Below are 72,089 nucleotides of genomic sequence, written 5' to 3'. Positions count from 1 at the left end.
CATAAAACTTGACCATCAAAAGTCCATTGGTGGCTTTGAAAAAAAATAGCACAAACTTTGAAAATCTAAGATCTTAGTACTAGAAAATCTAGGATATGAATTCTATAAAGAAAGCTCCATAACTATAAATGAAAGAAGAACACACAAAGACTCCATAGCTATAAATAAAAGAAGAACACACATAGATAGAAAACCCTACAAAATGAAAAAAAAAAAAAAAAAGATTTTCTACCAACCAAAAAAAAAGAAAAAAAAAACCCAGAGAACCCAAACAGAGAAAAGAACCTTGTAAGAAAAAATAAAAAGAAAGCTATGCCAAAAAAAAATTTACTAAAAACCTAAAGGAACAAAAAAAAAATTTCGTGCCTACTGGAACACCAAAAAATATATATATCCTATGGAACTAGGAGAAGCAATGCCAAAAAAAATATTTTTGGCCAAAACTTTCAACACTGATTTAAGCCGTTTGAGATCAGTTTTTGCAAAGCAAAACCCAGATCAAATGTCAAAAGATGAAAAGCAATTTTTTGCTAATTTTTGAAAATTTTTTTATCACCAGCATAGGTTACTGGTGATGGCATCAACAATAGAGGAACGACAACAGTTGACGATTTGGGGATCAAAAGTTGAGAGAGTTTTTTGTTAGGTTTTTAGGGTGTTTTTTTTTTTTGAAAAATGTTGAAATGATTTTATAAAAAAATGTTGCATTTTATAGTATAAAAAAAATTGCACAACAACAACATTCACAACTAAGAGGATTTGTACGTGGACTTGGATCCGACACGAGGTTCGCTTAACTCGACCTATGACCCATTTCTCCTTCAGCCATTGATCAATCCAACTTAATCGAATTTGAATTGGACCAAACCACCAGAAAACCACTTGGATCGTCATCGAATCGCTATAGACCAGACCAAACTGCTAAAAATACTGCTTAAACTACACAAAAAACATCTGAACCAGTCTGAATCATGTCGAACCATTAACTAGCCTTTGACCGAACATTTTGAATAAGTTTTTTTTTTTTAACATTTAATTTATTTTTATTTATTTATATTGAATATATGCATGTTTAAAATTTAAATTAGTTAGAGTATAGAATTTTTTTAATGATAAAGAAATTTTGATTAAAATTTTATTTACATAATATTAATAATTTTATCACAAAATTTAATAAATTTTGAGAAATTTTTTTAAAATAAAAGGAATAAATAAGATATAAATAAATATATTTAAAAATAATAATAATAAATTTTCAAACAGTTACGAAAGTGCAATATATTAAGGAATTTTTTTTTACTTTTACAAAAATGATGGTAAATTTTAAAGAAAATTCTAAAAATATTTATTTTAAAACAAAATAAAAAATAAGACAAATGATAAAAAAATAAATTAATTAAAACCAACAATAAAAATCTAGAAAATTACAAATAAGTAATTTTCTATAGAAAATTATTTTTGAATTCTTCCATAATGATGAAAAATTCATAAAAACAAAAAATAAAATAAAATAAAACAACAAAGGTCACAAAGAATAATAAGAATAATGATGATGATGACGATGATGGTGATGATGGTGATGATGATGATAATATTAATAATAATAATAATAATAATAATAATAATAATACTAATAAATGTTATAAAACTTCAATAAATCAAAATAAATAAGAAAAATAAAAAATTACGAACAAGTAATTTTCTAAAATAATTATAATAAAATAAAAATATTTCAATTTAAATTATTTCATAATGATTGATAATTTATGATCTAAACCATTTTTAAAATAACAAAATGTCTTCATGAAATTCTAAAGATTACAAACGAATGATCCTTAGAAGAAATTTTTGAAGAATAAAATATTTTTAAATTTTACCAAAATGATGAAAATTTTGGAATAAAAAATTTTAATAAAATTATAAGAAGGTTTTAAAAAAAATTTTATAAAATTATAAAATCTTTATCAATCCAATGACGAAGCCTTTTTAAGGAAACAAATGAGTTTCTTGAATATTCTGAGTTAAGAAAAATTTTCTAGAGATTCTACCAGAATAATAAAAAATCTTATGAAAATTTTTTTATATTTAAATAATTAAATTAAATAAAAACAAAACAAAACAAAAGACCATTTAATTAAAGACCAATTTAGTGCAATAAAAAGTTATTTGGTACCATCTTTGGATGGGTATTGTGGGGGTGCTAATCTTTCCCCACGTGTAACCGTATCTTGAACTTAGCTCTAAAACATAGATAAAAACTTATCCTTTTTATGAAATCTTAATTAGGATTTCTTTAAAAAGGGGTAATTTTAATTTGGTGGCTAATCTCAACTCAACAAAAAAAAAAGATTGATCGCAACTTCTGATATATTATGTCTAGTGATTAAGTCTTTGCACCGATATATTATAACAGCTTGATGACTCCATTAGGAACTCATGCCAAGAGAGTCGAGCCAATAAGTAATTTTATGTTGCCATAATACTTATTTGATGGTCTAATTTGTTATTATTATTTATTTTATTTAATTTTTCAAGTTATCTTATTTTACTATTGTTATTATTTTTTTTATTGACTTATATTTGTTGTGGGAAAACTCAAATGTCTAATTTGGTTCGCAAAATGGTTACATGTTCATTCATACACACTACACGTGCATATGCATGCATAAGCTCTTGACCAAGCTCAGTCCTTTTTAAGAGAAAGTAGAATACCTATTGCTTTTGTGAAGTGATAACCTTTACACACGCTAGCGAAATACTTCCACTCAGATTGAACTCTTTTCATTTGTAACCTACAAATGGATGAAGATTAGAGTGTCTTATTAGTGTAACATTGACGATAGTGAGGGATAATCTGGGAGTCTTTTAGCCTATCTAAATCTAAGCCCAGCATATAAAAAACCTAAAGAACTTGCCTTAAGATAGAGCCATGCCAGTCCATTGTATAGAGCTGAGACCTAAACTAGGACACATGAAGAAACACCTTTTAACAATAAAATGGGACATTATGATTTGTACTGATCTGTTTGATTCTTTTCATTTTCATGCATTTGCATCTATTGATCTTTATAAATGGAGGTTTTTGCTACATAGCAATTGTTGATGAGGTGATTTCACTTGCAACCATGAAGAGTTTACTGTAAGCTAGGACTATACCCATCCAGTATGAGATTTTTGATAGTTTAAAAGTCAAATCTGATGACATCTAATGCAAAGAAGGAGATTGTCTGCCAAGAGATCATGTGTCCACTCTTTCAAAAAAGATTTCTCTGAATTCACTAGCATTTGAGAGTGTTGGAGTGAAACAAAAAAAAAAGGCTTTCGCAATAAGTATAAGGATTTGGCATTATTCCTTTTAGTGGTTGTTGACAGTAATTTGGTCCAAAACATAGTATAGTTTTGGGATCCTTCACACAAATGCTTCGTATTTAATGAAGTGGATATAGTAGCAACAATTGAGGAGTATTCAGTTTTGCTTCACCTCAGCTATTCAAACCTAGATAAGATCTATTGAAAAAATAAATAGTTAGGTTATCGCAAAAAGCTCTCCAACATAATAGGAGTTAGTGTGCAAGAAGTTAACAAACGTGTGAAGTCAAAACATACAGGTACTTATATACCTTGAGATTTTTTACGAGATCACCTTATTGAGTGTTTGGATGATGATTAAGGCATAAGCATGATGGCTTTAGGACACATCGAAGTCATAGTGATAGATTTTTTTGACCAAGTGGAGTATCAGATAAATGTGGCACTTATAATTTTAGCTAAAATCATTCGATCCTTGAATCACTATCAACAAAAAGGTGATGGGTGCTTCATCGGATGTTTACAGTTATTTTATATTTAGATAAAAAGCCACCTTGAATGCAAAAAGGCTAAATTTCGTAAACCTTACTTCACCACCTACATACCTATCAAAGAGTTCTATGAATGCAAATAGCCTAAGTCAGAATGAATAGATCTCAACTTTATGCAAGTTTATAAGTCAAGATACTATTTGGATAGCACTATGGATGCCATATGACTCAATACTATTCAATTACAGGAATCAACCTTGAGTCCCTTTTTTAGGTTTATAGGTGCTGTCAATTATGCCCCAATTATGATGAGAAGACAATTAGGTTATGAATAATTCATCTCAATGACAAATGGGCTCAGTCAATTAGAATTTGCATAAACTGATATAGATACTCTGAATAAGATAAAAAAATGTCACCAAAGCTTAGAAGTAAACTATCCAAGTGCAGAAAAGGAGATGCATTGATAATACCACTTTAAAATATTTTGTTTGGCACACTAGCCGAGCCAAAGACATTATGCTCCTTTTAAGATGAAATTTTTTATGGCCTAGTTGAACCTATGCCATAAGATCCTTTGATAAATGTGGAAATTGCCAAATGAAAACTTCAAGAAGAGAGAGATGAATTGAAAAACGAGAATAAAAGACTTCACCAAGAGATGGAAAAATTAAAAAATGATTTGAAGAGACGAAATGGTAAGGTCTAGAAGATTGGTAAGAAGTGAGACAGGTGGAAAAAATGTTTGAAAATTCAAGCCATACATTTTCATCTACTATCACTTAGCTAAGGTACCTTCAAAAGAAATCAGGCGATCACAAATCGAGATACAAAAGTTGGAAAGGGAATGTCACAAAGTTAAAGTAGAGAAAAACTCACTTCAGGCTTCTATCAAAGAATTAGGAGAAAAATTATATTCGCAATAGATGTCAATGGAAAAATTGATTAATGAATGTAGGCAGCTTCAAATATATGCTTAGTTTTAAGATAGGGGTAAAAGATAAAGACCTGCATTCTTGTAAAATAAGAGCATTTAAAGCATCTATTTGAACAAATCAGTAAAGCCTTTTGCAAAGCAACAAAAATGAAAGAAATGGTGAAAGAAATAAAATCAAGAATGTATCCGATAAGAGAACAAGAGCAACATCTACTAAATTTATTGGATGAGGCACAAGATCAATACTGATAGATCAATGATTTTTTTTTTTGAAACTGTAGATGTTAAAACTCTTCATAGAAGTCTTTTTGTTAACATTTGCTATATGACAAGTATCTCATTATGCATTCATACAAGCCATTTAGTTTTACAAGCATATTTTGGTTTCTTTTCAAAACTTTTATCGAATGATGGGATATTTTTTGCACATAGAACATACATCTAGACATCATTTTTTATGGTACAAAAATAATAATAATATAATATCCTAATTTTGGAATTATGACAACAAAAGTTCAAGGATAGCTCGACCTTCAAAAGCTTCAAATTAACTTATCCACCACTCATGTAATACTTAATCACAAGTCAGAGCCATGGAAAAAGAATAAGTCAATCGGATGGATAAGATCAAAAAAGCATAAAATGAGATAAAATAGTAGTTTAATATGATGATGAAAATGATGAGAAAGATAAACAAAAAAAAATACAGTGGATGGAAGAAAAATTACTTAAAAAGGTCACCAACAATAAAATAATAAAGATCCCTCATATCTGCCAAGCTTTACTCCATATTGAGCTTACATATCTCAAAGGGCACAACCACAAGTAACGTCATTTATTGAAAGGTACCTATATGTCTATCCTAGCATACCTATAAAAGTTGGACTTACCTAATTTCAAGGGCCAGCTGTTCTTACCTCAAGAATGAAATCTTCAAATCTGATTCAAGTGTAAATTTTGGATGATCATAAAGAGATAGAGAAGCTAGGAATGAAAACACTCAAGATAGTAGAGGACTCAAATTCCTAGCAGAAGATGAAATTACTAGAAAAAAATTTTAGAGCTATAGAATGAATGGATTTTTATGGCTCTATAGACGTGGTCAAGCTTTGTTTGGTTCCAGACGTGGCCATCCCACCTAAATTCAAAGTCCCTGAATTTAAGCATTATGATGGGACTAAATGTTTGATGACTTATGTGACCATGTATTATCAAAAATGACTGCGCATGCTCATTATGAAAAGTTGTTAATGCATATATTCTAGGATAGCCTTATAAGTTTTATAGCTAGATGGAATGCTCAATTAGACATAACTCATATCCAGTCTTGGAAAAAGCTTACAAGGGCATTTTTTACTTAATACTGGTATATCATAGATCTAGCTCCAAATCACTTGTCTTTAGCATGAAAAAGAAAGTAACTAAAAGCTTCAAAGAATATACGCAAAGATGGAGAGATGTGGCTACACAAATACAGCCTCTTATCACTGAGAAAAAAATAATTATCCTGTCTATTAATATTTTAAAATCACCATATTATGAAAAACTGATCAAAAATGCAACCAAAAATTTTACAAATATGGTGATCTCAGGCAAGATTATTGAGGATGCCATAAAAAATGACAAGCTTGATGTAAAATAGACAAGTGACATAAAAAAAAATGAAGTGTCTAAAAAGAAAGAAAGTGAAGTGCTAACAGTGAACTATGTGAGGTAACAGATTTGAGGATTTACCTCATACATTGCACTAATGTACCAAACTTATTACCCTCACATAAAAATGTGACATCTATCCCTCATCCCTATCAGCCAGTTCAACAATCAATTTATCCACCTCCTTCTTAGCCATTATTTCAACCATCTACCTATAAGTATAACCATCATATTGCACTTATTAGACTAGAATGGAGACCCAACCAGGTTAATGGTCCAAGAGCCCTCAAAAATACCTAAGAAAAAACCTCTTTTGACTTTATTCCTATGACATACACCGACTTATTCCCTTAGCTTGTGAAAAATCATTTGCTAGCTTCAGTTTTTCGTGAACCATTGAAAACTCTGTATCCTAAATGGCATGATCTAAATGCACATTATGATTATCATTATGGAAATGTAGGCCATTCTACGAAGAACTACACTATTTTAAAGTATACAGTGTAAGATTAATCAAAGAAAAAGTGTTAAACTTCGATACTAGCTAGTGAAAGGTTTCAAATATTAATGAAAACTTTTTACTAAATCATACTGGACTAACAATAAATGCTTTGACAAATAGCTAGGAATACTACATTAAAAGAAGGATAGACGAAGTTAAAACTCCAATGGCTAAAATTTTTGAAACTTTAGTTAAAGCTAATATGCTGAAACTAACAAAGCCTTACAATTACCATGGGTTAATTAAATCAGGTAAAAGTTATCATTATCATAAGGGTGTTTTCGGGTATTTTGTCGAGAATTGTGATCACTTTTTATAGAAAGTACAAAGGTTAATGGACATAGGTATAATATAATTTTATGAAAAGAGAAAAACTGTGACAAAAGCTGAAGTGGCTACCTTTGATGCACTAACAAAGTTTATGCATAGACTTGTGACTATTTATTATGATGAAAAGTGAACCCCAATGCCAAAAAGACCTATCGCCCAACCAGTAGTGACTATTAAAGTTCTTAGCTTTTTTTTTATATCAAAGCAACACAGTAGTACCATAAAAGTATGATTGTGATGTTATAGTCAATCTAGATACTATAAACATAATAAGTGTAAGAGGCATAACCTGAAGTAGGCGATGTTACACTTTAAAAATGCTAGAGAACCTTTTAACATTTTAAATTTTCAAAAGTTATCAAGCCTCTACTTAGATGAACCTTTCAATTTAAAAAAAAAAAAAAGAAGAAAAAAATTATGTTCAATGTTTTGTATTTTGTATGTATTTCACCAAACAAAATTGTTATCTTTTTATCTTTATCTCATTCTTAATTCTAAAAAAAAAAACCAAAAAAGGGCTGCTATAGACACCTATTTTGTTTAGTCTCGTTTTAACCTAAATATAATTTTATTATTATTATTATTATTATTATTATTATTATTATTATTATTATTATTATTATTATTTATAGTTTTTCCCTTTTCTTCTTATCTTTTTTTGGCAAAAAAATTCTTCATGCATAAAATGCACACGTACAACTACTTACCAATTTCTATCACTTGTAAGTTCACAATTACCTGACACCCCTACCTAGCTTAGCAGCATAGAATCCAGCCACCAAAAATCCAACAGTGGCTTTGAAAAAAAAAAGCACAAACTCTTAAAATCTGGTATTTCAATCCTAGAAAAACCTTTAATCCTAAAAAGCTCTATAAATATAGCTCCATTCCTACAAACAAGAGAAGAACACATAGAGATGGAAAATCTTGCAAAAAAAAAAAGTTTTTGCCAACCCAAAAAAAAAAGGAAAAAGAAAACCCAGAAAACCCAAACAAAGAAGAAAACCTTGTAAGAAAAAATAAAAAGAAAGTTTTGCCTAAAAAAATTTTTTTGGCAGAAACCTAGAGAAACAAAAAAAAAATTTCCTAGCCTACTGGAACATCCAAAAAAATCCAAAAAATACACAAAAAAAACACATCCCCTGGAACAAGAAAAAGTAGTGTAAAATATCTATATTTTTTGTTGAAACTTTCAACATCGATCTAAGCCATTTTAGATTAGTTTTTGAAAAATGAAGGCCAAATTGGAAGTTAAAAGGCCAAAAAGAATCTTTTTGGTGATTTCTGGAAATTTTTTGTCATCAATAACAGCAGTCAATGATCGACGAAGACGGCACACCACAGAAGAATTGTGACCATCGATAGTTTGGGGGTTAAAAGTTGAAAGAGTTTTTTGTTAGGTTTTTGTGGTTTTTTTTTTTTGAAGGTTGTTGAAATGATTTGAAAAAAAAAATGTTGGATTTTATAGTACAAAAAAATTTACAAAACGATGTCGTTTAAGACTTAAAGGATTCGTGTATGGACCCAGATCTGACTCAGGGTCCACGCAACATGACCTATGACCTGCTTCTCCTTCAGCCATTAATCTCGATCAACTAAACTAAAAAATTGCTTGGATCATCCTTGAACCACTATAGATCAAACCAGACCACCAAAAAACCACTTGAACCATTATTGATAGACCTTTAACCAGTCATTTTAAGTAAGTTTTCTTAATTTTTTATTTAAAAAAAATTAATTTGTTTTTAATTATTTGTATTGAATATATGCATGTTTAAAATTTAAATTTGTTAGAGTATAGAATTTTTTTTAATGACAAAGAAAATTTAATTAAAAATTTATTTACATAATAATAATTTTATCATAAATTTTAACAAATTTTGAGAATTTTTTTTAAAAAATAAAAGGAATAAAGAAAATATAAATAAATATATTTAAAAAATAATAATAATAAATTTTCAAACAGTTCCGAACGTGCAGCTTATAAAAGATTTTTTTTTAATTTTACCAGAATGATGGTAAATTTAAAAGAAAATTCTAAAAATTTTTATTTTAAAACAAAATAAAAATAAAACATATGATAAAAAATAAATAAATAATAAAAACCAACAATAAAATTCTGAAAAATTATGAACGAGTAATTTTTATAGAAGATTATTTCTGAATTCTATCAGAATGATGAAAAATTTTAAAAAATAAAAATAAAATAAAATAACAAAGGTCACAAAGAATAATAATAATAATAATAATAATAATATTATTATTATTATTATTATTATTATTATTATTATTATATTATTATTATTATTATTATTATTATTATTATTATTAAATGTTATAAAATTTCAATAAATCAAAATAAATAAAAAAAATCAAAAATTACAAACGAGTAATTTTCTAAAAAATATAATAAAATAAAAATATTTCTATCTAAATTATTTCAAAATGATAGATAATTTATGATTTAACCCATTTTTAAAATAACAAAAAGTCTTCATAAAATCAACTGGGTCTACTTTAACTTCTCGAAAAACTTAATCAATAATGTTGAATTAGATATTGTTAATAATTAATTCATGTAATTGTACTTAAAAATAGTTAATTTTTAAACATGCGTGTTGCTCATAGAACTGTTTAATCAACTGGGTCTAGTTTACTTAATCGAAAAACTTAGTTGATAATATTTAATTAGATATTGTTAATGATTGATTCATGTAATTTTACTTGAAAATATTTAATTTTGAAACATAGGTATTGCTCATAAAACTGATTAATCAATTGAGCCTAATTTGTTTTCTGAGAGTTGCTGTTATATTTTGTCTTTGCACTAGTACCGAGCCTTTAGGTTACTGGTTGAATTTGCCTAGCTTGACATTAATGATACCATGTCAATTTACATTAGCCAAAAAAGTGGGGTTTGGGCAAGAAGGTGCTCATTGCACTGTGTTCTCAGTTGCAAAAGGTCTTCTTTTCTCCTTCATTAATTTGTTGATTAAGTTTCAAAATTTGCTACTTCTGCTTTATTTTAAGGTGGAAGAATCGATAGTGGTGAATTTGTTGCAATGATTCAAAAAGACAACTCAGGAATTGGTAGACGAACCATGCGAAACAGAGCATAAGAGATGCACCAAATGCTCAATAATTTCCAGCCACGCACATCATATACAGGTATCTTTAAACTATCTGTTCCTATCCTCTTTCCAGTTTCTAATATCTTCTACCCAGTCTGAGGCTAGCTTTTTAGTAGCATCATATATTTTTTTGTTTTGGGATATTGAGGCACAAGTAAAAGAAAGCAACTTTCAATTTAATCTGTTTAGGTTATAAATTGGATTAAGCGGACATTCTGACTCATTCTAGCCTGAAAATTCAAATGGTCTGCAATGGTAATTTTTTACTACTTATTTAAAAAATAATTACCCTTTTTTTTTATTAAAAATGATTATTTTATTTGATTGATTTTCAGGAGAAGCATGAGAAAATTGATGAGTATGAATTTTGTGCAACAATAATTTTTTAAAAACAATTTTGGTAGGTGATCCACCAACTCAATCATTTAAGGTATAAAATTTAATAAGTGTTTTTTAATTTGTCTACCTTACATCATAGTAAATATTTGTTTTACACTTTTTTCAATAGATTCCTAAATATAATAGTGATTTTGGTGCAAAAAATCCATCATCTAATTCTAATATTTCTCTCGGCAGTCATCAATTTCATATTTGTTGAATTCTTTATTTTATGTAATTCAAAAAAATTAAATTTTATTATATATTTATTACATTTTTACATAGTCAAAAAATTGATATATTTAGATATTTTATAATATTTAATTAATAAATTTGAATTAAGTTTCATGTATTTCAATAATATGTCTTGATATTTAATGTACTCGTAGTAGTAAATTTATATTCCGAAAAAATAATAAGTGAAATTTGAGTAATATTTGTAGACATAAATGCCATTAAATATATTAATTAAAATGCTGAATGTTGCAAAAAAATCCATTTTCCTACTGTGATTATTATGTTTGTCATAACGTCTAGATCCGGGGATCTATCGCTAGACATTGACTTTTAGGGAGTCGCCACCAATCTTTTTTTATCTAGGTGCGATTGGCCACCTAAAGAATCTGTCCTTTCAGGGAACACCTAAGTTTAAGGGTCCCTAAAAGAATAGGTTCAGGTCTACTAACCAGAACAAGGTTTGGGAGTTCGGTTACGTGTGAGGAAGGTTATAGCATCCTCACAACGCCCATCAAAAGATGGTACCAGCTGAAATTTGTGTTATCTAAAAGCCTTAAAATTTTACCAAGTAATTAATTATTGAAAATTTTTCTCAATTGACTCTAATACTTTTAGCAGAAAATTGAAAAAATTCCCTCACCTCAAGAGTATGCAAGAAAAACTACTGTTTCACTTGCAGAGGCTCCGTCGTCGGATTAGTTAAAGAAAAATCAAAATCAAAATCAAAATAGGAAGGAAGGAAAGAATGATTGCTCTTGCGTAGGGAAAATTGATACTTTCAACTTTTTCTCGAAAATATTTTTTGAAAATTTATTTTTAAGGAAAATTGATACTTTCAACTTTTCCTCAAAAATATTTTTTTGGAAATTTATTTTTAAGAAAAATTGATACTTTCAACTTTTCCTCAAAAATATTTTTTTTTGAAACATTGATTTCCAAGGAAAATTGATACTTTCAACTTTTCCTTAAAAATCCATTTTTGAAAATTTATTTCTAAGGAAAATTGATACTTTCAACTTTTCCCTAAAAATATTTTTCAGAAATTTTGATTCTCAAGAAAAATTGATACTTTCAACTTTTTCTCAAAAATCTTTTTTTTTTGAAAATTTATTTTTTTGCAAAAAATAAAAATAAAAATAATACTCCTCAAAATAACTAACACAAAAAAAAAGTAAATAAATAAAATACCAAAAAAAATATTATCTTACCTTGAGGAATTCGACGTGGCTCCACTAAATTATCCATAGCCTTCACCAATTTGACACGATCTCTCCTATTTTCCACGAAGGAAATGATGGCTTGAAGTGTTGCTGAACATAACCATATACTCCCATTTGGTTGCCATACATTTGTTGCGGATACATAGAAGCCATTTGCTGTGAAAGTATGTCCATATACTGTGCTCCCAGAACTGATTGAGGATGAAAACCAGCAAACTAGTTTCCCTGAACAGCCTTGTTATTAATTGCTGACAAATGACTGGTTGTGATTGGCTGAATGTACATACCCACCATCTGATCACTTCTCATATGTTGAGGTCCTTGAGGTTGTCCATGTGTTACACTAACTTGAGTAATTATTGATTGAGGATATTGAGCACCCGCAACTGGGCTAGAGTCTGGCGCCTGTACTTTCCAGAGTGGTGGTGGTAGCAAGCCACTTCTCTGAGCACCATAGACAAGTGAAGAAGGCTGCTGTTGTAGAACCAATTGACCATTCCAGGCAGGACCTGTGCCTTGAGCATATGACTGCTCAAATCGAGGCAATCCCGTGTTTGGTGCAGCTCCAATCGCATGAAAATTCTGCTGCTACTGAGTAGGCTGTCGTTTCTGGTCTGTAAAATTCCCATCAACAACCTTCATTCCCACAAATATACACCAATCGGTTCTTTCAGAAATCAACGAAGCTCCAACACTGTCGCCTCTGCATGCCGCTACAGTCGCCCACCGTTGATGCTGAAAATTCACCATGAACCTCCCTTCGACCTACTCATCTCCTATTTATGGTCGGTTTCTCACCAACCATCCTCCAACAGCGTAGATCCAGAAAGGAATCTGTGAACTTTCTTCACTGTTTTGGTTCCTTTACACTGTACGATCATTCTAGGTTCTGAGTACGTCAGTGGCCCCTTATTGCTCTTCATTTTTATTATTTTTGATCTCCAAAAGCTCAACATTCGCTATGGTTTGTCACCGGCGCTGACAGTGTATGACCAAAGGGCACTGTGGAAACTTGACCTTGAGAACTATTGTCAAAATGGAAAGCCATCTGCTGGAGTTGCTCTGAAGAATGCGATTCTGTCCCAGAAAATAGCTTCTGCCGAGGCTTCTATCAAGTGCATCATCTGCTCTCTTTTCTCATCGGCTTGGTTGCCAAGGCTGGGAGAAAATCAGAAATATTGGGCAGACCCCAAAGTCTCCATTATTTCCGAGATGACGTACTCGAACTTGGTGCCAAGGCTGGCCATTGACAGGCGATCCAGCCTTGCTGTACAGCCTTGCTTTTTTAACATCCTGCACTCAGGACCATAGGGGTTAGCCGCTAATGTTTGACCAAAAAGCATTCGTGATCTCTTTCGTTGGGTAACTTTGTTTTGGCTCGAGAGGGTGCCTCCAGCACCTCGATCTAACGGGATGCCCCCAGGATTTTGATTTTACGGTAGACCATGATCCTGGATGGGATCATCATTCATTGTGGGTGTAATAATATACCACTCACTGCTTCTGTAATATTTTATGGACTGCAGAAAGTGAAAATGGTGGAAAAAAGAGTCATGTATGACACCCCGAATACCCTCATGATCCTCTTTCCACATACCACTGTCATAAAAACCAATCCCTGACTTGATTATGCCTTCGCCTCTGAACACACAAAGCATGGGAAAGAACTTGTCTTTTTATCACCAGCTTGAAGCCGCTGAACCCGAGACTGACATCTCCAGAATTCCTTTTCCCTCTTAAGATCCTGCTTCAATGATTTCGCCTTTACATGGTCACACACGGGCTGTCTAGCTAGCTTCTCCATTTCAGCAGCTCAACCCGAGGTTCCAAGCTATGTCGCATCTGTCGTTTGCTCAGAGGGCAGTCACAGGCACGTCACGATTGACAAATGAGATGTCTTGGTCTTTAAGCACTTCATGGGAGGGGAGATCACCCACCAAAGAAAGGCCTTGAGGACTGGTGGAGATGGGGGCTTTCCCCCCCCTTTTTTTTCTCTCCTATTCGGACTCCTCCTCTTATTCAGATTCCTCCTCTATCTTTTTTTTTTTCTCCCCCCCTTGGCTTTCCAGCTTGTATATTGTTAATATGTAGACCCATGCTGATAGAGTTTCAATTCAATTCCAATTAGTCATCCAATGCTAAAGATTAGCATCTAGATAACAATCATCATAATCACCAAGCTTTCAGCCCTTTTTTTTTTAAATTAATCAGATAATCAAAAGAAAGGAAAAGAAAATAAATCATAAAATAAAAATAAAAATGATAAATATGAAATAAAAAATTTTAAATAAAAAATGAATAAAAATCCCCACAACTGAGCTTTAATTGACAAAGAATCTCGGACAAAATGGGGTGTCTATAATGTTCAAAAAATATTATCGATTATTTTTTTAGTTCATCTTATAAATTTATAGTTAAATAAATATATAAGTCTAATATATAAAAATAAAAGTCTAAAATCATTAAGCTATTTATATATATATATATATAATTATATATATAAAACCTTCCCACTAAACTTACATTGATATAAATGTTTGGCCAAAAAATTTTATATAAATAGGTTTTTATCCTTAAGTCTTAACTCAATAACCTATTGGACCATTTGGACACTTAACCTTAGCTACTTAATCTAATAAATTTTCATTTTCATTTTATTTTATTAGCTTTTTTAGTCATTGTGTATAATTTTTTAACAAATATTTTAAATTTTCAAGAAATTTTCTTACGTTTCTTTTGTTTTTTGGTTTGAAAATAAATGAAATGCTAAAATAATAACATTTGATCTTATGGAATATACTAATTGAGTAAATGTTTAATTAGAATGTTGAATATAGATATTAAAAGATTATCAATTAATTGGTTTAATCAATACCTAAAAAATTTTGAAAAACCATGATATGTAAAAATTATTTGATATAGTATAAATCTAATTTTAATATTTGACCATTTTGAAATTAACTTTAGATTAAGAATATTCATCAATTACCAATTGTCCAATTATAATGTTGAATACTAGATATTATTAAAAAATATCAATTATCATTTACAAAAAAAATTATTTAATATCAATAATTAGTCAATTAATTAGTTCAACCTTAAATCTATTTTGTTTTTAGTTTGTATATGGATTATTATGCTAATATAACTACGTTAAATATAATTATTATATACAATAATTGATCAAATGTTTCATTAGAATATAGAACTAAAAAAAAATTATATGAACCAAATGACTTTAACATAATATCATTGGATATATTCATATATATATCAATTGACCAAATTGCACAAAGTTGAATAGTAAAAATTATTAAAAGAGTACTAATTTGATCATTTTAACATTAACATAAATATAATAATCGGATATACACCAATTGACCAAATATCAAATTAGAATGTTAAATAGTAGACATTATTAAATTAATTAGTTTAATGCTAATCACCCTAAACTCATCGAGTGTAGTTACTTAAATATAATTAACCTTAATATCAATTAAGCATAAAAATTAAATGTATTAAAATTATTATTAGCATAGTAATTAATTAGTATAATGCTAATCACCCTAAACTCAACTGAGTGTAATTACGTAAATATAATTAATCTTAATATAAATTAAGCATAAAAGTTAAATGTATTAAAATTATTATTAGCATAGTATAGTTCTAAATTATACTTTAATTTACTATTGATAATAATTAATTATATCCTCACCTTAATTTTACTTATAACATATATTAATAAATCAATTAAACATCAAATTAAATTAAATTTCTTTTATCTAATATTAAAAGTAAAAATCAAATAAATTAACAAAAAATAGAAAGTGGCAGCATTCTCAATTTCACCATTCCTTGCAAACAAAATTTTCCAAAACCAATATCATATCCTAACTCTCAACTCTCAAAGGGACCGTTATTCAACTTTTTTTATCTTCATATTTTAATTTTAATTTTTAAAAAATATGTTTTAATTTATAAGATAATATTTTTTTTTAAATAAATTTAATATTTTAATATATTTGAAACACTAAGAAAAATATAATTTGAATATAATTTTGTTAATAACGGTATAATGTTTTCCTTAACACATCAAATTCAATCAAATGTTAAAACTATAATATGATTTTTTATATTGTAATTATTGTTATTTTAAAGTTAAAATTTTAAATGTGGAGTAAATATAATATATTATAAATGACTACTTTTATCATGAAATCAAATTTTAAATTAAGGATATTATTTTTATTTTTATTGATAATTATTGTAAATATAATAAGGATGGTATCAAAAATCATTTGATATTCATATTTAATATGTTTTAAAATTAATTTTATTTCATAATCGAATTTAAATATTCAATATTAATTTTATTGATGATAAATTATTGATATAATTATTTAATAATTATAAATAATAAAATTTAAAAATTTTAGTTAAGAAAAATATTTCGATCATGGGTTGGCATGGGTGGGTTTTTGCATTCAGGCCGGCTTTGTGGTTTTTGTTCAGAGCGTAAAGGTGATTTGTCTTTTTTTTTTTTTTTTCTGATGTTATCCGAGAATTGATTTATTAGCTAAATAGGTGATCGCAAGTTAATATTTTACATAATGTAAACACAACTGTTTCCTTTGTTTTCCAAAGACTGTTTCCAAAAGAGTTATTTCCACAAAGCAATACTTCAAGTTATTTTGTTACACTGCAAAGAATGAGGGCCCTTCTCAATGGCTTAAGGACCTAACATATCCCAACACCATTTTATCATGGAACTGTTGGGGTATTGTTATATCAGTTTCATGGATCACAAGTAACATAATCATACATTATATGTATCAAATAATGCAACGAAAACATAAACAATAAAAGCTAAGACAACCACATGATCATACCTATATTTATGCATGTTATTTAAAAATTTTAAATATAAATTTGTTTAGAATCATACTTAAACTCAAGATATTGTACTCAAGAGTTAAAACATCCTTAAATTGTGTCTGGAAACAAAAAATAAAATTAAATAAAGACTAAAACCACTCGAGCGTTTGGCCTCCAATAATGATCCACGTAGCAACTATTGCGAAAACATTCACAAAGAGAGATTTTAACTCATGCTAGCAAGTGTTTCAAATAGAAACCAATCATATATATCTTAGTTGTTTGGCTCAAATTTCAAGATGGAAGAAGAGAAAAAAAGTTTTCTTGTGGAACAAGAGAAGTAGCCATTTCTTTAAGAAAAATCCTATCTTGGCCAATTACTTTATGGCTATGGGACTTGTGTTTTTGCAATTCTCAATTGCAATAGACTCTTTTCAAAGTGTTTTAGGTTCTTCGACTAAGGTTAGAAAGAGATTTATTTATAATTCTTTTTAATTCTCATTTTTATAATTAAGGACACAACTTTTACAATCATTACAATTTAGTCCATACAAGTTTTAATTTCTCCATTTTGGTTTATTTAAATTAAGTTCAACCTAATTGATTAATCCCATATTAATTCAACAATGTCCCCTTTATATGTATGACCTATTTGGCTTTGAATATGTTACCAATTAATATAATATTAAATTGATGAAAAATGATTAACGTATATTCATAGATCATGAGTAACATCTAGTAATGCATAATGACCATTCAAATATTAAAAAGTCAAATAAGTCTCGACTTAACTTTTCAGTATTCAATCTATCAATGTAATTCGATCATTTCATCATATATCTCAAAAGACTATGAACATGATGTAATGTTTACTTATAAGACCTTTTATATTAGTTCATGTAACTTCTAGTCAACATATATGAATTTAGCATAAAACTTTTCATCTAAATTCATATCATGCCTCATTCGAAAACTTTGCAAGTCAACTAAAGCTAAAAATAAGTAGGATATGTCCCCTTATATCACTTAAGGTGATGAATACTCTCTTAAGCACCCATCCATCTTCATATGCTTCAGGCCGTATCCAAAAACACCATTTTTACTCATTGGGCACTGAACCTATAAAGATGAAATCAAAGTATGACAATTCACACATAAGTTGATTTGGCGTCTTAAATCTAAGTACTAGTTACAAGACTAACACATAAGAACATTTTCATAAATACTTGAGTGAGATATTAAATAGAGTTCTCATAGTTGGCTATGATTAGTGAATTTTTTCTCTAACAAGCATTCATATGTTATCCCAAGTATCTCTATACTTTAACTTATGAGATTGATTACTTACTTCACTAGTGAAGAGGCTTAACATGTATCAATCTCTAAGTATTGTTGATGTCCTGTCTCAATAATACATTGATCAGGAACAATTTAGATGCACGGCTTTGATGCATAAAGATTTCACAATTGTAACTTTTTACAATTCCTTTGCAAGACCATTTTGTTCCATAGGCTTCACCCAATTAGCATCTTAATAATTCTGTATCTTTATGCTTATTGATGAAAGAAAACCTTTTAATCACTAAAACATAGTGCTTGGTGCAATTTAAATGTATGTCCTTTAGCCAACTGATTGACTCTAGAAACATTGTTCATGGTGAGATGGAAGTCCAAAAGCATGAGTGTAATTACCATAAAAATGTTTTTATATTGACTTTGACACTACTTTTTTAGTCAAGAGCTATATGATTAAGCAAGATATATATATATATATACACACGCACACACATAATACATATATATATGTAAATCTTCAAGTTATTATATTGCATTACGTAATTTGAACTCAAAAGATGTGGTGATAATTGTGAAAATTTAACCTGTTTATATTGTTTTGTTGATTTGATTTTTTTATGGGAGTGCTACTAAAATGTTTAAGATATTGATATCTTAATTGCTTCTTTTTTACACTACTTAATTATTTCTTATTGTTGTTTGGACCAAATTCATCCTTAATTTTTAGATAAAAAAACATCTACTAATCATCTAACATTTCTATATAGGATTAATGTACCTACTGAAATCCTATTTAAACTATATATGTAAATGCATTATATGTTAGTTGAATGATTGTCTACAATTGATCACTATGTTATTGCCACAATTGATCTCTATGTTATTGTGATTTAATGACTTGCTATATTATTATCATTTAATAACTTTTGGAGTACTAAATAATTCCCGAAGCAAAGTGAGGGCTTCTATTAGTTATATTATAATTTTATAATAAATATTAATACAGTAAATAATATTTTATTATTTTAATAATTAATATTATTTAAGATAATATTATTTTAATACTATAAATATTTTAAATCATTTTTAAATTTAAAATATATTATTTTTATATTTTATTGAAAAATATATTATATTACTATTTTAATATTACAAATATTTATTATTTTAATAATAAATATTAATATTTTGAATATTATTATTCTAATAGTAATAATATTTTAACAATAATAATACCATTTGAAACATTTTAAATATTTTAAAATATTAAAATAAATGATAATAAATAATTTTGTTTTAAGTGTTTAATATTACGATGATATTTTAAGATTAAATATTATTATTAAAATATAACTATTTTTAATATTAATAATTTTAATAATAAATAATTTATCATATTTTAATAGTTATATCAATATTATTTAAATAATCAATAAATTTTTCAAAAAATAACCAAACAATAGAAAGCAATTTTCGCTATTTTTTGAAACATCATAAAATCTTTATTGTTACAAAAAATGTAAATATCAACATTTAAAAAAAAAACATTTTTTGAAAATTTATTTCATGAAATAAACAGAGTCTTAATTAAAAAAAAGTAAATTAATCCTGACTTTAAAATCATTGCAATAAAATATTTCTAAGTTCAACCCACACGATTCAATAAAATTCGTCTGATTTACCAGTTTAATTATTAGCTTCGCTAATTCACAATGATTGAGAACAGATTAAGTGCAAAAACAATCTTATAGTAGAAACCAAACTGGTTTTGATAATAAATTATTGATTTGATCAACTCATCCAATTCCGATAACTATGATTACAAGAGTTTCAAATGAACAACTAGTAATTTTAAATTGAATGCATAGAAACAATGAAATTCCTTTGTTTTTTACGTGCCAAAAATCCTATTTTGTATGTATACTTGTCAAGCTTCTTAAAAATATGAGCTTCAAACCCAAATGATAAAACATTATATAACACTAGTCTTTTAATCAAACTATATGCAATTTTTTAAGGGTTGTTTCATGATTTTTATAGCTTCATTCAATCTAAATTTATCTTAGGGTCGGGTGACTAATCAAATCTGAAAGTCCAATCCAATTTATTCTAAGTTTTAGATAAACATTTTTAGATTCGAGTTTGGTTTGATTTGTTTAAAAAAATATTTATGATTGAGTTTTTAATTTTATTTAATTTCAATCAAAAAATGTTTTAAAATTTAAAATATTTTATTATTTTTAATATTTTGATAATAAATTTAAATTAAACAAATCTAAATAAATTTTATTGTATAGATTGAAATCGGGCCTTAAATAAGCTTTTGAATGTATCAATCACATTCAATTTGACTAAGTCTAATCTATTAACACTTTTAATCATATATATATATATTTATATTATATGACAAAATACATAGATATTTGATAAGATTTGATTTGTAAAAATTTGTGTGGATAGCATTTTCTACTTGATACATAAAAAAAATTACTAAAATTTATTTTTATTATGACATGTAGGATAATTTTTAATTTTATGTTATTTATTGAGTAAATATATTTAAAAGATTATTAATTAACCAAATCTTTTAAAATTTAAGTGAAGGACAAAATCATATATATATATATATATATATCTAATTATATATGTGTGAAATCAATTTATAGTTAAAATAAAATTAAAAAAAAATCTTATATATAATGGTTTTCTAACATATTTCTTTTTAAATTAAAACAAAAATTATTTAGATATATTTCTTTTAAAATAAATTTCCTAACAATCTAAACATCTCTTTTTAAATTTTAAAAGCTCAAATATAATAATAGTATTTTATTATTATCATAATAATAAAAAAAAGTTGTAGGCATTACCATATGTGAACATAAATACAAGAGACATTTTCTTTGGTTTAGTGACTATATAGATTTTGTTCATACTTGGTATATTATTATTACAATGGAATCCAACATGAAATAATAAAAGAGAATGATGTTTTAGACTTTTAGGTCATGGAAAGAAAAAAAAAAAAAAAAAAAAAAAAAAAAAAAAAAAAAAAAAAAAACCTAACAAAATTGAAAGTGCTTTATTATTCGTAATTAGTCAGTATTTGATTTTTATTTTTTTTGTAAAGATAACTTTAATTAAATCACGGAATAATACTTTCAGAGTAAATTACATCGAAAATAAAGAGAGAGCATTCCTCAACCCAGTGCAATAACTCCATAGGAGATTTTAGTGCATTTTTTGCCAATCCGTGTGCAGCCTCATTTGCACATCTTTGTATGAACAATAGTGTAGTAAAATCCATGACTCAGCAGCTTTGCATCTTGGATTAACTCACCAATCATCACATTACAAGAAATTTGACATACAGTGACACTCAAAAAAACATTGGTAAAACCCCAAAATCTGTCAGTATAGCACCATAAATTCTATATCGATAGTTAAAATGTGTATTTTGATAAATTTTTAATCGTCAGTATATCCTTTGTCGGTATAAACCTATACTAATGATTTTTAAAAGGTCGAAATAGCTTATAAAGATATATCTACGGTTCAAGATCATCAATAAATGTATATATATTGATATAACATCTGTTATATATTCTACCATTGTACCTTTTACTGATGATTAACACCTATCATTATAGACTTATATATTTTAATTTTTTTGCCTATATCAATAGTTAATGCTTGTCAGTATAGACTCGTATGTTTTAATTTTTTCAACTTTTACCGATGATGTCTTCGTTAGTATATCTTTTACTAATGGTGAATATTCGTCAGTATAGCCTTATGTGTTTAACTTTTACCGACAGTCCATGATGATTATTAGTATAACATAAAATATTTTAATAGTAAAACTGTCGATATAAATTTTAAGGCATCGATAAAAACTTTTTTTAATTATATTTTTAATTATTAATATTAATTTATTTATAATCATAATATGATATGATTTCATATAAAGTAAAAATATACAAAAAAGTAAAAATATTTAATAACATTTGAAATAAAACAACAACCAAATTGTTTTATAATCCACAAATTTAAATTAAGTCAAGAACTAACATCATTGTACCAAATCTAGAAAAAAAAAAAAAAGAACATTAATATCTATGATTAAATATCAATAAACATGGTGGTTGAAGTTTGCATCAAAGAATCTTCCCGGTGCTATTACTAATGGCTAAATCTCAAATCTTATATATATATATATATATATATTATGAACAATGTTTTTAAGATTGTTCATATAAGATGCATATTGATTTGTTGCAATTCTTGTTCCAATGCCAGAGCCACACAATTCATTTCCTAATCAGCCAGATATTATTTAAGAAATTCTTGTAAAAGTAAAGCAGGCCTTAAAATTTAAAAATAAAGATTTTTTTCTGTGATATTTTTATCCGAAAGACCTAAAGATAAGCTACTTACTAGATTAAGAAGAAAAGCTCTTCCCCAGCTACATATTCCATATTCATATTTATCAAGAGGCCACCAATCCATAGTAGAACAGATGAAGTTTTCATCTATTTTTCCCATTGACTTTGTTCCATTAAACAAAATAGTGCCACTAATAACATTTTCAAACCCTCCTCTACTTTTCGAGATGACAAAAACTGAGCCTAGATTCATCCAATATAGCCAAAAATACAAAAAAAAAAAAAAGACATGCTCAATGACACAAAATTGAAATGCAAAAAATGAAAAATACCTTTAAGAAATTATGAGAATCTTGATGCTTCAACTTTAATTCAATTCTAAGACAAAATGGATGCTAATGAGTTTAAGTTTGTAGAGTCAGTAAAAGGTGGAGAAAGTTGGTGGTGTTAAGAAATCACCACAGTTCTGATACAACTTGTTAGGCAAAAAGCCTCAAATCCAATCACATCAGCAGAAACAAAATTAAATAATCAATCAAGCACATACGAGATAATAATTTAATATAGTCCAATCCAACTGACCTATGTTCACGGATGAGAAACAACATTCACTAGTTGTAGAGAATTACAAACATACATCAAATCAATCTCACTCAACAATCAATAACCATGACCCTCTCAATTTTCTCTAGTCCTATGGAGTATTCTTAACCCAAATAAACACATACTCATGTGCACCCTTTCAACACAACCAAATACATATCCATATACACCCATACATCATACCTATAAGACGTAAAGCTCGAGTATTCTTATGGAGTGTCTATCCCATAAAATTCTACAACTCTCTTACATCTTTTTCTCATATCTAATCTTACAAAGACTTTACATATTTATAATCATATAAACTTGCCTATTAAGAATCTTTTTCCTTTTAGAATTCTTTTTCTGCAAGTCTTCTTGTCCATCAAGCAATATCTAATAAATTTCAAACAAATCTCTTATGGGATTTGAATCATTATTCCTAACAATCTCCACCTTAACTCAAATTTCATCAATAATCTTTCTTCATACTAGACATGCTTAGCTCCACTTACAATAAAAATTTCACAATCATCTTCTCTTGCATGCCTTTACGCTTTATGCAAACTAATCTTTAAAACAAAAACTCAAACTTTTTCCTTGAATCGATTTCTTTTGAGCTTGTCTCTTTCTATGTCTCGAACCATCAGTTTTCCTCACATCTTAATTATCACAGCTCTAATACCATTTATTGAGAAATCACTATAGTTTTGATACCACTTATTAGGCAAAAAGCCTCTAATTCAATCACACCAATGAAAGCAAAATCAAATAATCAATCAAACACATAAGAGACAATAATTTAACATAGTTCAATCTAACTGACCTACGACAACTGATGAGAAACAAGATCTACTAATTGTAAAGAATTACAAACATACATCAAATCAATTTCACTCAACAATCAATATCTATAGACCCTCTCAATCTCTTATAATCCTATAGGGTATTCTCAACCTAAACAAACATAAACCCATGTACACCATTTCAACACAACCAAACACATACACATATGCATACATACACATATGCACTTATACATCATACCTATATAAACCTTCTCAATCTCCTCTAGTCCACTCACAAAAAAACATATACACTTATAAAACGTAGAGCTCCAGTACTCCTATGAGGTATCTATCCCACAAAATCTTACAACTCTCTTACATTTTTTCTCATGTCTAATCCTGCAAAAATTTCACCTATTTATAATCATACAAACTTACCTATTAAGAATCTTTTTCTTTTTAAAATTCTTCTTTTGCAAGTCTTCTTGTCCATCAAGCAATATTTAACAAATCTCTAACAAAGCCCAAATAAAATCTCTTATAGGATTTAAGTCATTATTCTAATAGTTGGAAGGTAGAGATTAGGTTATGGGTACCAACGGGTGGAGAGAGTTGTTAGAAGGTGAAGATTAAGTATGTAGAGTCGGTGGGAGGTGGAAGTAAAGAAATTGATTTAAATTTATAGGCCCATCATTTTTTTTTTGGATTATTCAATGCGTTTTTTATATAAAAAAAAAATGCCTTGAATAATCCTTTATAAAAAATTTAATGAGATTATTTAAGGCATTTCTGATCAAAAATGCCTTCAATAATCCTTTCCAAATTTTTTTAAGAGATTATTGAAGGTATTTTTTATCGAAAACACTTTCAATAATCCCTTCCAAATTTTTTTTTAGAGGATTATTGAAAGTGTTTTTGACAAAAATACATTCAATAATCCCTTTCAAATTTTGTTAAAGGAATTATTAACTTCAATAATCCCCTTAATAAAATTTTTTGTATGGATTATTAAAGGCAATTATTAAAGGTATTTTTGGATAAAAATACATTTAATAATCCCCTCAATAAATTTTTATGAAGAATTATTGAATGCTTTTTTAGCCAAAAATACATTTAATAATCCCCTCAATAAATTTTTATGAGAAATTATTGAAAGCGTTTTTTATAAAAAAAATACCTTCAATAATCCTTTCCAAATTTTTTCAGAGGATTATTGAAGGCATTTTTTTTTATCAAAAATACCTTAAATAATTCCTTCAACAAAATTTGGAAGAGATTATTAAAGACATTTTTTGCCAACAAAATTTTTTGTATAGATTATTGAATGTGTTTTTGGACAAAAATGCTTTCAATAATCTCCCCCAAAATTTTTTGTATGGATTATTGAAGGTGTTTTTTGCTAAAAACGCTTTCAATAATCCTTCAACAAAATTTTTTATATCAATATTTGAAGGCGTTTTTGTCAAAAAATGTCTTCAATAATCCCCTCAAAGTTTTTTGTATAGATTATTAAAGGCATTTTTTACCAAAAATGCCTTCAATATTCTCTCTCCAAAATTTTTTGAATAAATTATTGAAGGCGTTTTTGGTCAAAAATGCCTTCAATAATCTCATTCAATTTTTTGTAAGCCAATAGTTTTTTTTTTTTTGTTTTAAGCCTATACTGATGATTATATTAATAACTGTTAGTATATAACATATATATACTGACGGATAGTCATATATCGTCAGAAAAAATTTATTTATACCGACAGTCAAATAAAGTGTTAGTATAATATGATATATTATGCCGGTATTAAAAATCCATTAGTAAAAGTCCCTTTTACTGACGGAATTTAATCGTCAGTAAATAATCCATACAAAAAAATTTTGCATGGATTATTGAAAGGGTTTTTGGCTAAAAATGTCTTTAATAATCCCTCTCTAAAATTTTTTAAATGGATTATTAAAGGTATTTTTTATAAAAAAAATATCTTCAATAATCCCATTCAATTTTTTGTAAGCCAATAGTTTTTTTGTTTTGCACATATACTAACGGTTACATTAATAACCGTCAATATATAACATATTTATACTGACGAATAGTCATATACCATCAGTAAAAGTTTATTTATATCGATGGTTAAATAAAGTATTCATATAAATATGATATATTCTGACAGTATTAAAAATCTGCTATTAAAAATCTCTTTTAACGACGAAATTTGATCGTCAGTATAACTAAATGTCAGTATATTAAAAATATTTTGTAGCGTCGATAGGCTTTCTATATCATAATTCAGTTGGTTTATAACATCTAGATCATCCCGTTCAATTATGACAGAATTAAACCCAATAGCTTTTGTAAATTCGATGGCCTTGATTGCTACTAATACCTTCGCAACTATAGGATCTCTTAGTCGCATCATGGCAGTTGAGCATGCTCCCAGTTTTTGACCTGTTTCATCCCTGATCATTATCCTTATTCCGCATACACACTCTTCTGCATTCAACGCCCCATCAAAATTTGCTTTGACAGTTTCTACCTCTGGTGCTTCCCATCTTGCATTCACATTGATAGTATTAGGAGCCAAACGTGTTTGAGATTCTCTATACTCTTCCAAATATTTACCCATAAATACTACAGTTTCTTCTACCTTTCTACGTTCATTGGTTTTGACTGCTACGTTTCTATTTTGCCAAATCATCCAACTTGTTGTTAGTTCTACTTCAAAGTTATTCTGATCCACCCTCCCAAACATGTTGCATAACCACGCTTTCTCGTCTTTTAATTCTGCATTAGTTCATCCGTCCCCCTAGTGATCACATCCTAGACTTCCTTAACTACATTGCACCTTTTGACCGCTTGCATCACTGTTTCCTCTTCTTGTCCACACCTTTGGCACAACTCTTGTTCGTCAACTCACCCGCTTCTTAAGGTATTTGTTAAACAAGGTGATTTATGAAATTTTGAAGTGATATTTTGTTCATTTTTTTTAATTTAACATATCATTATTTAATTATAAGTTAACATTAAATAAATAAAATTAATTTATGCATCGCATAAGTTATAAATTAGTTCAATCTTATACACTAACCTTTTTGCCACAATCTTATATACTAGCTTAAAGGTACTTTAGTTTGTTTGATTGGAAAAGTAGTGATACAGTTTCAAAAGAAAAACTTCTTAATTATAAATTTCGATATATTCTTCAAATTAGTAGTTAGGAAATTAAAAAAAAAACCCTAAACTCTAGCTCAATTGAATTTCTTGCATTAAAACTCAGCTTGAAAAGTAATCAAAACCACTTGAGATCAATTTAGCTTCCTTATTATCCGTCAGCAAATCGAAACTTGACTAAAAGTGGAGCATGAATTATATTTGTCAATTTATTTCGGTATTAACCATATCAGTTGGTATACTTTAGTTATATCAAAATATAATATATTTAAAGATAATTTTTCATATTGGATTTGGTATCAAGCAATATTAATTATTTTCGTTAGTTTTGACTAATTTTAATAAATTTGAATGAAATAATTTATTTTAATCGGTACGTGAATGTAAAATATATTTTTTATTTTTTAATTTATTTTTTTATTTAACAATTTTTAACTTAATAAAAATACAATTAATTGACAAAGTAACCTTTAAAAGTTGAGTTTCTCTATTTTTTTATTATAACTTTTTTTTTGTACTTTATTTTTTTCAAACAAAAATTCATAAATATTTTAATTTCTTTCAAGAAAGAAATTGTATTCTCTTTATAAAATTTAACCCAAAAAAATCAAGGTTAATTTTTTCATCTCTTTATTTTTATCTTAATATTAGTATAAAAATAATTATTTAAATTTCGTATGATCAATTTGAGTCTTTAAAAATATCATGAAAATTTTATGATATTATTTCTTATACTTTTAAATTTATTTATTTGATTTTTAAAAATATTACATATTTATTTTATAAATTGTTAATAGGATTAAAATATACAAATTTTTATATATTTATAAATATATTTATATTAAATTAAAAATTTTGAAATAATATATTAAAACAATTAATATTGACATATATCATATTTTTTAAAAAAATGGAAACATTAGCTGATACAATGTAAACAACCTTATATAAAATTAAATTTTAATTTTAAATAAAACAAAATATAAAGAAATAAAAGATAAAGCTCGAAGGTTGCTTGAGCAAGTATTAAGATCTCATATTGGACTTAGGCTCGTTTTAAATAAGTTATACTAAGTATTCATCCATTTAACCCAAATAACTTTACCGTAATTTGATTTGGTAACATCACAACAGTCAACTAACATATGTCTGTTGTCATTTGTGATTTAATGATAAAAAAATAAACTTTTAATTTTAGGAATTTGGGTCTAATTAAGAATATAAATGATTTATTAGTATTCATAAATTATTTTAATTTAATTCGAATAAAATTTGAATTCAATTCAATTATTATCAAATTAAGTTTAAATTTGAGTAATTTTATTTATCGATTGAGTCGAGTTTAAATATTTTTATATTCGATTTTAGTAATTCATGAGTTTAATCGAGTTTTTATATTTTAATATATTTTAATTAATAAAATATCTTAAACTTAAACTAAAAATTAAATACAAATAATCAAATTTTTATTAAATATAAAAAATACATTTATTTTTATATATTAAATCGAATCTAATTAAATAAATTCGAATAACTCAATATTTATCTTGAGTCAAATTTAAATTAAAAAAATTAAAATTTAATTAAATTCAAATTAAATTTTAAATATCAAATTTAAAATCAAACTTAAACTAAAATTTAATATTACACCAATTCAAACTCATTCTATTGTACCCTAATCTGAACGATACGTACCATTACAATTCATTATTGATTCTAATAAAATTAAAAAGAAATAAGGTTAATTTTGTCAATGCATAGCCGGTAGGTTTTCGTTTTGTTTCGCATTTTTATTACTCAGAAATCATTGGCATCAAATGACCGTAGCATTTTGACTCGGCAAAAAAGACATTGATTATTTGACCAACGTGTGATTGGCTGTTAAGTTTCTTGTACAACTTGTGATTGGTCAATTGTTTGGATGCCATGTCAATTCTCAATACTTATTCGATTAATTTACCAGTGGTAACCTTTTTTCTTGGCTCAATCTGTTAAATAAACACAATTGTTTGAACTTTGAAGTAATATCAGCTTCAAATCCTCCCCTGATCTACAGCAACATAGAAAATCAGTTAAGTTTGATTCAAGACAAGACCAGACCATGCTGTTATCTCGCAATTATGGGACTTGGCTTCTCTTGTTCCTCCTCATTTCTCCTAGCTTTCTTGCTCCTTCCATGTCTCAGCTTGATTCCCCTTGGGCAGCTAAGAAGAGACACATGAGAGAGAAAGTTAGAAAGATGTAAGCCCAAAATTTTATCCCTTTATATTTTGCTTTAAGATTCCAATTTTGATTAATGGGTTTTTGATGTTGATGTGTTTGGACTAATGGGTATTGGTCAATTTTTAGGTTTTTTTTTTTTTTTTGGGGGGGGGGGGGGGGGTTGTTTCTGTTTGATTCCTGAGGAAATATTGAGAAGGAAAAGAAAATGCAACGAATGATCAGGACCTAGAAAATTTTATATTTTTATATACTTGATTGAACTTGATACAGCAAATGGCATGTTTCCATTGAGAATTTTGCATCCTGGGAAAGAAATTTTTTAGCAACCAAAGGAATATGAAGTTTTGATTGAAGTACTGGAGGCTATATCAAAATCTGACCGCAACTAAATCTTGGTGCCTTTGAATTTGTTCAATTTTCTGAATTTTGTGCCTTCTGGATTTTACATCTATTTTTAAAATCTTTTTTGGGCCAATTGATTTATTTTCTCTTCCTTGCAGGTTCTATCATGCATATGAAAACTACATGAAACATGCGTTCCCGGTCAGTTCATGTTTTCATTTTGATAAGCCAGTATGTATCTTTTCTTGCACTTGATATTGAATCATATTCAATTCTTCACAGCATGATGAGCTGAAGCCTCTTACCAAAAGCTTCACTGACTCTCTCAGTGAGCTTGGAAATTTGAAGGTAATAAATTATTAGTTGAGAATAACAGTATTTAACTGAATAAAATAATAACAATCTGTTCTTTAACTTGCAGCTTGAACACTTACCTCAAGACTATAATGGATCTGCCCTTACACTTATTGAATCATTGTCCAGGTATAACCTGTTACCTAAAACAAATTTGTAAGCAATAAATTAATTTTGCATCTTACACCAGCTATTATTTGCTTGTGTGTGTGAATTCTGCTACTTATGCAGAGTCCTTGTTCTGATACAAGTTTTCTGCTCTTCCCAGCCTTGTTATCATGGGTAATAACACAGAATTTGAACGGGCAGTTATATGGCTATCTGAAAACCTGACCTTCAACACCGATGCCAGGATAAATCTTTTTGAGGTATCTAATATGATATCTTCTTCTTTATTGTATTGCATTTTTGTTAGTTTTTCATAATGTAATTGATGATAGTTGAAACTTATTGATACTGGAGTCACCAGTTCTATCTTTTAGAGTTGTATTTCTCATTCTCAGTAAGATCAGTTTACATGAGGCATTTCTAATTACTTGATTTCTGTTGTGTAGTGCAACATAAGAGTTCTTGGAGGACTTATTGCTGCTCATATTCTTGCAACTGATTCCACAAACAGGTTGATTCAAGGATCTTACAAGAATCAGCTACTTAATCTTGCTGAAGATTTGGGGCGCCGCTTTTTACCTGCTTTTGATACACCAACTGGGCTGCCATACGCCTGGATTAACTTAAAGGTATTGCCTAAAACATGCTAGTGAGGGCTGTATCACATATTGAATTTTAAAATATAATATACTTTGTGATGGTTAGTGTTGCATACAGACATTTGTGCTGCTAATAAACTACTGATGTTAAAATGCAAATGTGCTTAAAAATCTGTCCAACAAAACCATGGGGCAAACAGCCTTTAGAAAAGCTAAGACGCTTTGATGCTTGGCTGATTTCCTCTCTTGTTGACATGTTTGAGACTTACCTGTGCTCACATGATCTTTTTAATCAGAAGTTTACCTTTTAATTTCTTCAAAGTATGAATATGCTCTGTTGATTTTGTTTGTTAAGAGGATATATGACTCCGCATCAATGCAAATTCTGTGGACAGTACGGAGTAATGGAGAATGAGACTACTGAAACGAGCACTTCAGGGTGTGGTAAGACTTTTAATAGAACAATGTAAGACGAGTCCATCATAAAATATGCCATCCTGAAATAGTTTATTTGCCATCTCTATTCAGGTTCTCTGATTCTTGAAATGGGAGCATTGTCACGATTAACTGGTGACCCCAGATTTGAATCTGCAGCTTTACGTGCTCTACGCAAATTATGGAGCATGCGTAGTTCCTTAAATCTACTTGGAACAACACTGGATGTAACAACTGGGGAATGGATTGAATATTCATCTGGCATTGGAGCTGGTATGTGCTATCTGGGCTTTAATATCATGCAGTATCTTCTATCTTGCAGTAGAGAGCGTTGCTAAAATATATTGGCATTGTTTGGTCATTTGGGTGGCATTTGTTTTCTATTTTAGATTTGAAACACTTCCCAATTGAATTGGTTGATTGGGTTCATCAACCCTTTTATGTTATTATCATTACTTTTCTCATGTTAGATTTTGTATGGCTTTTTTAAGGGGTTGATTCATTCTATGAGTACTTATGCAAGGCTTATATTCTTTTCGGAAAGGAGGACTATTGGAGAATGTTTCATTCTGCTTATCTTTCAGTACAGAAGTATTTCAGACACGGCCCATGGTACTGCATTGATGACCCTTTCTCAATTTTAGTTGAATGCTTTATCATGTTGTCCCATGCTGAATTTTATCTAAATCCGTTGAGGCTGAGCTCATCTACTCCCAACCCCACAATTGAATGGGTTATTTGTTGATGCACAAGGGTCCTAATCTCTGTTGCTTTGACTCTTTATTTTTCTTAAAGCACCCATGTCCATAACGTATTTGACAGATGTGGGTATGGCTTTCTGACCCTCCATTTATGGGAGAAACTTCAAAAAATTGAATGTACTTGTATCTGGCACTCATGAGTTCAAGCAACATATTCGCCTAATTATTCTATTTTGTTCATTTACACTGTCTCTTTTCACAATCTATGCGGTCAAAATATTCTTAAATATTTATATCAATTTCATTTTATCTGAGTAGATGTGCATTATTAATAGTAATATTCAGCCAAGTAAATAATATCCAGACATGTTTATAAAATGTTTCTCAGCTTAATTCCATCAATTTGTCTAAACCGTGGATCTTGGCCACAAGGTTAAACAGGAAAACAACTTTGACGTCATAGAATCATATTATATACTGATTATTTGCATTAGTAATGATATGCAATAATAGGAGAGTTGGTTGAAATCCTTCAGAGCAAAGCTTTTAGTTTTGGATTTTTCCTAAGAGACCAAGGTATCTAGGCTTTACTTACAGTAATTTTGCGGTGATACTTCATTTTCTCTTTTCCCTAGATCTTATTTATTTGTTCTATCAAATCTTTCTTATAAGTCTTGACAATTTGAATTTTGGAAAATTTCTAATTTATATACTATTTAATGTAAAAGACACATGGCAAGCTTTTAAAGTTGTATGCAATAACTTTATTTGAGAGCTTTACAAATTAGCACTAACTGTTTATGGGCATATTGTTCTAATAAAGGTACCATGAAGCTGATATGAGGACAGGAAAAGCGACATATTGGCAGCTTACAAGTCTTCAAGCCTTTTGGCCTGGTTTACAGGCAAGTAACGGAAGCCCCTGACTTCGGGTTCCTAGTTTTTTACTTGGAAAGGGTCTTTTAATTTGATGTTTGAATTCTTGTATTAGGTTCTTGTTGGGGATATTGGAGCTGCTAATTCATCACACCGTGAGTTTGTTTATGTATGGGAGAAATTTGGAGTTCTACCCGAAAGGTATTTGAACTTTGAAATTTAGGAGCTTATGGTTTTTTAGTTATGGCTATGGACATGTGGTTAGTTTCATCATTCATCCATATAATAGTCACCTGAGTATAGAATTGGTCTAGGTATTTGCTGGACCATCAGATGTTACATCCTACTGAAAAGTATTATCCTCTGCGGCCAGAGTTGGCAGAGTCCACATTCTATCTATATCAAGCAACCAAAGGTCTGCTAATCTTCTTTATCAGTTGTATCTTCTAAGTTTTTATTTTCCTTACTTTTGTATTCATTATTTAATAGCTACTTTTGGTAGCTCGCTATAGTAATGAATTTTTTTATATAAAGTTAAAAATCTTTTTTGAATACAGATCCATGGTACATACAAGTTGGTGAATCAATTGTCAATTCTCTTAACTCATACACCAAAGTGGAAGGAGGATTTGCAAGTGTTAGAGATGTGACGACTATGCAGTTGGAAGATCATCAACATAGCTTCTTTCTTGCTGAAACGTGAGATAACTTTACTTTTTTTTCTTTTTTGTTTCTGTTTCTTTCCTTCTTTGGCCTTTCTGCCATCAGGATATAAAATTGCATCCGGAAAACCCGAGGGCTTTCCTGAATTGTCTTCCATTTTCTCTAGGTGCAAGTATTTGTATCTTCTTTTTGATGATACTTTTTTGGTTGATCGGAATTATATTTTCACAACCGAGGGTCATCCTCTTCCAGTATTAAGTTCATGGCATGAGAGGCTTCCAGAGACATACATTCTTACCAATTGGACTTACGCAAAGGTCTTCCTTCCGCTTTTCTCTTAATCATTCACTTATGAAAATGCCATAATTTTACCATCCTAATTAGTGATGTAACAAGTAAAAACAAAGTAGTAATGAGTGTTTATGGTGCAGAGTGAACAGCAAAAAAGACGTGCAAGTGCAATGTCTCTACAAGTCTGTCCTGCAATAGCTGTGAGATCAGGATATGGTGTCCAAAAGATTGAGAGTGCATGCCACATCCCTGATTCTCGTGGCGACCATAGGTGTTTCACTGATGAGGAATGTGGAGTTGACTCAACTACGTGCAGAAGAAGATCATGCAGCATGGCTGGTTACTGTGGGTTGTGGGTCTAATGATCACTAAAATATGACCAGGTATTCTTTCTAGCAAGAGATAAATTATGGAAGATTACAAAAATTTGATGGCAATATAGTGTTTTTCCTCAGTTTGTAAACAACCTATGATAGATGAAACAGAAAAAAGTGGCACAGAAACACGTTATAGAAATCTCAAGATGATGCAGACGTGCATTGACAGATAATGTTCCTGTCCAAAAAAACCAATTTGGCTATCATATTGTCCTTGAATCCATGGATCAAATTTTGATTGATTGCACAACAAAGAATCTAATTTCAGTCATTTTGATGAGATTTAGATATGATGACACCTAAACTTATGCGAATATTAAAGACATTTAGAGAAATAATATTTGCTATTTTATGCTCGTGGCCTTAGGCCGCGGACCAATGGAATTGAATAAGCTGATGGTCCTTGAATGAAAACTGATTCCAGCACTCCTAAAATTTTCTTTCTGTAAGTTTTTAATGCCTTATTTTGTATTTTACATGTGGACTTTAGTTGCACCGATCTTATACTTCAATCTACATACTCCAATATTATTGGGAATGATGTGAACCTCCTCAATCGAAAATTGGAAGGATGAAGATTAAGTGGTTTATTTGATTTTAGGAGAATCAACTGCGTTTAGTGTAAAAATGAAAATTAACAGAGTTTTCGATAATGGTAGTTGGCTGTTTTTGGTAAGACACCGGATTACAATTGCATTCAAACAGATGCCAATATTTTTTGTTTTAATTTTATTATTAAAGTACTTAATTTTACTTAATTTCATTGTCATCTTTATTTATAATTTCATCAAAATTAATTTTATATTTAAACTAAATTTTATAGAATTTGCATTCTCTCGTTAAGAGTATATTCGATAATTCGTGTCATATAAAATATTAAAATTTATATGTTTATTATGTGTTTTATAAAAAAAAATTGTAAATCAAAATAAGTATTGATATGAAAATATAATATATATATATTTAATTTTATTAAATCATATAAAATTATTATTAAAATTTTAAATTGTATTACATTTGTATATTTTATTTATATTCTATTCATATCAAATTATATATCTTATTTCAAAATATCAAGTTTAATTGAAAGATGTAGATATAAAAAAAAAAAAAAAGTGAAGAAATAATACGGTAACTTTTTATGTATTGGATAAATAAAAGTTGTATATTTTGAAATATTGGGTTAAGCTATTAACAATTGGTTTGAGTAAGATTAGAGTCATTTTAGCATTAGCGTTGCAGTTAAAAGGAATGGAGAAAGGAGGTTTTAAAAAGTATGTTGAAAAAAATATGATTAAAAATTTTAAGTATTTGATATTAAAAAATATTATGAATAATTAAAATGTTTTAAAAATATGTATAAAATAATAAAATATTAAAAATATAAAACAATAAAGTGATTTTTAAGCGTATTTTTCATTACAAAAATATTTCTTGAAGAATTTTTAGATTTCAGTTGAAAAATCAAACTTTTAAATAAAAAAATTAAAAATTTTTGTTATTTAATATTGCATTCAAATTAAAAGTAATTTTTTAATGAAATAAAAAATCTTGGGCTAATCTATATTGACATGCGGCAGGCTCTAATTTGTTAGCTAGCTCACGGATCCCAAAACATTGCACGCCAGATATATGACAAGCTGGACATGTTCATCTCAAATGTGAAATCCAGCTGGAGTGGAGGCGCCGCTTCAGTAATGTTGAAGAAGACAACTGGCTGGGGCTCCACGGCTACAGCCAATACCAAAAGAAGCTGTTGTCAGTCCTTTGGGCCTCCTCAGTTCTGAGTCCGGACAAGGGCATGAGATATTACTATTATTATTATTAAAGTTAATATAATTTTTTAATTTTAATAAAATATAATATTTAAATAATTAATTTATTAATTAATTTAATATTCATTAATAATATAATTAATTTTAAATAATAAATAGATAATCTTTAATATATTAAAGTAATTAATATATTTATAATTTTTAAAATTTAAATATTATATCAAATATTTTATTATAATTTTAAAATAATTTATAATATTAATTATTATTATTATTTCTTTTTAATTCATTAATTCTTTTTTTCATTCAGACTAACCTAACCTAGGTAGGGAACATAGATTTGTTGGAGTACAGAGCACAAACAGCTGTCTGCAATAACACTTGCTGATTCAAACAGATATATTCCACTCCATCCCTTGTTTCAAAAAAGTTAAAAGGAGATATTTTGCTCATTCTTAGCCTCCTGGGTATGTTTTGATGAGGCAAAGGCTTGTTGTAAAAATTAATGAATCATAAATTCATTCATAGCAGTATTACCAATCTTTTGTCGAAGGCAAATGTTAATTGTTGCTTTTATAAAGTGATATTTATAAAAATATATATAATTAATATAAAAAATTAATTTACATATGTATAAAACTAAAAAATTATGTATCTTAATATATTATCCACTTTTGGATTTTATAAAACACTGTATTTGGAAAGAAAATATAAAATAATATTTTAATTAAATTTAAAGTTTAATTGAATTAATTTTAAAAATTAATTTTTAATATGTTTGAGTTTCAAATTTAATATCAGTAATTCTTTTTTTATTTTCAAACAACATATTTTTTGTAAAAAAATATTTTAACTAATATTTATTGACATTATTAGCAGAATATATATATATATCTTTTTTATTTTTACGTTATCCTATAATCAATTCAATTATTCCCATTTTGTTAAGGGTAAATTCAATTATGTTCATTCGGAAAATGCTACGTAAACATTTTTTATACCTATAAATTATATCAATATGCATTTTTTAATTTTATTTATTTTCAATTTAATTCTTATTTTTTGAAATATATATAATTTCGATAGGTTGTTATATGTGTAAATAATTTTTTTCAATTAAAGGTAATAAATTGAGTGGGTCAAGTCTTGAGTCCTTGTTTTTTTTCCAAAAAATTTGGGTATAACTTTAGGAAAGTTTAATCATTATTACTAGTAGATTTTATAATCAGTACTTCAAACTTTAAAGTCAGTAAGATAGTAGTACTGACAGAGTTCTAAGTTGACTCGTATTTCAAATTTTAGTTCACATCAATTCTAAATCATAATAATTAAGTAAACTTTTTTAAGACTAGACTATTTTAATAGAAATTTTAAGTTTCAAACGTGTTAATAGAATAATTTATATATTTATAATTATTTATTTCATGTTATTATAATTAATATTAATAAATTAAACACGAAATATATTTTTTTATTTTTATTAAATTTATTTATAATTTTTTTTAAATTTTAAATTTATATAATTTTTATATTTTTATTTAATTTTTAGACAAACTTGTTTTTAACACGTTGTCTTAACTATTCTATGTTCTTTTAGTATCCGAAAGCCAACAGGGTGGTCTTGTCGTAATAATAATAAAGTTGGCTGGCCAGTTAAGTAAACTCACCCAAAACGAGACCACTATAAAGATCAATGCCATGTCGAGGCCACTTTGTGCTAGTATCATAATTAAAAACAAAGCTGCCATGGCAGTCCGGATGCTTCTTGCATTAGGTGTTCTGCTACTCTGTCTCGCAGAGGTAATTAGCATTGAGTTGTTACTGTCGAGTTTCAGATGTTGGGTTTATGGTTTTAAGTTTTAACCCCCTTTTAAATTATATTTGACTTTCTTCAATGTAGGTTTCATCTGATCTCAAGACAGAACAAGATATAACCAATGTTGATCAGGTATGTATATATAGAACAAGAGAAAATATCCACAAGTCTTTCTTTTTCTTTCTGTGTTCTGTATGATCAATGAATATATGTTTTTTTTTATATATATTTAAAGTTACTATGATTCTTATATTGATTACTGAAACTAATAGTTCATCATTTTACGAGTTTTGTGACTGTTGGGCAAATGATATATTTCTTTTTTTTTTTTTTTTTTGGTACTTGATATCCTAAAACTAAAACTTCAGCACTATATCACGTGGCTGTTAATGTTATTGTTTTAAACTTGATAAATTTTAGTACTACTTTTATGGTTAAATGACTCAATTAGTTATGCATTGTACCTTCAGGAGGCTTACTTGCTTGTCAGAGGTGGAAATAGAAGACTCATGCAAGAGATTGGTGGGTTTAAATTTAATTTCTAAGATCTTCGGCTTTTTATTCTCATTCTGCTATTTTTCATTCATGAAATGCCAAAGCCCATGTTCCAAAAACTGTTTTAGATATTCGAAACCCAAGAATTAATGCCATGCAGCAGCAATCTGGGAAACGAAATATTAGTATTAGTAAAAATTTTGTTAATTGCATCTTGTAATTTGGGTGGTGATGGGGCTGCAGATTGTGGAGGACTGTGCAAGCAAAGATGCAGTCTGCACTCAAGGCCAAACAGATGCAACAGGGCGTGTGGGACTTGCTGCTTGAGGTGCAAGTGCGTGCCACCAGGGACTTCAGGGAACAGGGAGGTCTGCGGGACCTGCTACACTGGCATGACAACCCATGGAAACGTCACCAAGTGCCCTTAGCTTAATGCCTTTAACTATAGTGACCCGGTATTGGCTCCTCTAGGCCAAAATTTGTAATGTAGCTGCAAGGGGAAAAAATTTGTTTGTTTCTGTAATATGTATGCTCTAAGTTCTGCCAATATATGCTTTCAGCTCTCACCTACTTATTCTCTTAATAGTTTGACAATATTAATACTACTAGATTTTTTTAGGTGTCTTGAAAATTCTTTTTATTACGATGAGAATTTTCATCTTGTTTACTCAGTTCTTAGTAAATTTTATATTTAATAATGATAGAAACATAATAAAAAGTGAACTTCATATTTTGTATAAAACATAAATAAGTAAATAATATTAGGGAAGAATATTATATCAATTAATTTTAAATTTTATAATTTTTTATTTTTTTAATAAAATTTAAAATGTTAGCTTTGAATTGCTCCAAGTTTTAGATACCAGAAAAGCCAAAAGTCCAAAAGCAACGCAACTCAGACTGATGTTTATTACTCCAAAATTTCAGAAGATACATCTTCTTCTCATCTCTAAAAAAAAAAAAAAGAAAAAAAGGAAAAGGAAGAATCAATGTAGACCTAACTATATATGATGATAAGGAGATTGTATAAATAGTTGAGTTTTGAGTCAAGTATGAAAATCCCACATTAGCAATTTACGCGGTTAAAAAAAAAGTAAAAAAGTTGACATCTGTAATTTAACAATTGAAAGTTAATTCCGTTAGAATTTGAATTGAACAGAAACTAAATTCTATTTTTGATTAGAGTATATGAACTAATTTCATAATTTAACCGAACTTATAAATTCCTTTTGTTTTCTTTGGGCTTGTTTATTGCCAATTGTAGGCCCAGCTGGAAACCCACCGAAGGAATCTGATTTGGGTTTGGGATTTTATCCTTCAGCCCTTTCTCGTTTCTCTCCTCCATCGTCACTCGTGTTGAGGCTCTAAAACCCTTTAACTCTTTCTCTCCATCGTGACCACCACAAATGGCGACATCTATTGCAGGTAGTATCTCCAGAAAGGCCGCGGCCTCGGTATTCTCCGTTCACCGCGATGTCATCGCCTCCCGTGGTTTCGCTATGGAGGCGGCCAAAACGATCTCGCCGTCGTCGTATGGAGTGAAGTGGAAGTACATGGGCCAAAGAAAGCTAATCCCTCTCGGGCAGTAGGTTCCGAAGGTAGCTGTCGACGCTTACGTGGCGCCAAACGTTGTCTTGGCTGGTCTAGTTACTGTCAACGATAGAGCCTCGGTGTGGAACGGCCGTCTCTCAACGAGATCACCGTTGGATTCTGCTGTAATGTCCAGGAACACTGCATCATTCACGCCGCTTGTTCCTCACCTACCGGTAATCCTTTCATTTCTCTTTTTTCTTTTGGTGCTTTTTATACTTTTTTAAAAGAAGATTTAGGGTTTTGGAGTTTTTTTTGGCTTGTTTATAATCAAAATTTAGCTTGAAATTAATTTTTTTTTGTGTTAATTGACTGTGGAATGAGCTAAATTAGTTATAGTTTTCTCTGATTGACTCTTGTACATTATGTTTTAATATTTTCAATGCAGCTGAAAAATGAGTAAAGAAACAAATTGTTACGCAGAATTCAAATGTTGTAGCTTCTAGAATTTAGAAGCCAGGTTCTTAGCTGGTAGCTCAACTGTATAAAGCAATCTAAGATAAATGTGAATTAAATTATTAAAATTTTAAGTAAATTTAATACTAATGACGATGAAATTGATAAATTAAGTAAACATGGAAGTGAAACAAAAATTTAAAGCAAAATAGTATGAAAGTAAATAGTATAAGGATATAGAAGCAAATTAGACGATGCATAGAGGTTCAGTTCTTTTTCAATAAAGTGCCTACATTCTCTTCTTTAACTATACTAGTCAAGCTCAATTTACTCGTAGAAAATCTTTTTACAAATTACAATTCCTATCTTTTAAAGGTTAATATAGTAGCCTCAATCCTTTTTAGGATTCTATCCAATCTTTGCTACTAGTCCCTTTTGTAAACAAAAAAATTTTGAAAACTAATAAAAACCTCTAATAAGTGAATGATGTACGTAAGGTTTAAGTATAAGAATGAAAAGATAATACAATCAAAATTATTTGTATACAAAAGAATCAAGCTTTAACACTTAGAATGCCCTAGGGAAGAGTATGAATTCTTTAATCTTTGTATCTCTTGCTCTTTAATGTGTTAGAGTCTTACTTTTATGTTAAGAAATCATTTATAGTTGTTGTAGATAATTGGATTTGAAAAATAGCTGTTGAATCATTCAAACTTTGTCGTGATTCAAATTTGTCTATGTGAGGGGATCGATCTTTTGCTTGAGGGGATTTATTTTTTTCTTTCAAAAATTAAAATTTTGACTGTTAATAACTAAGTAATCGATTCTTTTCATGGATTAAAAAAGTTAAATACATCATGTCACACATAATGGAAAGTACTTATTAACGGTCAAATTTTTTAATTTTTAAAGTAAAAGGATCGATCTTTTAAGTAAAAGATCTATCATCTTGTGCAGACAAGTTTGAATGAAGGATTTACCGATTATTTTTCGAATCCAGTCATTCACAAACGACTAGAAACGATATCCTAACATAAAAGGGAGCCTCCAACACATTTAAGAGAAAGAGATTGCACTCCAAAGAATCAGAAGTTCATATTCTTCATTGCTAGAGCATTTTTTATTCAACTTCTTTTTCTTGTATTCATTTAAGATCATTTGATTGTCTTATCTCTTCATTCTTGTAAGTAAACCTTGTAAACACTTACCTTTTAGAGTTTTTCTTTAGTTTTTAAATTCCTTTGTCTTCAAAGGGGATTAGTAAGGAGTGAGGTATCCTTTTGAGAGTTTTGTATGAAGAATTGGGTGGAATCCTAAAAAGGGCAAATGTTGCTATCTTAACCTTCAAAATATAGGTATTGTAATTTGTAAAAGGATATTTTAATAGTGGTTTGGGTTTGGCTAGGAAATTATCGGGAGATAACGTGTTGGAGATGAGCTGAACCTTATGATTGTTTTGTTTGCTTCTCTATCTCTATACTCTTTGCTTCCATATTATTTTGTTTTAAATTGCTTTTTACTTTTATATTTTCTTAGTTTATAAATTTCACCGTACTTGTCTTTGAATTTTCTAAAAATTTTAATAATCTAATTCACCCATTTCGGATTACATTATACATTTTAGTTAACATAAAGTTTTAAGGTTAGGAGGTCATTTTGTAAATTAATTAATTAATTAGATTTATTAATTTGCTAACTTTTTGGAATAATATTCAATGCTACCTTTATAAATATAAAAATATCCAATGTGATTATTATATTAAAAAAATGTTTAATCAAATATCCAAACTTTGAATTTGTCTATCAAGTACCTTTTGCCCTTAACACCATTAATGAAAATGTTGGTGTGCTTGTTAGCTAGTGAAATTTTACATGTGTACAAATATTGCCACAACATCAAGGGAAACAATTCAAATTTATACACATGAAACTTTATATTTTAAATTAAAAGATAAAAATGATTTTTTTTAATTTTTAAATTAAAAAAGAAAAAAAAAGAATCGAAGAGAAAGAAAATAGGGGAAAAAGAGGAAAGTAGGGAGAGAGAAGGAAAAGGAGAGGGTGTGTTGGTATCGATCATCTAGCTTAGGGTAGATTAAGACAAAACTACTTTGAATGAAGCAAATCAACAAATCAATGTTGATCTGACTGGTTAAATTGACATTAATCTGTCGAATCTAAAGGCCATAATCCTCTTTATATTGACTAGTTGACATTGATTAGATGCAGTATAACCATCACCCTTTTAGTGCAATTTAATTAATGTTTTTTCAACACTCAATGAAAATTTCTCAAAAAGGCAAGTCCAATAGTTTGCCGAAATTATCAATTATATGAGTGAATTTCTTACCAATTTAACCTAAATGTCGACATTCAAGCATATGTTAAAGAAAGAACCACTTATGTGGTATTAGAAGCATATACAATCAATAATGATATTTAAAGACAAATGAAAGTCACTCCAAACACTAGATTTCTTTTGATGGCAAAAGAATCTTATAGATTGATGCAAGTGATAAGTTCTTATCAGTAGTACTCCTGGAAGAAAAGATGAAAAACAAAAAATGTGGATACAAAAATGAAAAGTTCAAAGATTCAAAAATCTACTACCATTCCACTTTCAAAAAGATATTGACAATCAAATATGGAATTCAAAAGTTTAAGTTTCATCTCATTGGATATCATTTTCTTGTTAAATTAGATATGTCTGATTTTGAATAGATGCTTAATTTAAAAAAAAAAAAAAGGAAACAATGTTCAATGCACAATTGTTACTATTATCATAGTGGTTTTTAAAGTGCTTCGCACCCAAGCATATAAAAAGGAAGAATAATGTTATACCAGGCATGTTATCTAGATCAAATCCCTTAAAACTTTTGAAAATTCTTCTTATAAGAGCTATGATGAATCTTTCTTCTTCCTCAAGTTTGAAATCATCACCTTTTCTAAACTATCTTCATCCAAAGAACCAATCTCTTTAAATTACTTTACTTCCGTGATGACCTTAATATTTTAGCGGGACAAGTCCCTCATAAATTATAACAATTCATTGTAATAAAAACCCTTAACGCACGAGCCAAATACCTACTTTATAAATATCAATCTCTTCTCATCTAGAGTTATGTTCATCATGAAATTTGACCTATTAGGATCCATCTCAATATCCATTCTTTCATCCATATACCATCTCTCATATGGTGTTACTTCCAAAATAAACCATTTTATTTTTATGGTGTCTTTTTCAGAATCAACCATTGTCATGGAATTTAAAATAATAGATTTTCTCCAAGACTTTACCTATTTTGAAGATAAAGCTCCTCCTTCTTCACCTTTTCAAGAAAAAGAAAAGCCTTTCGAATATAATTTCAAAACAGTTTTTAAGTGCTTTAAACCATTGAACACATGTATTTAGTCCATCAAACGCTTTTCCCAAAGTTTTAATATCATCTTTTTCCATCAACCATCCAGATTTAATAGTGAAATATTGTCACATACCAATCCTTTACAGTTGTCTATGAATGTAATTCTACATCTTGTATAAAAGATTGTCAATTTTGTCAAATATAGATTCCTTTGATGCTTTTGTAAACTCAATAAGTCCCACATTTCTCAGCTCCCTGAATATTTGTCTCGATTTATGATAGAACCTTTGTTGTGGTACCCCTAAGTATATTGAAAGATTTTAAATTATAATCTCAACAGATACACACCCATAAAGTCATGGAATGTTAGTTCAAACGACTAGAGAACATATTTGCCAATTTTTATCTTTTGAACTTTGAGAAAATGTGTCAATTACTGATTAACTCATACTAGCAAAACCTTGATGATATAGATTGGATCTATGATATATTCACCAACCATGATTATCTCAAATGATTGAACTTGATCCCTCCTTTAAAAGATGTTGATGAAGAGGTTGACCACTCAACACTAAATATTAAGCTAGTTTTAAAATGATTTTGAAATTTTCACCTAAACCTTACTCAAAATGGCAGTCCCTGAAGAGTCGTTGTAGTCTAAAAATCTAGCTGTATAATTAAAAATATGTTTAATTATACGTGTCTTGTTAGATGTGTTTATCATCTTGCTGGATTGTCTTTTCAACAAGCATGCAACCTTATTACCTTGACAAATGTGAAAGTTATTTTGTTACATCAACTTTGTTAAAGTTGTTTGTTTGTTGATTTTATTAAAGTTTCTGATTCTTTGCATCAAAAAACTTATGAAATTGATAACTTTAAAAAATTTACTATACCAAGATTATTAAAGAAAAGCTATTATAGTGAAAGACATAGTTTCATAAAAGTTAGATTGCATGCTTGATGTTACCAAAAAGGTGCTTGAGTTTTGAGTACTAGCTATAATATCTTAGTCTTGTGTTTGATTTTTGGACTATTTATGTTTGAAAATCCCTTGTGAAGGCAACCGATCTTTTTATTTATAAAAGGATTTTTTTTTTGGTTTCCTTATGCATCTTTGTCTATGAGGCTTGTGATTTTTGGCATGTCTTTGACTTGGGTTTTTTGGAATTCGTTTAAAGGAGGAAAATCAGTGTCATATAAAGATCCCTGTGAGTGCATCATGCAAATTTGAGAAAGTGGTTGAGGAAAAATATTCTAGGTTTGTTGTTTACAAGACTATTTTAACTTTTCCTTTTCTTCTTTGGCAATGTATGTAAGGTCAATTGCATAAAAAGGCAGAGGTTTTGGGCTCTTAGATTTTGGTTCAGGTTTTGAAGATCTCTAATTTGGTTGAGTTGTTAGAGTTGATTTTGGTTTGTTCTTTTTTGGATATATGATATAGAAGTCAAATTTACTTGATGGTTCTACAAAAAAGCTAAGAAATAAAACTGTGTGAAAAACTAAAAATAAAATTGAATGTATGTTCAAAAAATTCTCTTTAAGAATTATGCAATCACTTTAGGTTTATATACAACTAACTAATGGGTGACCTAGGAAACTAAATCTTTCTAAAACTAATCTTATAATTGAGGGATTGTCTATTCTAATTTTTTGTACTTAATTTTAGGGATACAAATATTTAATTTTAGATATACAAATATAAATATACAGATTATAATATTATAACCAGTTATAAACAAGTGTTTTTTACACACCCCTTCAAGCTGGTGAATAAGTGTTTTTCATCCTTAGCTTGAAAATTATTTTCTAAAATGTTGCATTGCTGAGACCTTTAGTTAACACATTTGCAAGTTGACCTTCGGTTGATACATACGGTGTACAAATCAACCTACTGTCTAATTTCTCTTTTATGAAGTGCCTGCCTATTTCAATGTGTTTTGTTCTGTCATGTTGCATGAGATTGTGTGTAATGCTTATTGCGAACTTGTTATTACAATAGAGTTCCATTGGTCCATCTCACTTGATTTTCTAGTCTTCTAGGATATAGTTAACAAATTCTTTGAGGCATTGCTATGGACTTTACTTCAGCACTTGATCTTGCCACCACATTTTATTTTTTACTTCTTTAAATCATAAGATTACCACTTAGGAAAGTGCGTGAGCCTGAAGCAGATCTTTTATCAATTACTAAACCCGTATAATTCACATCTGTATATGCCTCTAGAACCAACTTCGAATTTCTTTTAAACAAGATACCTCTCCCATGATTGATCTTCAAATAGTGTAATATACGATAGACAGTCTGTAGGTGTACTTCTTTTGGACTATGCATAAATTGGCTTATCACATTTACAGCATATACTATATCAGGTCTAGTATGTGAGAGATAAACGAGTCTTCCAAGTAATCTTTGATATATCTTTCTATCTACAACAACATTTTCATTAGCTTCTCTAAGTTTATGATGATGATCTATAGGGGCATTTATAGGTTTACATGCGAGCTTCCCAATTTTCTTCAAAAGATCCATCACATATTTTTGTTGTGAGATGAAAATATCATGTCGTGAGTCAGCTACTTTAATTTCTAGGAAGCACTTCAATCTCCCTAGCTTTTTTTATCTCAAATTCTCTAGTCAAACAGTGTTTTAGAGATTCTCTCTTTTTCTTCATTTTCAATTACAGTTATATCATTAATGTACACTAATAGAATTATGACTCTCCCTGAATCTAAGTGCTTGATAAACAGTATGTGATCTCTCTAACTTTATATCCCATTGCTAGCATCACTCTGGTAAATGTCTTAAACCAAGTCCTAGAAGACTGTTTAAGGCCATACAAAGCCTTTTTCAACTTGTATACTTTGTTTGCTTCTAGATAACCTCCAAACCCGGTGGAACCTTCATATATTTTTTTTTCCAAATCAACATGATGAAAAGCATTCTTTACATCAAATTATTGAAGCTGCCAATATTAATTTGCAACCAAGGATAACAAAATCCTAACTATATTCATATTGGCAATTGGAGCAAAAGTTTTCTGATAATTCACTCTATAAGATTGAGTGTAGCCTTTAGCCACCAACATAGCCTTATACCTTTCAACAATATCATCTACCTTATATTTTACAGTGAAAACCCATTTACACCCAATTAGATTTTTTTCTTGAGGCAATTCTATCAATTCTCATGTCTTATTTTTCTCTAAGGCCTTCATTTCTATTTTCATGGCTTGCCTCTATTTCTTACTGGATAATACCTCGGATAATGTAGTTAAAATATAAATAGTGTTTAGGCTCACAAGAAAATTTTTGTGAAATGGTGAGAATTTTTCAAATGACACAAAATTAAATATTGCTTATAGCGGATGCTTAGTACACTTTCTGGTTCTTTTTCTAATAGGAATAGGTAGATCATAATCATTAGTTACAGTTTTAGGAGATTCATACTCATTTGGAGAAATAGAGTCAAAGATTGTAGTTAGCTCATTTCCAGAGATACAATCAGGTTCTTGGACTTTCATCGGTTCAAGATCTGAAAATTTTTTTCTTGAGTACACCTGTAATTCCTTCATAGAATCAAAAATAATATTATCCTTTGTTACATCTTTTGTGTTTGGAATGGGTTTAAACTCAAATTCAGTGTTTGACTTAGACTCAAAAGAAACAAGTTTAGACTCAGAAGAATTAATTGGTAAAAATGTTGAAGATGAGGATAAATCAAGCAAAAAGAAATTTTTCCCTGAAGATAAGGTTGAGTAAAAATGGTTTACTTTCTTCAAAAGTGACATTTGCAAACACATAGATTTTTTTGGTATGAGGATGATAGCATTTATACCATTTTTGAGTTGATGAATACCCTACAAAAATGCACTTAATTGCTCTAGGATCCAACTTCCCCGTATTATGACTATGAACATGAACAAATGATGTACAACCAAATATCCTACGTGTGAGGGTACTTGTGGTATTAAAGTTGGGATAAAATTGTGAAAGTAGTTTCATAGGAGTTTTATATTTTAAAACCTTTGAAGGTAACCTATTTATAATGTGTGTGGCAGTGAGAACAGCTTCCCCTAATAAGATTTGGTTACGTTTGCTTGAAAAAGTAAAGCTCGGGTTGTGGCTAGTAAATTGTTGTTTTTTCTCTCTGTCATTCTATTCTGCTATGGAGTATTAACAAAAGATGACTCATGAATAATCCCTTTCTTTTGAAATACGTAGATAGACTATGGTTGAAATAATCTTTTGCATTATCAAACAAATCTTTTGATTTTCACTCCAAATTGATTTTATATCATGTTTTGGAAGCTTAAAAACACATTATTTACATTTGACTTGGATTTAAGTAAAAATAACCAAGAGACCTTGATACAATCATCTATGAAAGAAACAAACCACCTTTCACTAAAAATATTAGGAATTGTAGAGGGATCTCATATGTCACTATAAATCAAGTAAAAAAGAGTAGAACTTATTTTATTGCTAGCTTGAAAAGACATGTTTATACTTTGCAAGTTCGCAAACATTACAATGAAAATTTTTGGTATTTAATCTTTTGAACAAAGAATGAAACATGTTTTTCAAAGTTCTAAAAGAAAGATGTCCAAGATAAAAATGATAAAGCTAAATTTTGTCTTTATTAGGAGATTTTTTTGAAAGAAATGACAAAGGTAGATCATTCTTGATATTATTTGTGTTGTTTGATGTCTCAAAATAGTATAGTCTATCTTTCTCCTTAGCAAGCCAATTCTTTTTCCCTAACTTTGGTTTTGAAATTCGCAATAGGAAGGATAAAAAGTCACTTTGCAATTTATGTCTCTAGTAAGTTTTTATATAGATATCAGATCAGTAGATAATTTAGGAACATGAAGAATGCTTTTACGAACAAATGAGGGATTGATATCCACATCTCTTAATCCTACCACTGTAGTAAGTGAACCATCTACAATAACAACTTTCTTATTATTAGAACATAGGATATATATACTAAACTTTTATGAGAAATGTCTCATATGATCTATGATTCCCAAGTCAATGATCCACGAACTCGTAATAGGTTTAACAGAGATATTTAATACATGAGAACCAGAAGCTGTATCTAAATTAGAAACCTTACCCAAAAAACATACCCTAGTAGACTTTTCAAGGGTTTTCATTAGGCTTCTTAATTTCTCAATCTCTTCTCTGTCCAACTCTCTTTATTCCTAAGACTTATGTAGTACTTCAATGGTTTTACTAGTTGTCACTTCTTCAAATCAGATAGTAATGGCAGATTCTGCTATCACTGGCATGGTTATATTTTTCAAGATTGAAATGAGTCTTGATAGTAAAAGTTTAACCAAAGACAATTCTAAGCAATGAAGGCCAAAGAAAGAAAAAATAAGACTGAAAGATTTAATAAAATTTGACTATGAAGGCCTGAAATAGAATTCAGCAATGAAAGTTGAAAAAATTTTCTTCCCAAAAAGAGCCTAAAACTCTGATATCATATGGAAAAACTAAGAAATAAAATTGTGTGAAAAACTAAGATTAAAACTGAATGCATGTAGAAAAACTTATCATTAAAAATTATACAAGTACCTTAGGTTTATATGCAATTAACTAGTGGGCAAATTAGAAAACTAAATTTTTCTAAAATTGATCTTCTAATTGAGGAATTGTCTGTTCTAGTTTTCAATCATTAATTCTAGGGATACAAATACTTAATTCTAGAGATATAAATATAAATATACAAATTACAAAATTACAACTAACTGTAAATAAATGTTTTTTTACAAGTTCACCAAAGAGATAAGCTTCAAGGTTTTTATTTTTATATCATTGAGTTTTTTATGAAGAGATTTTTTTTTCTTCTTTGCTTGGTCATCATCATTATCAAAGAATTTTATGCAATTGTATTTCAAACATCCTGTGCAAGTACATTTAATATCTAGTAGCAATGTATTTTTGGAGATTTGTACCCATATACAAATTGTCTATTAAGTTTGAAATGCTCAATTGCTACCTTTGATTTAGATTGTTAAGGTTGCATCATGAATTGAATGGGAAAAATAGCAAGTAGTCTTGGTTCTTTATTTTTTTTTGGTTGTCAAATTTGATGGTCAGATTTCCATCTGCATTTGGGGTGTAAGTGGAGACAAAGTTTTGGATGGGTTTATCTTGTTCCTAAAGTATTTCATATTATGTTACCCATGACTTGAGAGTCAGTGCAGTAAGTTTTTTTGCTAGGATCTATTTGGGGATATGGATACATTAATGCATTTTGTTTGTTGCTTCAAGCTTGACAAAAATTGTTTCATTAAAGTTAGGCATTGGTAAGTTTATGATATGGTTTTGGATTTTGTACACCATCTGGCAATAAAGTGTTGCTTTGTATTCTTCTATCTGTGTTTCAATAATTTGAACTTGAACCCTTAGAGCATCAAGGAAAGTAGGCACATGAAGAGAAATGTTGTAATTTGGAAAACCTATGAAGAAAACAATTATTGCATTGAGAGTTGTCTCAACAATTCTAAGAACATGTTTGTATTACTTTAATCTTATGTTTAGTAAGGCCATTTTATTACAAACAAGAATACCATTAGTCCATAGAAGTTTAATGCAATACCAATAGCACGAAAATGAATGAGTGTATCATCATTAAGTTATCCACTATTAAGGAAATTATAATGGAATTTGAAGAGTAACAAAAGTGTTCTCGAGTGCCTGTTGGGTGTATGCACTGGTTAAACTTTGAGGCTTGAAAATTTTCTTTTAGGGCTTGGGGTTTGTGTATAAGAAAAGTTTTTATGGATTCACAAAAGAAGGAAGTTGTTCAAAAAAAGCATTATAAGGGTTCACATAGGGAAGTTTTGTTTCTTAGATTTTATTTTTTTCTACAATATAATTTATTTCATAAAAAAATTTGAAGGATGAAAATTTTCTAAGTACAAGAGAGAATAAAAAATAAAAGCTACAAAAAGAACTAGAAATAGAAAGGTTATCAAAGTTCATGATTGCTAAGGCTTGACTATCTTAATCCACCAATCTAATAGCATTATAATTTTTTCGCTTGTAGTGTAGGCTTTGATATCAAATAAAAGGATCGGTTGCCTTCACAAGATATTATTGAACATAAGTAATTCATAAACTAAGCATAAGATCAAGGTATTCTAGTCGGTGCTCAAGACTCAAGTGCCTTCTTGGCATAAACATGGAGCATGTGGTCTGACTTTTATAGAGTTATGCCTTTCATTCTTATTTCAAGAAGCCTTATTATAGTAACTTTTATTCTATGGATCATTGATAAGTTATCAATTTCATAACTTTTTTTATGTGAAGAATCCACTACTATAACAACTTCAAAGCATAATACTTATGTCACATCTAATCCTTATAGAGTAATACATTGATCAATTGTTAAACTAGGAGGAAAAACTAACTAAAAGAAGAGAAATTTAGAAACTAGTAGCTATATTTAACAAAAAGTTTTACATAGGGAAGTAAAGATAGTAAGTGATTTGAGGTGATGATGTTTTTCTAATGAAAGAGTTTACAACTTTTATGGGCCTAAAAAGTTACTACAATTATTACACAATATTAATATGATAAAAACTAGACAAGATGATAGCGACTCAACAAGTATTATTTGTTACGTGCTTTAACAAAAGAAAGCAAGAAACTTTAATAAAATAGATAAACAAACAAATTTAATAAAGTTGATGTGACAAAACAACTTTCATATTTTTCAAGATGATAAAGTTGCACGTTTGTCGAAAAGACACATTTAACAAGATGATAAATACATCTGATGAAACATGCATATTTTTGGATTGAAAAAGGCTTCATTTATTGATAGGACTATGGTTTAAAGAAATTTTAGGTGGGAATTTCAAAATTATTTTTAATGGACTGATAGGTAGTAGGCAACCCATTCATCAACATCCTCCTAAAGAAGGATAGGATTAAGCCATTTGAGATTGTCATGTATGTTGTATATGTCATAGATCTATCTATATCATCAAGGTGTTGTCAGTATTGATTAACCGTTAATTGGCACATTTCAGAAAGTTCAAAATATCAAAGTTGATAAGTTTATCTTCCAGTCAATTGGACTTGACATGCCATAGATTTGTGGATATGTCTCTGTTCAGATCATAATTTAATCCATCAATATTTTTAGGAGTACCACCACTATGGTTTTTTCATAAATGAAGGTAAAATCTTCGAGTATCTAAGGAATATATAACCTATTAAGTTTGTAGAGTGGTTGAAGGAGTTTATATTCGATAGGAATATAGAACATCTTAATATCTAAGGAATGTGACAATATTTTCACTATTTAATTTGCATGATCAATAAAAAAGATGATGATGTAAAAACTTTGGGGAAGGCGTACTTATATTCATATGGTTTTTCTTTTCTTTAAAAGGCACATGAGGTAGAGTTTATCTTCAAAGTAGGTAAGATCCAGGAGAAGATTTATTAGTTTGAATTCCAGTCAATGGTGTAATTCAGATAAAGATACTACAAAAATAGAATGGTTTGCTTTGAAAGTAACACCAATTGGTCGGACTCTTTGATCAATATAATTTTGGATTAAGAATAGATTGATATCTATAATGTAAGTCTTTGGATCGTACATAAAAAGTCTTTGTTGCAATTAGCTGTTGTAGCTCAAGAAAGAGTTATTCACTAGAATATAAGGGTCATTAGGAAAGTCAAAGAAATTTGAAGAGATTGGTTCTTTGAAGGAAGATGGCTTAGATAATGTGGGTGATTTCAAACTTAAGAAAGAAGTAGCATTTATCATTATTTATTACAGGAATGATTTTCAAAGGCTTTTAAGGGATTTGGTATAGATCACATGTATGAAATGACATTATTATTTCCTTTTAAATGCTTGGCTGTGATAATCATTGTGATAAACATAATAGTTGGGCATTAGGCATGTCTTTTATAAGGGTTAATGTTATGAATGATCCCTGAATTGTTTAATTTGATACTTGAATTTTAAAAATATCTAATGTGGCACATGAACTATAAAATTATTAACAAATGTGATATTTATCCTTAATATGGGTAGCTCCAAATGATGACACATGGCATATAAACAACTTTTAAAGTGTCACATTAATTAATAAATTTATAGTTCAGATACTATATTAAATATTTGTAAAGTTCAGGTACTATATTGAACATTTCATTATAATTCAAGAGTTATTTATAGCATTAACTCTTTTTAACTTAAGCATTTGCTCAAAAGCTAACATATCTAATTCAAAAAAAAAAAAAATATCTAAGTTGAAACTTAAATTTATGGATTTCATAGTTGATTGCCGATATCTCTTTAAGAGTGGAGTGGTAGTAGAATTTTGAATTTTTGAACTTTTTGCTTTTGTATTCATATATTCTGTCATTTTTCATATTTTTCTTCAAAGAGTACTATTAACCAGAATTTATCACTTACATCAATCTATAAGATTCTTTTGTCATAAAAAAGAATCTAGAATATTGAGAGTGACTTTGATTTGTCTTTGAGAATTTTGGCTATCTTTTACTAAGATCACGAGAGTGGTTTTTTCTTTAACATTTGCCAGAGTGGATGTGATAACTAAGCAATATTAAAAAAAATTCATTCATATAATTGACAATTTTGAGAAACTTCTGAACTTGTCTGTTCAAGAGATTTTCATGAAGAAAATATTTAAGGGCTCCAGCAATATATGGTTGAGCAATTTGTTTTCCAACTTTAGGTGCCTTCCAAGAAAATTAATGTGTTTCTTATTATCATCTTCGCCAACAACATATTCCATATTGCTGCACAAGGGAAATTATCAAGTAACCGTGCACGAGTATGCTCATCTAGAGAGTAGAAAAATATTATCAATGTACATCACAGCACTGTCAAGGATGGGAACAAAGATTTTTGTCCTGGCTTTTTGGAATAATGCTGGTGCCACTTTCAATCCAAAAGGCTTAATTGTCCATTAAGAATGATGTTGCGGGATATAAAAGGTTATTTTGTATGTTTCCGAGGGATGAATACCTAAGTGCCAAAATCATGTTTTTAACGTCAAATTTTCGAGAATAATCTTAGCTTTCCACAAGCTTGTTCTAATTTTTGGTTGACATAAATGTTTCACATGCCCAAGGAGAGGAAATGAGTTCAACGAGTCCTTGTGACTAGACCTGAGAACACTCTTCACTGGTTAATTCCAAGTGATTATGGATTCATATCCGAACCATCGTGGGGTTGACATTATCATCTTTCAGGGAAGGTTATGAACAACTCAGGGACAACGTGTGTTTACATTTTTCAAGAATTTTTGAATGAGCGTTTGCGCATGAGGTTAACACAAATTTTTGTTTAATTTCTTAAAAGAGGTGAGGTTGAATGGAAATGGTGAAAAGATTTGGTAACTGTTTTCAATGCTGAAAAATGTGTTAGAGCTTAATTCTTCAACACTAAACTTTAAGACCTAATTTCCTAGTAATAATATTAAAACCAAAATCTGAGTCTTATTGTGGAAGGAAAGATCCTAGTAGTTTTTGGGTCGCTGTAGAGTTTGGAAAAAAATAATGGTGAAGTCTGTAAAAAACATATTTACATCAGCGGTCTTGAAGTAGATTTTTTGCTTTTTTCAAAATGAATGAGGTATGACAAGGGGGCTTGCTATTGTCCTGATCTTGCGTGTAACTTGAATGGGAGTGATCATCAAGAAATATTTGGTTAGGGGCAAATTTTCAAATTGAATTACTTGGATTGTCGTGTAGACGTAGTCACGCATATCCTCATCTGATTTATCGTCTTAGTAATTATCTGAGGAATTTGAGTCATAATCAGTATATTGTTTAACTATGAACAATGAATGTGGGTTTTGTTCATCATCAAGCGGAGATATTAATTCAAAATTATCATATGAAAGACTAATGCTAGAGATATTAATAATATCTTACATCATCTTAACAGATTTTTTTTCTGATTTTGGGTACTGTATGACAAAATGTTTTGGTTGTTCACAAGAAAAGGCAAAATGCTCATTTTGAGATTTAATGTTTGGACTAATAAATTTTGTTCAAATTAAGAATGTTTTTTAATTTACAAGAAAACAAGGAACATGCACCATTAACTTTGTTTATTATAACAGATGTAAAATAATGTAATATTAGTAAAAAAAAAAAAAAGGTTGATTCATAAAAAATTATGAAATGAAATTTTTTATTTTTTATTTGTTACTTTAATTTTCTTCTCACTCTACTCTCTCAAACACTTCACATACTTCCTCTCACCCATTTTCTTCCTAATTCTTCAAATCCCGAGTTTTACCATTAAAAGATAAAATAAAATTTAAGGTCGCTGCTATGCGGTCGTTTCATCCTTCATTGATCTCTCTTACTTCCTCTCTTTTCCTGCTTTACCCACGTGACTAATATAAATTCAGCTTGATCATCCCTTTCATTATCATTTTGGAATGGTGTTGGTGTTCTCGTGGATTGCTGAGGCAAATCGCTCCATCTCTTCATAAGCCTTAGGATTGGTAAAGGACTTACTTGTCTTTTTAACATTATTATGGTGGATGGATCCGGCTTTGGCGGGTGATTCTCACTTTCCTTTAAATTATTTCGGTTTTTTTTTTTTTTTTTTTTTGCACCTTTTTTATTGGATGGGTGGGTTTTTTTTCTGTCTTCTAGGTTTCTAATTCTTGTTAAAATTTGTGATGGTTGCATTAAAAGAAATATAGTTAAATATGTTTCTTTGTTTCAAGTTGAATTGTGTTAGGTCTTATTTGGATTTTTAGTTTCAAGGCCAAGTTTGACATTGTCGTTGAAAGTAGTGTCTGCGTTCAAAGGCTGCTTCTAAGCTCAAATACTAAACAACAACAAATATGAGTTCTCACTTTAAAAATTCAGTTTTGCAACCCAAACAAAAAAACTATTCAAAAAGTGTTTTTCGGTGAAAAATACTTTTGAAATAAAAAATTACTATATTATCCTATATTTATAATATTTTATTATTTCATATATATATTTTTTAAAATTTCAATTACTCATACATTTTTTCATAACAATAATAGACTAACTCAAACTTTTCTTTTCACACCTTTTACGTGCATTTTTTCCGAACCGTAACAATAATAAATTAATCCTAAATACAAGAAATTTCAAATTTGTTTTTCTTTTTAAAAGCTATTTGGTATAATCTGATTAGTTTGTTTTAAGTTCCTTTTAAAAAGGAAATTTTTCAAAATATTAAATTTTCTTTTTAAAAATAAAAATTTTTTTAAAATAATTTATTTTTTTATTTTATGAAAAATAATTTATTTTTTATTTTTAACAAATCTAAATTTCTGTAAAAAAGAAAAAAATTATTTTAAAATTTTTGATAAATTTTATTATATATGGGCATATATTTGTCACATGTTAATTTTTTATTAGAGGATAGTCACGTCAACATTTCCAATAACAATGTTAAGACTTGGGGTTGATTGATACCCGAGTTGCAAGTTTAACTGACTGAACATTTTATAATACAAGTGGCACATTAAAAATTTCCTAAATTACAAGGGCTAGTTGAAACATTATCCCCTTTATTATTAGTTAAAAAATAATAATAATAACAATTGCTAGACCTAGTGAATAGAATAGTAAACCCTTAAAGCCATACTTTAATGAAAGGATGGACTGATAGACACCAAAGAAGCAACTTAGAAATCATCAAGCTCATAATAAAGGTGCATAACAATTAGTTGAGGTAGAGGTAGAGAGATTCTGGGATGGGTCATCTTTGGATTAATATATTGAGTCATTTCAAAATCACATTATTAGCTTTTTAAATCAATTTAAGTTGGGTTTAACTTAGTTTTTATTACTTTTAGTAATAGACAATCAAATATTTAGTTAAGTTGGTTAAAGGTTCCTATTTGACCAAGTGCAAGTTTTATATTGCTTAATCAGATGAGCTTTTGAATCAACTTCAATTGAACTATTGGATGCGTTGTCAGGGTTGTTGAGGTTGGAAGTCTTGTACCACTAAAAACAAAATCTTGAGCTCATATATAAATCTTCACAACTTGCTAAAGGCTGATGTATCTTTTATATTGTTTTTTTTTTTTTAAATTACAATCATAATTAAATATTGGTTATATATAATTAATTGAATAATCAATTATTATATCATAATTAAGTTATAATTATTGAATAATTAACTAACAAAGTGAAATATAATTAAACAATTAAACTCACACATAACAAGATTTGAACTTAAGCTTTTAGGGCTTTTTTCTTACTTTTAAGCTAATGTCTCATTGGCTTATTCTGTATTTTTTGTAAAGATATCAAATGAGTTGGACAGCTCATGACACGACATGATTCGACACGATATGAGTCATGCTTGCCACTGTCTATTATTAAATAATTAGGTTGGGTCAAGCACAATATACATATATATATATATATATATATTATGCTGGACTAGAAGTTTTTAAACCTATGAGTTTGCATAGCATGGCTCGTTAAAGGTTAGCGCCAATATACAAGTAAGTTAGCATAACACGATACACAAGCCCAAATGTATGGTGCCATGTTACCTATAATTGTTATAAATAGGCTCTCAGCCTTTAAATGTATTTATATGATTTTTTATATTCTAATGAAATTATATTTATTTTTCTAGTAATTTATAAAAAATTATAATAAATAAATTTACTTATTAAATATGTAAATTATTGATAGATAAATTATATCTAATAGTTTATGAACTGTTCGATGCATGAATTATTTTTATTTATTTAAATTTGTGTGTATAAAAAAATTAACATTCTTTTCAAAATTATAGGATCAAAATCTTCAAATATATAACATATATATAAAAAAAGATTTTAGTTGTAAGACAAAATGAGGGACTGGTCATTTAAAAAAGTGTAAAAAAAAAAAAGCTCCATCATTGTTTCTAATGATTTCACATAAATTACACTTAATCAGCATCCAAATTGGTCTTTGTGTGTGATTTGAGCAACCATTTGCAAATGATGAACATTTTAATGATTTAATTAGTAATGGTATACTATCCAATTATAAAACAATTTTTAGAAATATCGTTAAATCATATATTTTTAAAATATTTTTTCTCATAAAGAAATTTTAATATCTAATTTATTAAAAGTTTCCTTTTAAAAATTTACTTACTTCTGATATGTAGACCAATAGGTAAAATTTTAGCTATACGTGTATTACTGGACATTGGATAAATGGTGTGTGTATTTTTTTTTAATTAGAATTATAATTTTAGTATTTTTATTTAGTGAATTTTATTATTCATCTATGTGAATGTAGATATTTTGTCAAACCACGTAAATTATGTATCTTTTTTATTTCATTATGTATTTATTTATTTACCACATGTTACTTTTAATAATAATAGAATAATTTTTTTATAATAATTAAAATTTGAAAAAAATATTAATGGGTTGTGCTTGACCCAACTCGACACCAAAAAATGTTGCACTTGACACAACACGACCCAAAAAAATTACAAGTCATGTGTCATGTTAGGTTATACCCTTAACTTTTATAGGTTGTGCCAGCATGACATGTTGAAAAATAGCGTTAGGCCAACACCATTCATTAACATATTTAACATATGGATTAATATTTAAATATTCTATGTCAACCCATCACTGCTCATTTGACACTTCTAGTTTTCTGTTATCATGTAATTTGATACATCCTTTAATGCTTACCTAAAATATTCTTACTTTTGTTTATGATATAGATATTTTCTTTTTTATTTTTCATGATTAAATTTACATAAAATTTTGCATTCAAGAGAGTATTTCCTCTGTAATTTTTTATTACAATATTAAACTGTACAATCACAGTTAGGAATTACGTAGGATCTATCAATTATAAGTGTGGACTTTATATAATATTTTGGTGAATCCTATATAATATTAAAATCTTAATGATTAATTATAATATAATTATTGTAAATGATATACTCTCGCATAATTTAACTCAATGATTAATGCATTGTTTTTATTGTTCAGAAAGTTGAATTCAAATTCTTACGTCATTTATATTAAAATGTTTAGCAAAATTACGAAAATATTTAATGTTATATTAGTGGTGATTGAAGGAAAAAAATTATGATACAATCTTTTTTTAAGATAATATCTAACATCTTTTAGTCATTGATTATTTTCCAAAAAAATGTTTAAAATCTTTATTGACAAATAAAAATTTGAAAATCGATATTTCAATTGAATATTTGATTTGATTTAATAAGAAATGTATATATTTTTTGTACCAAAAATATTGATTGAATCATCTTCTAAGGGTGAGCATTAATTAGTTTTAATCGAATAAATCAACAAAAAATTGAAATTCAATTAAATTGGGGTTTTTTTTTTGTTTGATAATTTTTTTGTTGAATGGTCAATTTAAGCGGTGTAATTGGTTAGTTTGCGATTTTGAAAATCATGAATCGAATTGATCGAAAAAAGCATAAATTATACTACAAAGTAGATTTTTTGCAAATAAATTATTCTTTTTGCAAATGGATTGATCCATTTGCAAAAGTCTAATCATTTTGCAAATAGATCCATTTTAAAAAATGCATCAATTCATTTTGCAAATTACCTCTCTAACTATTCAAAATTAAAAAATTGAAAACTCAAAAAAATCAACTAATTTGTTTCAGTTCAGTTTATTTTGGTTTTCACATTTTTAATCGATTGATTTGGTTTTTTTTTTTCAACTTACAACCAATTTAACCAACCAACTAAAACCAAATTAATTGAAATTGACCAATTACTCACCCTTACTTCCCTCAAATAAAAAAGTTTTAAAAGTTGACTAACATAGTATACTTTGACATATAATTGGACTGTCCTAGTTGATATCATATTAGTCGGAGGCAACAAGTAATATAATTATAGTAATACTTTTGCTATAAAATAAAACAATTAAACAATAAAGTTTCATTATTTATGTTGGTAAAATTAAATTTGATAATTTTATATATAACAAGACGATAAAATGTTATAAAAAAATATAAAAGTGAGATTATTTAAAATTGACAAAAATTGTTTATGAATTTAATAAAATTAAAAAATATATTTTGTATTTGATATATTGATACGAAATTTGATAAATAATTTTTATATTTTTTATATGTTTGATATAAAATAAATACAACACAAATACACAAAATTTCAAATCAAAATAAAAATTATAAACTACGTTATAAAGTTTTTAGAAAATGTTAAAAGGGGGGAAATTCCACACATAGTACTCTTCTTAGCCAAAAATATGTTTGCTAACCTCAACTTGCAATGCAACACTCAGTTTCTAATTACACAGCTCATTAAATCATTATTCAATCATTCAAGTTAGGGTTAAATATTAAAATAATTCTTACACTATACATTTTTAATTAGTTGGTACTTAGAAAAATAAAATTCTCATTTTGGTACCTAAATTTTTATTTCATCAAATATTTTGGCAAACTTAGAATAACATCGTTTATTAAGTTGCTTATGTAACATTAATACACAATAAAATCATGATATGTTGCACAAATATGCAATTATTGTTACATTATCTACTTTTCACATCTTTTTTTTATTAAAAATAATTAGATTTTATTTTTAATTTTTACAAATGCGAAAATACTTAATGTGGTGATAATTGAATATTTATATACGAGGTATGATCTTATTGGGTATTAATGTCACATCAATCACTTAACTGATGATAACAATACAAGGTATCAAAGTGTTTGATGAAATGAAAGTTTAAGTATCAAAGTAAGTTTTATTTCTTAAGGTACCAAATTAATAAAAAATAAATAGTACAAGGGTCATTTTACATATTAACCCTCCAACTTACATGCCAACAATTGCCATATTTGATATTCTCTTTTAAGTTTTTGATAATTTAATGTATGCTTGATGACATAATATGAAAATAATATAAAAACTATAAAAGTGACACATTTAAACTTTTTAAGAAAATATATAGGTTTATCAAAATTAAAAAAATATATTTTGTATTTTCTTATCAACATAAATTATGATACCTAATTTTTGTGTAAAACACAATACAAATATATAAATTATCAATATTTTATATGACATAAATACATGAATTGTAAGATATGCTCCTATACTATCCTTTGGTCAAACAAATGTAATGTAATTTTACCCTATTTGAGGATGTCAATCTTATCTAAACTAATAGGAATGAGAATGGATATTAAATTTTGAAAACAGGGATGGAGATGCATATGATTTTTAATTTTTTTTTATTGGGTACGATATGAGGATGTTAATATAGCACTCGTCTTGTACCAACGCCTTATATATATATAATAAAAATTATATATTTAATTAATTAATCTTTTATTTAACATTATAAATTTTATGTTAAATTTATTAAAACTAATATATTTGTATTTAAAAATACATATTTATAAAAAAATTAATTAAATGTGTAAGACAAAAATAAATAAATAATAATTTTTTTATTTTTTTAAAAATTATGAATTCAAAACTTACTCATACCCATTAAATACTTATGAAAATAAAAATAAAAATAAAAATAAATTTCAAATACTTATTAAATATAAATATAAAAATAAATATAATATGAAACATTGATAATAAAAATAAAAAACATTGATAATAATAAGAAACCATGACCCGTCCCAATCATCTCTAACAACACCTCACGTTATCATTGTCAGGCCATTGGCCCGCACAACCTTATTTCCCCAGTTGCTCGTACCGTACGTAATAAACAGAAATTTAAAGACGTCCAACGTCAGTAAACAAATCGTGTGGTCTGCAGACTCTGTTGGACTTGGCGTTTTGGTTTGATTTTCCCTCCCATAACTCAAAACATGTGCGGAGTCACCATCATTTGTGAATGCTCTCGTGCATTTATTGATTCATTCATTTATTTTGATAATAACTACTGATTTTAAATGTGAAGTCCAAAATCCGTAACTTGTCTCTGACGGGACAACTCTCTTAATTTGCGACAACTCAACGATTGAGTCGTTGATGTCAATCAAATTTTTACCTTTTTTTTTTTAATTAAAGTGTTGTTTGGTATGGAACGGTGGTGTGATGCTGAATTTTTTTAATAGTTTAATTTATTAAAGGTTTAATTTTAATTATAAAAATTAAAATTTTAGCAGCAGTATCTAATTCTTGACCATATCAAAACTTTAGAACTGTATGTACCAAAAAACAAACCTTTAGGACGGTGAGAAATTACGTCTCTCGTTGCGTCACTTTCGTCGCACCACCCATATTCAGGCCAAATAGACCTAATATCATGTTGAAAGCAGATTCTTGAAAAAAACAAAAAAGGTGGAAAAATTGTATATTTTTGCTTTAGCATAACATAGCAGTGAGCATTGACATCTTTCAATTATCGATTCCAAATGCTTTTGTCGTATCTTTGCATGTTATTTTTTTTTCTTTCTATTTATTGTACGATATAAACGTTAACCTGACAAGCACAAAGATGCGCACTGACAAATCTACCCCTAGAAAAATGACTGAATTAAAACTGACAAAGGACTTTTATGGAATGGAACGACAAGTTTGGACAAAGGAAGATTCCTGGAAGTGGGAAGTGTTAAGTGAGTATCTTCAGATTTTGATGTTCACCTTCGCCTTTCCTGCATTTGGACAAATCTTCGTTTTTCAATCGAAATCTTTGACATTTCACCAAGAATTAAAAGAAAAGTAAAATGAAAACGGTGTTTTTGTTTTTTAAAATTGTTTTCCTTAATTTGGTAGAAGAAAAATAAAAGAAGAAAAAATAGATAGATTTATACGTATATTTTTTAAATTTGATCTTTCCAAAAGTGAAGATGAAAATACTTTTTTTAGTTGAATTATATTTTCTTTTTTTTTTTTTATCTCCATACTAAACATAATGAAAGAGAAACAATTTTTTTTGGGGTACTAAACATTTACAATGTTGAATCTGAATTGGCCATTCAATTGATTGTCGAGGCACTAGTGCAAAACAACATGAGAAAGATATGTCTATTTGAAAGACACGGATTTGTATATTTATGAATGAAAAGAATTGATGGAAATGACAATACATTAATGCTTGATATCAACGAGTGGTGGAAAGCCAAAAGAAAAAGGAGAGCTAAGAAAAGAGTAAGATAATTGAATGCTTATTTGCTTAGGAAAACTAATTTTTTTTCCCTTAAAGTGATCAGATATTGGTAGATTTTAATGGATATTATATGTGTTAAGTGGTGGTTGTCCAAATCCTTTTAGGGTTATGGATACTAGGCAATAACCCTGCTTGAGAAGTATAATAAAGATATAATCCACGTATATGATGTTTAAGATTAAACAATGAAAAAAAAAAGTAATATATAGGTTTATATTATTTAAAGTATATGAATATTTACATTAATTAATTTCAATGAATAATAGTTCGATTGTCTTCGTGATTGGATTACAAAAAATAATTAAATCTTACGTAATATTGCATTATAAAAAACAAAAAAGTTACTAATTCAAAATCTTAATCACTGTAAAAAATAATTCTAATTTTTAAAATGAAAAATAGATGGAACTTAAAAATTTACTTAAATTCTAATAAGTTAGATTTTCATTAACAATTGAATGCACATAAAAAAATTATTAGTCTAAAACGTCGCCTCTATTAAAAAGTGTCATTGATGTTAGATATTATCCTTTTAACTCTCAAATATGAAAATGCTTTCAATAATTTTTCATACACTTAAACTGCTTCCAAAATCTCTTAGTAATCGCAATAAGTTGGGTTGAGATAATTTTTTTTTCTAATCCTGACTCCAATCTTATTTTTAAAATATTTCATTTTATTCTAATCAGGCCAAATATAGGATTATTAATTTTTATAATTGATTTCAACCCGACACATACACACACACATATATATATATATAATTTGCCTCTGACCCGCATCTGGTCCCAAATTAATTTAATGATTTTTAATTTAGTATAATATTCATAAAAATATTATTTTCAATATAAAATACATCTTAATTATATATAAATGTAATGTTTTTATTAAATTAATATATTAAATTAAAGTATTAAATAATGTTTTTATTAATATGTATTAATATAAAATTAAAATGCTTTTTAAATTTTTTTTCATATACTTAAACTTACTCCAAAATCTCCTAGTGATAGCAATGAGTTGGATCACCGCATTTTTTTTTTTGGACCTTACTCCAATCTTATTTTTAAAATATTCCATCTTATTCTATCGGACCAAATATAGGATTATTATTTTTTATACTTAATTTCAACTCCACATATATATGTATAATCAGCCTCCGACCTGCATCTGATCCCAAATTAATTTAATGATATTAATTTAGTGTAATATTCATAAAAATATTATTTTAAATATAAAATACATTTTAATTATAAATAAATGTAATGTTTTTATTAAATTAACATATTAAATTAAAGTATTAAATAATATTTTTATTAATATATATTAATATAAAATTAAATAAATAATATATATATATATCTCAAGTGGATCAAGATGGAGTACCTTAAAATCTAACAACAATCCAATCTTGATTATTAAGAAATACTTGTCCCACCTTTAATTAGTTCTCTAATTTAGAAAAATGCCTTTATAAGGTTGAAACGAATCAAAATCCGTTTGGTATGGGTTTTTTTATCCTTAAAATCTCTTTAAAATTAATTTAAAAAAATTGACCTTAAAAAATATTAGTCAAAATCTTAACTATCCTAATAAATGTAAGTTAAATGTCTTCATCAACCCTAAATATATAAAAAAAAATCACTATTTAACCTTAAAATTTTAGAAGTCATATTCCACTTAATCATATAATACTATACCCTAATTAACCTTCAAATCATTTTTTACTACAAGTATTAGTTGTTTACAAAAATTAATGCCAAGTTAATTAAGAATAGTTTTAATATATTGTATAGATTATGGATTTATATTTGATATATTGTTAGTGTATAGATTTTATACATTATCAGTACAGTGAATCAGATGATGTCATATTAATAATGAAGTGAATCAAATGATGCCACTTCATTAATGAGTAAATTTTGTTTAAAAAATTAAATTTTTGTGTATTTATTTTGAGTGTTGATACTCATTAATGAAATAGTATCATTTGTTCACTAACAATGTATATAAATCTATACACTGATAGCGTATCAAATAAAACTCATAGATTATTTGTGGTTTTATATTTCAATTAGTTTTAAATTAAATGTTTAACATTATACTATAATGTTTCTATCTAAAACCTTACTAAAGGACCTAATCATCTAATTTTTTTTAGGCATAACCATTCCTCTTTCACAAAAAATCATTTGAAGTTTGAATGTTTTAGGTTCAAATTGTTACGGATCCAAATCACCAAATTCTAATTGCTTTAGATTTGAATTATTTAATCTCCAATAAATTTAAATAATTAAAATTCTATTTCTTGATTTTTTTTTTTATATTTGAAACTGTCAAAAATTGAATTGTGATCTCTCACATTAAGTATTCAACATTCTGCCTATAGATCATAACATTGTTCGATAAAGGTATACATAAAACTTAACATTTTAATTTTTTCAAAGGCCAAAAAGAGATTTTACATTATTTAATATCAGACAAACATATAATTGGTTTTTGTTGGAATTTTTTTAAAAATAGAGTGAAAGAATGAAAGTTAATTGATTAAACATGATATGTTAATCAATCAATTGGAACACTAGTATTTAAGAATCTATACAATAGTTTTGGAAAATTTTGAAAAAAAATCAATTTAAATTAAAAAAATTGATTGAAAATGTTTTAAAATATAAGGATATTCAAATGCCCATGCGTGAGATTCAAGCTCCTTGAGTTTCAGAATGAAAAATAGCATTGGAGTATTTTTTCACTTAGGGATTCGAATATCAATTTAAAAGGATTTGAATATCATCTAGAACTTTGATTGGGAACAAAAATGCAAAGAGGATTTGAATATGTTATAAGGGAATTTAATATCTTCTAAGAGGAAGTTTGGTTCATAGATTTTTTAATTTTAAAAAGGTAAGTGATCCGGAAAGAAATTGATTGTCCAAAGGAATAGATGATTTTAGAGTTTTGTTGAGCATATGGAATGTAAGATTTGTGTGATTGGTTCACAAAGTCTAAGATTACTTAATGCATTCTTTAACTATATTACTCTTGATAACACATGAATAATGTGTGATATTCATAAAATCATTTATTTAACATTTTCATAATATATTTATTAACACATGAATAACTTATAGAAATAATAAAATGATAAGCAAATAATATAAATTAATTTTAAATGAAATTTTTGATCTTTTACATTTTATCAAATATTACAATTGATGCATTATCCAACTTTTTAGCATTTTTCTTTTATGTTTTTATTCATTTTTTATTCCCTAACTAAAAATTAAACATAATTCACCATTTAAATGATTGTTTCTAAATATTTTAATATTTTTATTAATAAAATTGTTGTTTTTTTGGTAGTTTTCTTTTTTGCTAAGTTAAGAAATATTATATTAATGATGCCCAAGATACAATTAGCAAAGTTAGTTACACAAGCCATTTCAAGTCCTTTTACGGCTAGGCAAAAAACATTTTCGAACAATATACCTTCTGCTTTGCCAAGGAATCAACCATGCTATTCACTTCACATAATACATTAATAATCCTAACCTTCCCTAGTTCCCCAATCAAATTGTCAATTGCCATAAAAATCTCCCACAATTTTTATGGTCTTTGTTAGCTTTTTAAGTGATATGGTGATCCAATAGGAGGTGAATTTGATTCATCCAAGTTCTTCCCAAACAATGATTTTAAAACAATTGAATAAAAAATTAAAATCAATATCAAAATATGATGCAAATGATAACAATTGATATATCTAGAAGTATATATAATTAACAATAAAAATAAAGAGATAGGGATAAGGATAGAGAAATTAAACACAAAGATTTATAGAGGTTTGATCTTTTTTTGCAAGGCACCTACATCTTCTCTTTTTGGTTGTCTACACTAAGGCTTCAATCTACTAATCTTGAATTGAAAATACAACCATATCTTTTTTTTAAGCCTTAGATAGCAACCTAATACTCTTTACTTTCTAGGCTAAGTAATAATATCTCAATCTTGCAAATTCAAGATGATACCTTATTTTTTTATTATAAAATCACTTCATAGAAATGCAAACCTAAAACACCTCTTAAAGACTAAGTGTTTGCTAAGTTTAAGTATAAGAAAATGATGAATGAACAACAAATATGATTTGGACACAATAAATATAAAATATATAGATTTTTATGCTTTAACAACTCTTGATTTTTTGAGAGAATGAAAATATAGCTTATCGGTTCTTACTCTCTTGATTCATAAACTTTCTTGGTGTGTTGGAGTGCCCAATTTATAGAAAAATTAAAGAACTAGTTGCTAGGGATGGTTTGTAAGAAGAAATGCTTGTTGAAAGCTTGAAAAACTAACCGTTATACACATTTCTGGGCATAGGTGATCGATCTCTTTTTAGTACCAATCAATCCTATTTTCAGGTGATCAATTCCCTAGTCTGGGTAATCGATCCCTTTTCAAATTCTAGAGCAAAATTTTTATTCTAGAGAAAAAATGAATCGATCTTTTTTGAGAGGATCTTCATTGGTAAAAAACATGTCAACAACTTCACCATGATTCTGAAACACTCTCCATAACTACTTTCATGTACTCTAGCTTGAATGTTGTTTACAAAAATCGTTACTATTATGCTAGCCATTTTTCAAACCTTGTTTTTTGGTAGTTGAAAGACAAATTTAACATATAGTATATACTCTTTTAAATCATATGATATTTTGTTATTATAAAATTATTGCATTCATTATCTATTCCATAAAAATATGATAGTTGTTTATAACAACCGTAACCTATTTTAATGACTTTTTTCTTTGATTTTTTAGTGGGCCATTACTCATTTCACCACATGGTATTTTGTTGAGAAAAAATATCATGTGTCACAAAAATCTACGTGAGTCATACTTTTTTCATTTTTATTTTTTATTTTTTTTATGTTTTTATGTTGCAATTCATGTGGTAAAGAAAAAGTTTCCTAATTCCAAGCTTGGCCTACATGATTTTAATTTAAAGTCAATACTTTTTTTTTTTGGCATTTGAAACCACACACTCTGTAAATATATGATAACAAACGGCAAGTATATGATGTAAACATCATCTATTATGATAATAAACAACATTTACTTTTTTAAATGTCATCTATTTTGTAACCAAACAACAAATGAACCAAGAATGTTTTTTATCAATTGAAAATAAATATTATATTACAAACTTTTGTTTAATTTCAAATAATTGAAATATTATTGACATAATATACATACATTATTATATCTTTATTAAATAAAAGCAAATTAATTGTAAAAAACTCACTTAAAAATAAATTAATTAATTTCTACTTTTTATAAAATGATATTTTCTCATTCGTTATGTCAGATGCCAAATATTGAAGTTTAAATGCCTTTACACGTGTCAAATTGAGCCTTGGTTTATGGCATAATTTTTATAATATTGAAGGATATAATGGATTCTAACTACCAATTATTGAAGGTAAAAATGGACAAATTTTGCATTTTGTCAAGATTCTAAAAAATTTCAAAGAGATGAGAGTTTTTTATTCTAGGCTATTTTCCCCCTTCATGACACTATTTGTAATCTTGGAAACCCTCAGGGATTACATTCTGTGAACTAAACATGGAAATCACATTATTAAAAGTTAAATTTCTAGGAAAAAATCTCAGAATTCGCAAACCAAACACCTCCCAAAGGTATTCCAACACCTTAGTACAAATTCTAACAACATTTGTAGTAATGGTTAGATTCATTTCAAACTTGTTTAAACCTTTCTCAAAACTTTTACCAATAGCACTATTAGTTCGAAAATATATGAATTTAACTAAGGTCTCATTTAACGTTATTGTTGAAAGTAGCTTTTGCATTTAAAAGCTCTATTAACCCAAATGCAATGTTAAACAATAAAAAAAATTTTGATTTTTCAGTTTTAAACCTTTGTTTTCTAATCCAAACTAAAAAGCTCCTTAAAAGGTTTTTCTTTTTTTTTTTTACGATGAAAAGTGCATAATAAAAAGTGCATTGAGGATCGACATTACTTTATAATCCTTAGATTTCTAATTGTTTTTTATGTTATGTATATCTTTTTAAACATTTCAATTACTCAACACTTTTTTTAGACAATATCAAATTTTAAAATTTCTAATCACATTTTTCTCACCACACTTTTTAAATGCATAATTTCCAACCCAAACTTTTTTCAAATTCAACAGTAATGCTAAACTAGCCCTAAGATAAATTGATTGAACAAATCAACACAAATAAAGAATCATAACTCTTGCTTAAACACTTTATAAATAGAGATGTCAAAATTCAATACAACGCACTTAAGATAGTTAAGGCTATTTCACTTCTTCTTTTTCAATCTAAATTTAACAGCAAATCCAATAGAAATTATTTGCTATAGAAAATTATGTATAAAAAAATATATATATTTATTTTTCATCAATCGTGTTTAATGGTTTGATTTCATAACTAATGTAAAGTATCATCATATAAGGTTTCATTATATTCTAAAACTATTTGACTCACTTCTATTACATGCCATAATTGATGAGAATGAAAAATAAACCTAAAAAATGACATTTATAGTACAACATGAGACCATTTCTTTTTACATTTAATTCTTTATTTTCTATACTCTGAAACTCAAAATCTAATAGTCTTCAAGGTGCTAAAAGCACTTATCATGTATAGGAAATCAAGACCCAATAGAAAAGGTATAGAAAGGAAAAAAGAAAAAAAAAAGTCACTCAGTTCATATATGAAACTTTATAGTCTTGCATAATTCACGCAATTAATGTAACTCTAGTTGAACTTATTATTATTATTATATTTTTGGCCCAAATAATTGAACATATTAGGTTCACACAACTTTTATATTTAGACTAAACGGATTAAAAATGCCCTTGAATTATAATTCAATAATCAGTTAAGCCCTCAATATTTTATTGCAATCAATCAAACTTTTGATCTTTTTATTTTAACTCAATTGAACCCTTAATCCCTGAACTACAGTCAATTGAACCCTTAAGAGGAGTTTGGTTTGTGAAATCTTTGATTTCATAAGGGAAAGTGATTTAGGGAGAAATTGAAATTGAAGGAGAATTGTGATTCCTATTTTTTTTTTTTTTGTTTTTTTTACTTAGGAAATGTAATATTTTTGTGTTTGATTCATGAAAATATAAGATTATCTAATAAAGTTTTTTATTATATTATCCTTGATAACACGTGACATTCATAATATTGATATATCAATAACATATGACAATGAATAACACGTTTTCTTCATTAAAACTAAATAATTCTGAAAATAATTTTTTATATTTTTTAATAAATATAATCTTATAATTTTAATTACTATATTAATGTTATTGTCCTTATGCAAAGAAAATACGCGGACCAACCATAAAATATGTGTAATAATTCACAAATTTCAATAAACATGTGTAATAAACACACGAATTGACAAAAAACATACAAATTTTATGCGTAATAATATTAAATGGATGCATTTTTAATTTTATATGTAATAATATTAAATAGATATATTTTACATTTTATTTTGTTATAATTTTAATTAAAATTGTATTTTTTTTTATCTTAGAAATGCTATATTTTCAACAAAAATTACATTTTTATCTTAGAAACTTTATCTTTATTGAATTCTAAAAAATATATTTTTCTTATTTTCAACAAAAATTATATTTTTATCTTAGAAACGTCATTTTTTTCAATAAAAACTATGTTTTTATCTTAGAAACATCATCTTTATTGAATTCTGAAACTATATTTGTTCATGTTTTAAATAAAGACTGTGTTTTCTATCTTAGAAATGTGGTCTTCATTGAATTTTGAAAATATATATTTTTCATGTTTTCAACAAAGATTATGTTTTTGTATTAGAAACATGGTCTTTTCAATGCAGACCACATTTTTTATCTTAGAAATGTCATCTTTGTTGAATTATGAAAAATATTTTTTCATGTTAACAATAAAAATTGTGTTTTTATCTTAAAAATATCATTTTTTCAACAAAAATTGTGTTTTTTATCTTAAAAATATCATCTTTATTAATTTCTAAAAAATAATATTTTTCATATTTTTAACAAAAATAACATTTTTTATTTTAAAAACGTTGCCTTTGTTGAATTATGAAAAATATTTTTTTTGTCTTTTCAACAAAAAATATTTTTTTAATCTTATGTGAAGATTTCAATAGCACTATGTTAAAAACATTATCTTTCTTTAAAATATATTAAGAAAAAATTATGTTTATAATCTTTTATAAAAAATTTACTACTTTCATGAGGTAAATAACATTATTTATATTATCTGAAAGTACAATTAAATGAGGGCAAATGGAAAAAAATTTTTTCACTTTTCATTCGAAATCTTAAAAAAATTCAAAGAGAAGAGAGTTTTCCATTCCCTTTACTTTTTTACTTCTTGACATTGTTGGGAATCTTAAAAAATGTTTGTAATTACATTCCCGTGAACCAAACCAAAGAATTAAAATACAAAAAGTAAGATTTTGAGGGAAAAATTACTTTTCCCCCGAATCAAATGCCTATTTAGAAGAATTTTAAAGAGAGGGGGAGAGAAAATATAGAAGAAAAAGAAAAGTTTATTTTATTTAATTTTCATATATATTAATTACGTCATATAGCAAACTTTCATTTACACATAAAATTTTATCTTAGTTGGCAAAAAATTAATAATGTCAACTTTTTTATCCAAATAAGAGATTAACTGGATGCAAACAAATGTTGGAAAGGTTGATTGATTTCAACACAAAAAAGAGACTTGAATGATTTTTTAAAGAATAAATACATATTTACCCTATATTAAACACTTTCTATTAGATAGTTACCTGAATAAATAAAATTATCAATTTGGTATTCCAACTATCATTTCGTTATCCACTTTGGTGTTTAAAACTAATGCTGTCAGTTTGATTTAGCATGAAAATCTAGTAAGATATAGACACATATCCAACATTCCATTTAAAACCATATTATCAATTATTAAATTAGTATTAAAAGAAAATTTCAAAAAATCTAAAATATTTTTAAAAAGTATAAGAAATTTAAAAACAAAAATATTTTTGAAAAAATTATAAAAATGAAAAAATAAAAATTTAAAAAATCTCAAATCCAAAAAATTCAAAAAAAAAAATGAAAATTTTAATAAAAATAAAATTTTCTTGAAATTCATAAAAACTT

General features: G+C 27.8%; 2 protein-coding genes and 1 long non-coding RNA gene across 5 annotated transcripts; all 3 read left to right on the top strand.

Annotated features, from left to right (window-relative positions):
- Window positions 1-29,093: 29,093 nt before the first annotated feature.
- LOC111312034 (Glycosyl hydrolase family 47 protein) lies at window positions 29,094-34,485 on the top strand. 3 transcript variants are annotated; one of them, XM_022911965.2, is made up of 15 exons: window positions 29,094-29,515; window positions 29,998-30,040; window positions 30,122-30,187; window positions 30,261-30,322; window positions 30,462-30,561; window positions 30,748-30,930; window positions 31,296-31,344; window positions 31,429-31,608; window positions 31,827-31,947; window positions 32,860-32,941; window positions 33,028-33,113; window positions 33,227-33,327; window positions 33,470-33,611; window positions 33,742-33,892; window positions 34,007-34,485. In XM_022911965.2, the coding sequence occupies exons 1-15, from the start codon at window positions 29,376-29,378 to the stop codon at window positions 34,226-34,228; spliced, it is 1,728 nt and encodes a 575-aa protein (XP_022767700.1). In that variant the 5' UTR covers window positions 29,094-29,375; the 3' UTR covers window positions 34,229-34,485. The 3 variants fall into 3 exon arrangements, with proteins under 3 accessions (XP_022767700.1, XP_089622052.1, XP_022767710.1); XM_022911975.2 differs by lacking the exon at window positions 29,094-29,515 and adding an exon at window positions 29,796-29,892; XM_089765926.1 differs by lacking the exon at window positions 34,007-34,485 and having other exon boundaries at window positions 29,257-29,515; window positions 33,216-33,327; window positions 33,742-33,882.
- Window positions 34,486-37,687: 3,202 nt separating this feature from the next.
- Window positions 37,688-38,899, top strand: LOC111317226 (snakin-2-like). The gene is made up of 4 exons (XM_022919658.2): window positions 37,688-37,818; window positions 37,919-37,966; window positions 38,305-38,356; window positions 38,573-38,899. The coding sequence occupies exons 1-4, from the start codon at window positions 37,717-37,719 to the stop codon at window positions 38,755-38,757; spliced, it is 387 nt and encodes a 128-aa protein (XP_022775393.1). The 5' UTR covers window positions 37,688-37,716; the 3' UTR covers window positions 38,758-38,899.
- Window positions 38,900-39,194: 295 nt separating this feature from the next.
- Window positions 39,195-53,778, top strand: LOC149516885 (uncharacterized). The gene is made up of 2 exons (XR_016345196.1): window positions 39,195-40,095; window positions 53,415-53,778. It is a non-coding gene; the product is annotated as an uncharacterized LOC149516885 (long non-coding RNA).
- Window positions 53,779-72,089: the final 18,311 nt, after the last annotated feature.

Source organism: Durio zibethinus, chromosome 9, assembly GCF_047325235.1.
Source record: "Durio zibethinus cultivar Kanyao isolate XHJ-2024 chromosome 9, ASM4732523v1, whole genome shotgun sequence".
Taxonomy (NCBI): domain Eukaryota; kingdom Viridiplantae; phylum Streptophyta; class Magnoliopsida; order Malvales; family Malvaceae; genus Durio; species Durio zibethinus.
The sequence above is the reverse complement of the archived record's forward strand: the minus strand, read 5'-3'. Positions and strand labels throughout refer to the sequence as shown.

Coding starts and splice junctions, on each gene's coding strand:
- LOC111312034 (XM_022911965.2), top strand. CDS start 29,376: ATGCTGTTATCTCGCAATTATGGGACTTGGCTTCTCTTGTTCCTCCTC. Junction 31,609..31,826: donor TTCATCTGGCATTGGAGCTG/GTATGTGCTATC, acceptor GGCTTTTTTAAG/GGGTTGATTCATTCTATGAG. Junction 33,612..33,741: donor AGCTTCTTTCTTGCTGAAAC/GTGAGATAACTT, acceptor CATTTTCTCTAG/GTGCAAGTATTTGTATCTTC.
- LOC111317226 (XM_022919658.2), top strand. CDS start 37,717: ATGTCGAGGCCACTTTGTGCTAGTATCATAATTAAAAACAAAGCTGCC. Junction 37,967..38,304: donor ATATAACCAATGTTGATCAG/GTATGTATATAT, acceptor TTGTACCTTCAG/GAGGCTTACTTGCTTGTCAG. Junction 38,357..38,572: donor AAGACTCATGCAAGAGATTG/GTGGGTTTAAAT, acceptor ATGGGGCTGCAG/ATTGTGGAGGACTGTGCAAG.